At 40.9% G+C, this 72,089-nt stretch overlaps 4 protein-coding genes across 5 annotated transcripts in view; all 4 read right to left on the reverse strand.

The window, feature by feature from the left end:
* Positions 1-5,106: 5,106 nt before the first annotated feature.
* On the reverse strand, positions 5,107-8,518 carry LOC104891272 (hypothetical protein). Of its 2 annotated transcripts, none has more exons than XM_019249076.3 (2): positions 6,868-8,518; positions 5,107-5,654 (listed from the first exon to the last, which is right to left on the reverse strand). In XM_019249076.3, the coding sequence occupies exon 1, from the start codon at positions 8,043-8,045 to the stop codon at positions 6,996-6,998; it is 1,050 nt and encodes a 349-aa protein (XP_019104621.2). In that variant the 5' UTR covers positions 8,046-8,518; the 3' UTR covers positions 5,107-5,654; positions 6,868-6,995. The 2 variants fall into 2 exon arrangements, with proteins under 2 accessions (XP_019104621.2, XP_019104619.2); XM_019249074.3 differs by lacking the exon at positions 5,107-5,654 and adding an exon at positions 6,259-6,580.
* A 25,230-nt stretch (positions 8,519-33,748) lies between these two features.
* Positions 33,749-34,297, reverse strand: LOC104885294 (uncharacterized). The gene has a single exon (XM_048642186.2). It carries the CDS (start codon positions 34,295-34,297, stop codon positions 33,749-33,751), a length of 549 nt encoding a protein of 182 aa, XP_048498143.2.
* A 2,116-nt stretch (positions 34,298-36,413) lies between these two features.
* LOC104891273 (putative pentatricopeptide repeat-containing protein At1g03510) lies at positions 36,414-38,502 on the reverse strand. Its single transcript, XM_010676942.4, has one exon. It carries the CDS (start codon positions 38,191-38,193, stop codon positions 36,910-36,912), a length of 1,284 nt encoding a protein of 427 aa, XP_010675244.2. The 5' UTR covers positions 38,194-38,502; the 3' UTR covers positions 36,414-36,909.
* A 28,908-nt stretch (positions 38,503-67,410) lies between these two features.
* Positions 67,411-72,089, reverse strand: part of LOC104891274 (eukaryotic translation initiation factor 3 subunit B) — a 7,818-nt gene continuing 3,139 nt past the window's right edge. Inside the window, exons 4-11 of the mRNA XM_010676943.4 lie at positions 70,431-70,559; positions 70,099-70,227; positions 69,926-70,009; positions 69,687-69,811; positions 69,410-69,602; positions 68,754-69,286; positions 68,501-68,609; positions 67,411-67,997 (exon numbers count right to left, since the gene is read on the reverse strand). Of these exons, the coding sequence (XP_010675245.2) occupies positions 67,656-67,997; positions 68,501-68,609; positions 68,754-69,286; positions 69,410-69,602; positions 69,687-69,811; positions 69,926-70,009; positions 70,099-70,227; positions 70,431-70,559 (1,644 nt within the window). The 3' untranslated portion in view covers positions 67,411-67,655. The remainder of the gene's footprint in view (positions 67,998-68,500; positions 68,610-68,753; positions 69,287-69,409; positions 69,603-69,686; positions 69,812-69,925; positions 70,010-70,098; positions 70,228-70,430; positions 70,560-72,089) is intronic.

Below are 72,089 nucleotides of genomic sequence, written 5' to 3' on the forward strand. Positions count from 1 at the left end.
TTGCATTCCAGCAAGCCCATAAGCCACCACTGTGGTTAATGGGATCTGCCAAAATATTGTGCTCGAAATTATATAAAAGACTTTAGATTTCGTTTGCTATTGGTAGAGTTACTGAGCGTCTCCAAAATAAAAATTATATCAGATTGATGTTCATTCTTTGAATAGATGAGCTCCACAAGAGCTTGAGGTTTTTTTTTACCTCCTTGTATTTTCCAACATAGGATTTTCATAATGGACCATTAGGATACAAAAAGGACTCGTTAGTAGATGCAATGGGGAGCATTACAACAACAGACAAATGTTGAGTAAATAGCACCAACTTGGTGACAGTAAGTCTTGTTGCCCAAGGGCCCAAAGTGAAATGGGCAAGTTGGCGCGGAGAAGTTTGTGGGAGAGTTAAGTAGCAAGAAGGTCGCATCTTGCAGCACAATAAGTAGTAAATAAGCAATGCAAGGAGTGGGGGTAATCCACCCTGATTCATTTGCGAGTGACCAACCACTCGAGTCCAAGTGCGCGAAATAAACAAACCTAGTCAAATAGCATTGGTAAAAAAAACAGTCGTGCAGGCAAAACATAGACGAATATGAATGACAAGAAGGGAAAGCATAACTAGAGACCTGATTAGAAGTACCAAGGGACCATAACAAGGGAGTGGAAGAATGAGATGGCACCTAACATACAAAGGCAAATTATCATTTAATAAAAACAATATAGAACCAAACTAAATAGTAAACCGGTAAAAATAAACTGAAAACCTGATGGAATTGATATAATGGTAGAGCAAATTACACAAAACAACTCCTAAGATTATCCTAATATAACAATGAATTACAGGGGGCGAAGCAAAAGGATGGGGCGGGGGGGGGGGGGGGGGGAGGATGGAAATAAAACTACTGGGAAATAAACAACTAAAGTGAGTTGTGTGCCAGCTCCAAAAAATATCCCACCCAAGAAACCTAGTAACACAATAAGAAGTTATCATGGAGAGGGGTTAGAGGAGGACTAATCATCACTTTTACAGCGCTTAGTAGTGTCCTTGATCTCATCGTGAGCAATGGTGAAGGGGGGCTGTTTTTAGGGATACCGGACATTTCAGCCTCAAAGGAGAGGTGGGGGTTGTGGTGAATAACCCCAAGCGCTTGCAAGAAAGCCTCATCAATTTCGTTCTCATTAACAACATTAATTGCATCTTCAACATCAGTAGCATTAGGTGCAGCTATAGGAGGCTGGAGGCGAAACCCCTCATTGCAAGAGATTTGGAATTCAGCCAAGGTGGAAAAGGCATTAACGGTGGGTATTGACATTGTGGGATAACCTGAGTGAATAATAACATCCATATGAGGGGGAGCCTGGTGGTTGTGTTTCCGTGCAAATGAGAGACGGGATAGGCTTGAGAGGAGGCAGAGGTTTGTAAGGCGAATTGCGTTGCTAATGCTGAGGTAGGCGGGAACGTTGTTGGCGTTGCGGTCGAACTGAAATCCAGTCCGACTCAGCATAAGAAGTGATATTGCTGGATTTGAGCTTAGCCACGACCAGGTCGAGGCAGGGAGCAGGTTTTTTGGGACATAAGTTAACGAAGTGGTCTTTAGCACCACACAAGGGACACACTTCGTGAACACCCTCATATGTGAGGAAGAATTCGGAGGATTCGGTGCCATAAGTCATTGTGATTAAGTGAGGGACTAGTTTAGATATGTTGATATTTAAGCATACTTGGCAAATTGAGCTTTGTCATCATTCTGTTGGGTGAATTATCGAGTTTGATAAGATGGCCAACTTTTTGGGTTAAAGTGGCTAGGTCAGACTAAGACCATAATTCATTGGGCAAGAATGGAATTTCGACCCACTGATCGACTTGGGTTATGGAGTTGCAAAAAGGTTTGAATAAAAGTTTCTATTTTTTTTTTTTTTTTTTTTTTGGCAGCAAGTACAAACATCAAACAACAAAAGAGAGAAATTACACAATGAAGCCTTGTCTAGCCTTAACAGCCAGCTCATGACTTCCTTGGACTACATACCTATCTACTTTGACTATTTCACAGCTAAACAAAAGTTCACAGTACTTTCGGATATCCTGACAAATGTTAAAGAGATGTAGGGGGAAGAGATTCTGATTAAGGGAATTGATCAAGGATTCCGAGTCTGTTAATACTTTGATATCCTCCTTCCCCTTATTGAGCGCTTCCGTTATTGCTCTGACGACTGCAAGACCCTCGCATTGAAGTGCTGAGTTTGCCCTAACAATATCATTGCCACTAAAGATTACTACATCACCCTCCTTTGCTATCCAACCTATTCCGGCTGCAATGGACGTTTTCTTCCTGGCCCTCTTCCAAGCACCATCAACCGAGATAATACGTTGTCGCCCTTGAGACGTACCATGAGAAAACTTTATTTCCCCTCTATTTATCACTCCTACATGATCATACTTGTCAGTGGCTCTCTTTAGATCTTCACGCCTCTGAACTTCTTCTCTTACTAGCTCTTCTGCCATACGCAGAATATGGTATGGATTTGGGTTTGCACCTCTAAAAACACACATGATTTTGATGCAACCAAATTGACCAGAGAATGGCACAGAACCATAGACCTCGTTCGCTATCAACACCATCTTCTTTCCAGAACTTTGACAAGAAATTGGTGATCCACTGATTTATGGGAATATATTCATTGCCCGTTGTTTGGATACCTAGACATGATCCCATCCACACTCTTGCAGCAACATTGCAATCCCTGAACAGATGCTCCTCCGATTCTTTGATATTATTACATAAATGACAGCTTCCTGGTATGAAAATTCCCCTCTTTTCTAGATTAACCTGAAGGGCCAGAGCTTTATTTAGCAGTCTCCAGAGAAAAGTTTTCCACTTGGGTTTGATATTCATGTTCCATAATCTCCCCCAGAATTTCCTATTTCCCCCCAGGCTTGCAGGAAGATTATCCTTCTCTAGAAGAAGAGCATAAGCACTTTTAGCTGTTACTTTCCCTGAAACATGCCTACCCCAAACTATCTCATCCTTACTTCCTCTTCGAGCAAGAGTCAACAATCAGAAGTTTCTATTAATTTCCTGAATTACAATTATGCATAATAAGGAAAGTTGTAAAACTTACAAAAAAGGTCTATAATTATCATTAAAAGATTACTTACGACGAGAAAACTAATGTAATAATTAAATCGGGAAAGTGGGATTAACCCCTTAGGTTTGCTCAAATGTGAGATTAGACCCTCAAGTTTATGTGATCATGTGATTCTAGATTTTAGTGAAAACGATAGTCTGATTTAACGTATGGTATAATTATTTTTCTCCTTCTCAATCAGGAGTGCTTTTGTAATTGGAAAGTTATAAATCGTAAATAGGAAAAATTGTTTTAAATATGTTAACCTTTGCAATTTTTCTATTTTAACTCTACCTTTTGATTATCCCTGATTGAGTTAGACTTGTATGTCTATTTTCTTCTATTGAGCTTTAACCTATTTTTGACTTGTTTAATAGGTTACTTATGATATGTGTTATAATGTCTCTTCTTTTAAAACAGACGAGGGTGGGGATGGGACATTATAATACGTATCATAAGTAACCTACTAAATAAGTCACAAACCGGTAAAAACTCAATAGAAGAAGATAGACATACAAGTCTAACTCAATCAGATATAATAAAAAAGTAGATTTAAAATGAGAAGATCGCGCAAATATTGACTTATTTAAAATAATTTTTTCTTATAAATAATGTTCATGATTTTTGGAAGGAAGGCCAGCAATTAGAGCTATAAACTTCGAAGTGGAAGATGTGAAAATGAGGGGTACTTGGCTCTCTCTCAAGTTCACTCAACGACTCCAGCGCCAGTGTGCTAGGTATTTGCAAATCCTGTATTTCACTCGTTTGTTACTCCCTCCGTTTCCTAAAAATCTTCCCTCTTTCCGTTTAAGGGTGTTTCCAAAAGATCTTCTCACTTTTGCTTTATTCCTTATTTGGCAAAACAAATTTCCCTATTTACCCTCTCATGTCACTATCATATGGTCCACCATTACATTATTAAATCAATTTTACTCCCTTTCTCTCTCCTACTTTAACCCCTTTTTATTTGTTTATTTATCTTAACCCCTTTCTCTCTCCTACTTTACTCACACTATGCCCCACACCACTTGATTTTCCTTGATATCTGTAGGAACAGTAAGTGGGAAGATCTTTAGGAAACGGAGGGAGTATTACATAGGGGCTTTCAGACAATTCAGACTTTACTTACCCGTGGAAGTTGTGTTCCTTTTATGGGATAGGAACACAAGTTACTTTTATTAAAATTGCTTATTGAGTATTTTTGAACTCTTAAATAAAAAAAAAGTTCCCCAAACGGTTGAAATAAGGTGCAAAATGTCATAAATAGCCCTATTTATCTCAATGTAGCTAATGGCACTGCAGATTTACAAGTAAAACCAAATTATATAATCTAAGTCTGCCAGAATTAACGACTAGCATGTCTCCATGTGAAGTTGCTAATAGTGCTATCAAAGAAATGGTGCTACGTGGCACTCTTTATTTTGTCTGACATAATATATGCGCCATGTAATATGCTACTAGCTAGATTCGAACGTGTAATCTCTTACAAATAGACATAATGGACTTAATATCTCAACCAATTTTCATTAATGCTTTGAATGACCACATAATAGTATACTTCATATATCCCTTTTTAATATTGAGTAATCTTCATGTAACTTTAAAGGTTAGTTTTTTCTTTTGAGAAAAAATATACATATCATGTGCTCCAAAAAAAAGTAACACCCGAACCCACACACTATTTTACCAGTAAAATTTGCCAGAAACATCCATGGTTTCTAGCTGATTTAGTCGAAATATTTTTTCAACTGGCAGCAGGCCAAGAGCTCTTCCCCGTCCCCCAATAGAACAATAAAGTATATGCTCTTTACTCATCAAAATGCATCTGCATGACAATTTTTCAGGCCACAGCAGTATATACGGACTACCCTGAATGTCAGTGGAACATTTAAGTGTAGGTTTTCTTCTCTCCAATTGTGTCGATCAGCCCTCAGACCATATTCAGACTAAAATGTCAGTTCGAACAAATACCATCTGATCTCAACGGTCTAAACTAATCAAATGCATATTTTGGAATTCATTAATTACCGTATTCTTTGTAAGAATAAGCTCTCTCTGTATGTGGCAGGTATAAACAAGTGAGAAAAGTTGACAGGCTTTAGTCATTTGGAGCTTTTCCCAACAATATGCAACATGAGCTTAGAAAAAAGCCGGAAAAATGTTAAGGATGATACATGAATGAGAAAAACTAAACATCATTTGGTACAAGCTATCTATTGCCTTAAAGGACGAAAGTTGAGACATAGGGGTTGAATTAACTAACTGTGAGATAATTAACTTTTCCTGCAAACGTTCAGATAGGACCTGCAAACAGCCGGTGAAGAAAGACACTTTCAGTATTGAGCACAAGAGGTGACCCCCCAAACCTCATCGTGCCTCTCTTAGGTGTCTTTGCCTAGCCTCTCCAAAGCCCTTTTCTAGCACTTAGGCGCCCTAGGCACGCCTCAGGTAAGCTTTCTAAAACTGAGGTTGTACCTGGTAACCGAGCAACCCCAAACCTCTCCTTTGCTGCTGACCCTCTCCTTCTTATGCCTTAGCTACAGACAAAGTGGTTTTTCAAAACTGCCTTATCCTCACTGTTAACTTTTCCAAACATTAAAACTCTTTGTATTTGTATTGGAAAAATTAATTTTGAGACTTAAAACCAGCTCCAAGGAAGCTTTATAAGTCCTATGAATCTTTCTTCATGAGCTCTAAGTTAACCTATAGAACTCAAACATGGAGAGAGCTTTTACTTACAGTTATAACATGATCAATTTAGTAGAAACCAGTATTCACAATCTCAAACAACTATATACTTCAACTTCATCTATAAGCACATAATTCATGTAATAAACAAGTTTGTCTCAGGATAAATTTTTTCCTCAATCAGATGAACATATTTCTCTATACAACATCTCACAACATGATTGCAAGCCCCAATCAGAATGCCCAGGTCACCAAATGCTATACCATAGAATGGTAACTTACTTTGGTGCAAGCGATTCGTATAGGAAGCCAATGATTAACAGCTTCTGCTAATTTCAAAAAAGACTATAGCAAGTCGCCCTTCGCACTGCAGTTTCAGTGGTTACATAGGTACTTAAAATAATGTGCCAAAAGAGTAGAAAAACATTCCAAACATGTATCATGCAAATGTGCACTGAGCACTGTCACACAGTTCTCACTCAATGGGATTATTAATTGCCAAATTTCTAGAGTTCATGTTATTGAACTGCAACATTTCACATAGACAAACAAACATTTTAGCTAATATGCTTGATGGTCAGACCCTCCTATATATTGCAACCAGACAAAATTGTTGGGTACTTCCAACTCACTTTTTGATAAAAGCTAGATGTCCAGCAAGTCGAACGTGTATACAACAGCAGAACATTTCCGTCACACCATCTACTACTATCTGCTTATCCTTGCAACATCTAATAGACTTGAATAGTTGAATCCTAATGATAGTCATAGAAATCTGAGGAACAACCCAGCACAAAGAACTTTCCATGAATTGAAAAGGAAAAAAAAATCTCTTGAATATTATTCCATGAGAGCAATCATATAATATTGTAGATCTTCCAAAATTCCAACTACAATAAACGAAAAGCATATACATGGCTTCACATTTTCCTATAGCATATTTAAGTATACCATACTAATACACATTTGACTAGCTAAGCTATGAAGAAAAATCAAGAAATTAATCTCTCCACTATGATAAAATCAAAGCTAACAGTTAATCCAAAATGTAGAGAAGTATACCTCGGAGAACATCTAAGATACACGAGTTGAGGAAGCAACCTCTCCCAAAGGACTGATGCTTAGGATCCATCAGAGATGCTGCTTGTAATCAGTGTCACAGAAAGGACAGTGTAAAAGCTAAAACATCACTATAATTTTTGATGAGACTGAATAAGTAGAGCATTGAACATGATATGAACCGCAGCTTGATATACAACCGGATCATAATGCATCCCGTCCACTGTACATGTTTCCCCACAATTCTCACTCAAAGAGTGGATATCCAACAACACAAATGGGCCAGCAGGCCGTAAAAGCTTAGCACTACGAAACCCCAAATCATAAGCAAATTGTGCAGCACTAGTCATTTTCTCCCTCTTCTCCTCAGTATTCAGCATCGAGTTTATCAACTTGGGCATTCCCAACCAAAACAAATGAGGCTGAGATTTACCACCTAACAATGGCATCAGAGAACGACTCAAAAGCCGCAACGAATCATCATAATGTGTCGAATTATTGACATGAAGCATATGCCAAAGACCAGAGCCCATAACAAGAACATCAGGGCAGCTATGATTCCTACTCAATCCCATAGTGAGATGAGTCAAATTCTCAACATAAGGTGCCCAAACAAAATCCAACTTCAACCCAACTCTCTCAACCACCAAATGATAATCACTATGCCTCTTAAACAAATCCCCTCGAACCGCAACCATCTCTTCCTCAAACAACATCAAATCCAACAACGAAAGAACAAACAACCGGGCTTGCGAATCCCCGGCAACCATAACCCAAGACCCATTAAGCAGATCCCCAGAATCAGTCCTACCCAACTTCTGAAAATCACAAGCTAACACATTGTGATCAGACACCACCCATTTCCATTTCCAAGTAGAAGATGAATTGAGCTCTTTCCATTTGATCCGATGGAGGAGAGAGAGACAAGAATCACGATTGTCGAGAATAACTAGTGAAGAAGATGATGAGGATGATACAATAGAAGACGTAGTAGTAACGGGAAAGAAGTCAGTGAGAGAAGGGAAGTAAGGAGAGAGATGAACAGCAACAGCAAGAGAGATAAAAAGAGCACCACTAAAGAATAACACTTTGTTGCGGCTTAAATGCCACCCTGCTAATGCCATTGGAACTAGTACTACTATACAAGCCGCCAATACACCTAATTGGACGGCACCTATCATTCTTTAAACCATCAGATCAAATTAAATCCCTAGAAGAATCAAGATTGAACAATTCGATGGTTTTTTTAATTTGGAATTTCTTTGTTTATTGAATTGAAAGAGTATTGAAGAGGAGAGATTACCTGAAAGATGAAGGTTGGGTTGTAATGGCGGAAACTGGATGATGGGAATGGCGGAACGACAGGGGGAAAGAGAGAGAAAACAAACATGCGGAGATTCAACAAATGAGGATGTTGATTGATGAAGATTAGAGAAAGAAAGTGGGGGGAGTTGAGAGGTCATATATCGTCCATGGATGGTTCTTGGCAATGGGGGTATTGGTTCGGTGCGACCTCACCCGGACTTTTTTCTTTGGCATCTATCACTCGTACTTAAGTGCGCTTAACGTTGTAATAACTTTCGAAAAAAAAAAAATTGTACTAACATATTCATTGATTTTTGAAAAATTTGTCATAAATCACCATTTATAATCACTTTTTAGTAAGAAACCACCTTTTGAAAAAATTGGTTGATTAGCCACCTTTTTGTTCTTTTTTGTTGGAGGCCACCACTTGCCGGAAAATTGGCATTAACTAGACCTGGTTATTGGACGGGTCGGGTCAGGGTCAGTGCGGGTCGGGTCATAAGAGGGTCGCCTCATAAAGGGTCGGTAGCGGGTCTGGCCAAATGGGTAGAGGGCTTATAGCGGGCCGATAATGGACGGGTCGGTAAATGAGCAAGAAAAACAAGGAACAAAAAGAGCCAAAAGTAAGTATAAATGAATGCGAATCCGAATATGTAATTGTTTTTACAAAACTTATTTTATTTTTTTAAATTATTGGGTTTCTTTGTTGACCCTATAATGGCCCTATCCAATAATGATTCTGTCCAATAAAAGCCCTATAAAATTGACCCTAACCCTTTAACCATTTGGCTACCCTGTCCAATAACCACCTCTAGCATTGACTAATGCTTACAGTTGGTTCGGTGTGACCTCATCCGGACTTTTTTCTTTGGCATCTATCACCCGGACTTAAGTGCGCTTAAAGTTGTAATAACTTTCAAAAAAAGAAGTTGTATTAACATATTTATTGATTTTTTAAAAATTTATCATAAACCACTTTTTAGTGAGAAACCACCTCTTAAAAAAATTGGTTAATTAGCCACCTTTTTGTTCTTTTTTTTGTTGGAGCCACCACTTGCCGGAAAATTGACATTAACTAACGCTTACAGTTGACCATCATATGCATGGCACGTGATATCATAACACCCTTCTTTTTTTCCTTTATTTTCCCGATTTTCCCCCCAAACCCATTCGATTCATCTCTCTCTCTCTCTCTTCCTTCGATTCATCTACTTGTTTTGTGTTTCAATTAGTCATCTTTTGTGTTTCAATTTCAGTAATTTCAAGTTGGTTCCAAGTTCAAATCTTATTATATAACTCTAACAATTTCAAATACACAGATGAAATAAAGGAAGAGAGAGAGAGAGATGAAGGAAGATGATGAGGGGGAAAATTGGAGGGTGGCGATAGGGGGTTGTCGGCGTGTTACGAGGGAGGAATGGGGGTTGCCGGGGGATGCTAGGGGGAGGGGGTTGTTGGGGGTTGCAAGGGTGGAGGGTGGAGGGTGGGCTGTCGGGGTATGCGAGGGGGAGAAGTATAAAGGGGAGGAATGGCGAAAAGCTAATGGTCAACGCTGGAAAATCGAGGTCAACCACCGAATTTCGACAAGTGGTGGCTTCCAACAAAAAAAGAACCAAGAAGGTGGCTAATTTAACGGTGATTTCTCACGGTTATAAAAGGTGATTTCTGACAAATTTTCCTTGATTTTTTTCTCCTAATAATCAATACGTCATTAGGTTCATTTACTTTTTGTTATATAAATATTCTTTGCTAAGATATTTTTTATATATATAAGAAGAGAAAAGATGGGTTAGATTCTAGAATAGATTGTGCCTGACACATCAATAATTATAAAAGATAGAAAGGAACACAAGATCATGAAACTCGAACCAATAATGAAGAGACCGGACTGAATGACTTGATCGGCCTCTCGACAGTAGTGATTGATAGTGACCGTAGAGCAATGCCGAAGATTTACCCCTGTATTACAAATGAAATTATTAATTTTTAATGGGATTTTTCAGATTTTCTTAAATGAGTTGATGACCATCAGGTTATCTCCTTAAATGGAGATGTTCTTAACTCCTAATGAAACAACCATCAGGTTATCTTCTGCCTGCATTCCCCGGGCTTCAGCAAACAAAATGGAGTTTTAGGATGAAAGATTTTAGCGCGCATCAAAGACACATCGCCTAAATGATCCCTAATTATGAACCCAAAGGAGGCGTTTTCATTATCTATGTTGGAGCCATTGAGATTTACCTTAAAGTGGTTTAGAGAAGGTTTTGTCCATCAAAATTCCTTACATTAAGTAGCCGAATTTTGCCGAAGAGATCTATGAATTCATATAAGAGTTCCCAATCTTCTAACTTTTTAGCATGTGATCAGTCTCTGTAGAAATTTTTGATATGAGTAACAACTTTGGTAGGGGACACCCCTTCTTCTTGAAATATGACTCTTGTTTCGAGCAAACCAATTGTGCCACCATATACAAGCTAGTTTACGAATGTCCTTAATATTCAAATTATCACGAAGGGAAGATAGCATCACAAATATTATGGGATTGATATCACTATAGGAATTAGAGGTCATTGATATGAGCGATTAAGAATAGTAGCAACATCATTAGAAAAAAAGAAAAAGAAAATTAAAGAGCAAGTAGAAAGAGTCTTCATAATGGAAGTTGTAAAAGGCACAATCTTGAAGGAGGCACCCAAAACTGCTATCAAGTTTATCTTTAGTAGGCAGCCCATCCAAGCAAACTTTTCAAAGGAAAAAATGTACACTTAGGAGGAATACTAAATTTTATCTAGTGTTCCATCTGGGATTAGCCCCAAAAATTAACTTATCTTCCATCTGGGATGAAAGTAACTTATCATATTGTATAAACTTAGAAATTACATCACTAAAAAGGAGGGGATCCTTGCCATCTAAGTCTGGGTATACTTCAAAGATTGGACAATGGTAGACCTAATTATCATTCCACAAACCCTACTGGAAAACGTGTATCATAGCGACACTTTTTAGACAATTTTCGTCACCTTAAAGCGTGAGATATATATTCTTAACTCGTCAGGATAGCGCTCAATAGTATGGGATCCTCGAGGTAATGGCGCCACCCTTAGCCCCAAAGCCTGGCGCTTTTTGTGTCTCTAATGGTGGTGCCTTTTGTCGCTGTCAAGGTAATGGCGCATGGAGGCAAGAGCTATTGAACATATAAGCAATTTTTTCAAACATATTTTTCCATGTAACCTTCATCAACAATAATATAATGCAGGGATATATATGTATACATTGTTGCCAAGCAAAGCATGGGCCTAGTGGTAAAAGTTTGACGTCATGAGATCAAATCCCACTAGGGGCTCTTTGGGGTGAGCTTTCCTTACCACCTTGTCCCTCCAAAGAGTCTGACCTGCAAAACCTGACTAGTTACACCTGTGCAAGGTGACATGATCTACAATTTAGAATATGAAAGCAACAAAGTAAAAAATTTTGAAACCAAGTAATACTTGTCATTTGGTTTGTATCTCACAACGTTGAGGTTGTGGGATCAAACCCCACCAGTGCCACTTTGGGGGTGGGGATTTTCCTTTATCATTCCCCTACTCTTAAGGAGAAACCAAGTAGTACTTGTGGTTTGGTTTGTATCTCACAACCTTGAGGTTGTGGGATCAAACCCCACCAGAGGCACTTTAATTTGGGGGTGGGGATTTTCCCTTACCATTCCCCGTACTCCCAAGGAGCCATGCCTGTAAACTCGGACCCGAGGCCTGTACGAATTTTCGATTTGGTTAGGGCGCTTTCTCCTTACCTTACAAAAAAAAAAAAAAACTAGAAAATTGAATAAATGTATAGTTTATCATTATGATAAGGAAAAATTGTTTTAAATAAGTCAACCTTTGCGTGGTCTTCCCATTTTAAGTCTACCTTTTGATTATTCCCGATTGAGTTAGGCTTGTATGTTTGTTTTCTTTTATTGCATTTTAACCTATTTGTGACTTGTTTAGTAGGTTACTTATGATAAGTGTTATAGTGTGATTGATTCGTTTTAATTTTTTTTTTGTGTTTTTAGTAATCATATTTATTTACATACTTTGACGCATAAAAGAACATGATCAAAAGATTTTTCATTGCATCCCCACTCCTACTCCTTCCTCACTAACCTAGCCACCACTACCACCCACCCTCCCTGCCAGCCCCCTGCATCCCACCACCCACCCCACCCCTCCCCTGCTCATGCATTCCCACCAGCAGCATCTCCCAGCCCACTCTATCCATCCCCTGCCCCTGCAACGTTCCCCACCCATCCCCCTGTAGGCCATCTTTCTCCTCAAGTTGTTACACCATCGCCACCAGTCCTAAACACCTCAGACCTCACTCGGACTTTTTTCTTTGGCATCTATCACCTGGGCTTAAGTGTGCTTAAAGTTGTAATAACTTTCACAAACTATAAAAAAAAGTTATACTAACATATTCATTGATTTTTGAAAAATTTGTCATAAATCACTTTTTATAACCACTTTTTTTGTGAGAAACCACATTTTTTTAAAAAAAAAAATTGGTTAATGAGCCACCTTTTTGGTTCTTTTGTTTGTTGGAGGCCACCACTTGCCAGAAAATTGGCATTGACTAACGCTTTCCGGCATGGCACGTGATGTCATAACACCCTTCTTGTTTCCTTTTTTCCCACGATTTCCCCCCAAACCCATTCGATTCATTTCTATCTCTTTTCTTTTGATTCATCTACCTGTTTTATGTTTCAATTAGCCACCTTTTCTGTTTCAATTTTGGTAATTTTAGCTTGGTTCCAAGTTCAAATCTCATTATATAGCTCTAAGAATTTCAAATGCGCTGATTAAAATCAAGGAAGAGAGAGAGAGAGAGAGAAAGAGAAAGATAGAGACGAAAGAAGATGATGAGTTTAGGTGGTGGGGATAATCGTTGGGGGGGTGCTGCAGGTTGCGAGGGGGGAGGGAGGGTTGTCAGGGGATGCGAGGGGGAGGGGGTTGCAAGGGTGGAGGATGGGTTGTCGGGGGTGCGAGGGGGAGAAATATAAAGGGGAAGAATGACGAAAATCTGATGGTCAACGCCGGAAAATCGAGGTCAATCACCGGATTTCGGCAAGTGGTGGCTTCCAACAAAAAAAAGAACCAAAAAGGTGGCTAACTAACCAATTTTTTCTAAACAGTGGTTTCTCACCAAATAGTGGTTATAAAAGGTGATTTCTGACAATTTTTTCTTGATTTTTTTTCTACTAAGAATCAATACGTCATTAGGTTCATTTACTTTATGTTATATAAATAATCTTTGCTAAGATGTTTTTTTTATATAAGAAGAGAAAAGATAGGTTAGATTCTAGAATAGACTCTGCCTAACACATCATTATAAATGATAGAAAGGAACACAAGATCATAAAACTCGAACCAATAATGAAAAGACCGAACTGAATGACTTAATCGGCTTCTCAACAGTAGTGATTAACAGTGATCATAGAGAAATGCCAGAGATTTACCCCTGTATTACAAATGAAATTATTAATTTTAAATGAATCTTTCAGATTTCCTTAAATAAGTTAATGACCATCAGGTTTTCTCCTTAAATGGAGATGTTCTTAAATGCTAATGAAACAGTCATCAGGTTATCTCCTGCCTGCATTCCCCAGGCTTCAGCAGACCAAATGGAAGTCTTAGGATGAAGGCTTTTAGCGCCCATCAAAGACACATCGCCAAAATGATCCCTAATTATAAACCCAAAAGAGGCATTTTCGTTGTTTATGTTGGAGCCATCGAGATTTACCTTAAAGTAGTTTAGAGAATGTTTTGTTCATCAAAGTTCCTTACATTAAGTAGACGACTTTTGCCAAAGAGATATACGAATTCATATAAGCTTTCCCAATCATCTATTTTCTTAGCATGTGACCGGTCCCTGTAAAATTTTTTGATATGAGTAACAACTTTGGTAGGAGACACCCCTTCTTGAAATATGACTTTGTTCCAAGCAAACCAATTGTGCCACCATACACAAGCTAGTTTACAAATGTCCTTAATTCAAATTGTCACGAAGGGAAGCTATAACATCAAAGACTTTATGGGATTGATATCGCTATAGGAATTAGAGGCCATTGATATGAGAGATTAAGAATACTAGCAACATCATGAGAAAAAAGACAATTAAACAACAAGTAGAAAGAGTCTTCATAATGGAAGTTGTAAAAGGCACAATCTTGAAGGAGGCAAACATGACTGCTATCAAGTCTATCTTTAGTAGGCAGCCCATCCAAGCAAATTTTTCAAAGGAAAAACTTTACTTTAGGAGGAAAACTAAATTTCCTATAGTGTTCCAACTGGGTTAAGCCCCCCAAATTAACTTATCTTCCATATGGGATGAAGCGATAAGAAGACTTGTTATATCTAAAGCAACATTTCCTGAGACTAGACTGCGAAGCTTATCCATATCATATTGCTTAAACTTAGAAGTTATATCACTAACAAGGGAGAGGATCCCTGCCATCTAAATTTGGGTATGCTTTAGCGATTGGACAAGGGTAGACCTAATTATCATTCCACAAACCCTACTAGAAAATGTATATCATATCGACGCTTTTTAGACAAGTTTCGTCACCTTAAAGCGTGAGATATATATTCTCAACTTGCTAGGAAAGCGCTCAAGAGCGTGGGATCTTTGACGCTTAATAGCGTTTAGTATCTTTAATGCGTGTCGGCAAACAAAAAACCCAGCGCCACCCTTAGCCCCAAAGCCTGACTCTTTTTGTGTCTCCATTCTAATGGTGATGCCTTTTTGTCGCTGTAAAGGTAATGGCACATGAAGGCAAGAGCTATTGAACATATAAGCAACTTTTTTAAACATATTTTGCCATGTAACCTTCATCAACAATAATATAATGCAGGGATATATATGTATACATCACTACCAAGCAAAGCTTAGGCCTAGTGGTAAAAGTTTTACATCATGATTTCAAGGTCACGAGATCAAATCCCACTAGGGTTTTTTAGGGTGAGGTTTCCTTACCACCTCCGTTCCCCCCAAAGAGTCTAGCCTGAAAAACCTAATTGGTTATACATGTGCAAGGTGCCATGATCCACAAATTTAGAATATGAAAACAACAAATAAATTAATAAAACTTGAAACCAAGTAGTACGTGTGTTTGTTGAATCAAACCCCACTAGAGGCAATTTGGCGGTGGGCATTTCCCCTTACCATTCTCCTAGTCTCAAGGGGCCTTGCCTGCAAACCCGGGCCATGTTGACCTGTGCGAATTTTCGATTCGGTTAGGCCGCCTTCTCCATACCTTAATAAAAATTTAAAATTAAATAAATGTATAGTTTAACATTATAATAAGGAAATATTGTTTTAAATAAGTTAACCATTGCGCAGTCTTCCCTTTTTAAGTCTACCTTTTGATTATCCCCGATTGAGTTAGGCTTGTATATCTGTATTCTTCTATTGAGTTTTAACCTGTTTGTGACTTGTTTAGTAGGTTACTTACGTGTTACAATGTGATTGATTTACATTTTTTGTGTGTTTTTACTTAAGTAATTATATTTATTTATAGACTTTGAGGCATAAAAGAAGATGATCAAAAGATTTTTCATTGCATCCCCACCCCTACTCCTTCCTCACCAACCTAGCTATCATTACCACCCACCATCCCCGCCACCCCCCCGTATCCCCACCACCCACCCTACCCCTCCCATCCCCCTACGTTCCCACCAATAGCATCCCCTACCCCACTCCATTCATCCCCTGCCCCTGCAGCGTTCCCATCCCTCCCCTTGTAGGCCACCTCTCTCCTCAAGTTGCTGCACCACCGCCACCATCCCTAAACACTTGAGAACTGCACAACTTTATTAGCACCCATCACCCCTCTTCTCTCTCTTCCTCTCCAAAATTCTACACAACCACAAAACCTAACTTGAAACTACCTCACCACCACCAAAACACACCCCAAACTACCTCTCTACCAATAAACCACACCCTATTCGACCTCAAAACCACAAGAAACCACCACAACACCGCGAAAACCACTCGAAACCATCACACCATCACCAAAATCCACCCGTAACCACCACTAAAACCCACCCAAAACAACCATCCCATCACTAAAATACATTAGAAACCACCACCGCACCACCAAAACCGACCTATAAACACCTCACCATCTCTGAAACCCACAAACCCCACACGAAAACCCACTCGCAAACCACTAACCTAAACCCACCTAAAAGCAAATTATTTCCCCTCTTTCTTGCCCGCCATTGAAATACAAGAAAACCTATAATTAAAGCAAACCATTATCGCTAAAATCCTAAGAGAGAGAGATGGAAGGTTTAGTGGCGGTGGCAGCGGGCCAGGAAGGAAAGTGGCGGCAGCGGAGGAGGACTAGTAGTCTTATGATGATGAAGGAAGGCTATGCATGGTCTGATGATGGTGATGGAGGAGATAGGAGGTAGAGACGATGATGGAGGAGGAAGGATAGAGTCAGTGATTAATAAAAGGATTTTTTGGTTAAAACACCCTTATGTTTGGTGATTTTTTAAAACAATCCCCCCCCCCTTTTTTTAAATGAACCACCAAACGTTTTATAAATTTTTTGGTTGCACCCCCAAAACCTAACTTCCGTCAAATCCAGACGTTTGTGGGGCCCTTTTTTCCATTCTCCCTCCTAAATGTTGTGTGAAATGACATTTGTATCCTTTGGGTAATAAAACCCTTCAACTAACCTCTTCATCTCTCTCATTCAATTCCTTCGTTTCTGATTTCATCTCTCTCACATGCTTTAGTCAGAAATCTAGCATCTCTCTCTTGTCATCATCTACACCTTTTCATCTTCTCTTTCAGTCTCTCTCACCCAGCACTCTCTCTCTCTCTCTCGTCATCATGGAGAATTCTGCAATGACAGAAAAGGGGAAACTTTTATGGACAGTAAAACAAGAGCATGGTGCCCAAAATAGGTAATTCACTGTGCTTTGGGTGAAATTACCTTTATTTTCATTAACTTAGATTTTTTATTTGTTGGTTTGTTGGATTACTGTAATGGTGCTTAGAAGCCATAATTTTTTAATTGCTTGTTGATGTTAAAAAATGATTCTTTGAAATTTGCTTGTTATTGGTAATCCAACTCTAAGTTGTACTGTCATTTGGTTAAAAATTAACAATTGTGTCATTATTGAACTCACTTGACTTAAGTAGTTCAACCCACATTTCGTAATTGCTGATTTATTGTTGCTCAAATATTCTAGGTGTAATCCTACGCATCTGTTACTGCTGGTTGTGCATTTAGGTGGTAAATTTTAAATTGGTTGGTGGTAAATCTGTTTATGTGGGGGGTCAAATTTGTATGAGGGAATGTGTGATCTCCAGAGACCCAAGTTGCCAACTAAGTCACTGAAATACAGTAATCCAACAAACCAGCAATTAAAAAATCTAAGTTAATGAAAATAAAAGTAAAGCACAGTGAATTACCTATTTTGGGCACCATGCTCTTGTTTTACCGTCCATAAAAGTTTCCTCTTTTCTGTCATTGCAGAATTCTCCATGATGACGAGAGAGAGAGTGTGTGCTGGATGAGAGAGACTGAAAGAGAAGATGAAAAGATATAGATAATGACAAGAGAAAGATGTTGAATTTCTGACTGAAGCAAGTGAGAGAGATGAAACCAGAAACGAAGGAATTGAATGAGAGAGATGAAAAGGTTAGTTGAAGGATTTTATTACCTAAGGATACAAATGTCATTTCACGCAATATTTAGGAGGGAAAATGGAAAAAAAGGACCCCGCAAACGTCTGGATTTGACGGAAGTTAGGTTTTGGGGGTACCACCAAATTTTATAAAACGTTTGGGAGTTCACTTAAAAAAAAAAAGGGGGGGATTGTTTTAAAAATCACCAAACATAAGGATGTTTTAACCAAAAAATCCTTAATAAAATTCCATCTTTCCCGAAAACACAAAATTAAAAAAATTAAGAAGTAAAAAAATTAAATTAAAACCTGAAATATAACAAAAAAAACATGTTGTTCAGGTTGTAACTTATAAGTATTCTAACTCATTGTAAAATAAAGGAAAAATTGAAACTAATAATCCCACCTTTGCCACTTCTTCTGGAAACAATCCCACCTCTTCGAAATCTGGAAACAATCCCACCTTTGACACCCATCTTCTCGAAATTAGGTCTTTAACCGGATGATTAAGTTGATAACCTATTTATGAAGGTTACTTGTCACATGTCAATTTTCTAATTGCTTAGTTTAAAAAATAAAAATAAAAATTGGACCCAGCCCTCCGTCCCCCGATCCCATACCAAATATCAGCACCCCCTCTCCTTGCCGGAGCAACCCCCTCCCAGCCGAAGCAACCTCCACCTCTGCCGAAGCAACCCCCTCCCTTGCCGGAACAACCACCAGGGACATCGCGTCGCAGACAAGCAGCGGCAACACACCAACAATAGCAGTGGTGCCACCCGGTTCACGGTAGAAGATGTTCGGCGGCAAAAATAAGAATAGTGGTGGTAGCACCGCCAAAAGGAGAGAGATTGATGATGCTGCATTCCGACGACAATTGCATCAACACCAAGGATGCGCGAGCGGCACAAGGGAATCTCCAGCGAAAAGAAAGACAGAAAAATAAAATGGACTGGTTCGAGTAGCAACGAAGGCAAGAGGAAGAGAGGGAGGAGAAAGAGCTGCGGGGGGTTTTTCACGCGAGGAAAGGGAGATCGAAGAGAGAGAAAGGGTTTCGAGGGAGTTCGGTTTCTGAGAGGAAAACACGAGAAATAGGGGGAATTAAAAATGGGGTTCCGATTTAATGGTGGTGGGGTGGGTTTCCTCATCAGTGGTGGTCGGTGAGAGGAGGTGAAGGTGGTCAAATTACATTGGTTGGAGGTCAGTTTAAGGGTGGGGTGGTCAAGAGAGGGAGTGGGGTATAGTCAGGTGAGGGGGTGGTGGTGGTTGTTTAGGGGTGGTGCACATGGAGGTGATGGAGGGTTGCTATGAAAGAAGGATGTAGGGTGGGGAGAGAGAGATTAAAGGGCTAACAATTAAAAAAAAAACTTGTTAAACAGATTGGAGGTAAAAAAGGCTTGTTTTGAGAAGATTTCGAAGAGGTGAGATTGTTTTTAGAAGCAGTGTCAAAGGTGGGATTATCAGTTTCCATTTTTCCTAAAAGAAAATCTCTATAACTTAACTCAATTAGAAATAATAAAAAAAGTATATATACTTAAAATGGAAAGACTGTGTAAATGTACTTATTTAAAATAAATTTTCTTTATAATAATTGATAATGTAGTACCATATCAATTGGAATCCTTACATTTTTAACTAAAAGCCTAACATATATTTGTCCAAAACATCAACATCAATGCAAACATATATCTCTATTACATAAGGGAAGGGGGGACCTATGGTGTCCTCTTTTGAACTGACTATCTTGCCCCCCTTCCCTTACTAAATTACAAAAAGAATATCAATACCAAAATGGGATTCAAACAAAGCCAACGGAAATTCAATTTCAACATCACTCACAAACCACTTATATCAGGAAACTTTACATATCACTCAAAGAATTGAGAAAATCACGTTGAAGAAATCACGCAAATCACTCACATGATCAGAAACTTTACAAAAAACTTAAAATTAACTTACAAACTAAAACTAATATAGTAGAACGTCAATACATACAAAACATTCACAAAATTCACTTACAAATCATTGTTCTCAAAAACCATTCACAATTACATACCCACAAAAATTACATACTCACACATTCGTCCCGACGATTTTCGAACTTTCAAACAGGTACATAATTCTTTTAATCTTCAAAGTTATTTCACATTAGTCAATTGTTATGTAGTTGAAAAAATGGATAATAGCAATTACTTGAGAAGAGCTTTTATATAATTTGATTCATTTTTATATAAAATAAGAAAACAAGATGTGTATGAAATTTGATTCATTTTCATATAAACTAACAAGTTTAGTTCTTTTTTTTATTAAAATTCCACTATAAAATTTTTGCCCAAAATTTTTGCAAAATATCCATGTTCAGTTAAAGGGGGTATGTATTCTCAATTAAGAGAGGTGAATAATAACTTGTCTCTAAAAACTGCTTCCTCTCAAAAACGAGGATTAAGAATATTTTTGCAAAAAGTATAAAGTATAAATAAAAGGAAATGAAAGAAAAAGGAAAAAGTAAAAATAAAAGAAGTAAAAACTGGGAGAAAATAAAAAGGAAAAACAAAACAAAACAAAAAACAAAAAGAGAAAACCGAAGAGTACCACAAATGCCAAAAGGAGTAAAAAGAAAAGGAAGGAAAAAAAGGAAAAAAAATAAATAGAAATAGAGAAAGGAAATCAGAAAATGAAGCATCAGACCTCCTTTTTGCAAACAAATTTTCCAAAAACCATTTTCAAAAAATAAAATTACATTAATTTGCGAAATCAGATTGTGTATGAAAAATTTAAAATTTCATTTCAAATATAATTGAAACAGTTAAAATTTAAAAAAGGAGAAAAATAAAAAATGACCATTTCATGCGAAAGTAGATTGTGTATGAAAAACTTAAAATTTCATTTCAAATATAATTCAAACTCAAAGTGTTAAAATTTAGAAAAGGAGAAAAATTAAAATGACCATTTCATGCAAAATCAGATTGTTTATGAAAAATTTAAAATTTCATTTCAATTATAATTGAAACTCAAAGTGTTAACATTTAGAAAAGGAGAAAAATTAAAATGATGAAATTTTAAATATCAATTTGTGAAATCAGAATTTAGAAGTTAGACAAGAAAAAAAAAAAATTGAAACTACATTATACTTTTCGGTTACAAAATTACCTTTCTTTGTTACAAAATCAACCCAATTAGATCTACTGCTTCATGAGACTTGAATTGAAATGCTTTATTTTTTGATGTTGTTCTTTGACGTTGACTTCAAAATCTACTGTTGCATGTATTTCTTTGATGTTTTTCGAAAATTTCCTGATTTTGTTATTGTATAATGCATACTTTAATGAATTGGGTGAACTATGTTCCTTCAAAATATAGGTTGTAGATTTGTAGTGAGAGGAGAGAGAGAATGAATAGTTAGAAATGTACTGAATTTTTTTAGGCCGAGAGTATAGAGAGAATGAATAGTTGGAGCATTGTTTTTTTTTTTATCTGATGGCTGGTCTTCGGTTCACTCTGACTCTTCACCAATTTAAGTAGATTTTGGATTGTATGTGGAGGGTTTTTATTAAATAGTTGATTTTAGATTGCTTGTGAAGGGTTTTCATTATTTAAGAAAGAAAATAAAATTGGGAGTGTAATAATTTATAATAGGCCTACTTAGTAAAAATTGGGATTGCATGTGGAGGGTTTACTACTTAGAGTCTGTTCTCCCCACCTTATTTTCAGTTCAGTTCAGCTCCAATAAGTTAAGTTCAGTTCAGTTCAGTTCAACTCCAATCAGTTCAATTCAGTTCAGATCAGTTCAGTTCAGTTCAGTTCAGCTCCATTCTTTTATAACCATTTTGTTAAATACTATTATTATGTTGGTATAATTTATTTTACTAATTACTCTTATTATTATTATTATTATTATTATTATTATTATTATTATTATTATTATTATTATTATTATTATTATTATTATTATTATTATTATTTATATTATTATTATTATTATTATTGTATTATTATTATTATTATTTAAATATATATCATTACTATTAAGTATTATTATTATTGTTGTTTCTATATATTATTTTGTTTATTATAGCTTTACTCATTATTATTACTATTATTATTAGGAAGAACATGGGTTAGGTCAAATCACAAATAAACCCACTTTTTTTAGCCCATAAACAAATCAAATCGCGTCAAGACAGTTTATGATGTAATTTTCACGGTCCAACCCAATCATTATTTTTATTACTAAATATTTTTATAATATTAAATCTAATTATTAAAATAGTAATATTAATTTACTTCTTAAATATTATTGTTATTATATATCATCATCAAGTATTAATATATTAATACAAATAATATAAAATAATTATTATTAATTATCATTATTATCATTAATTATTATTATTATTAATTTATGATTATTAATAATATTTATTTATAACTATCATTTAAAAATATCCAAAATACTATTATTATTATTCATTATTATTACTTATCATTATAATTATTATTTAATATTCATATTATTATTGTATAAAATATTATTTATATATTTATTACATTCAGTTTAATTCAATTTATTTTAATTCATTTCAGTTCAATTCAGTTCAGTTCAGTTCAGTTCAGCTCCAATAAGTTCAGTTCAGTTCAGTTCAGCTCTAATAAGTTCAGTTCAGTTGTTTTATGCCGAAGAGAACAGACCCTTAGTAATAATTAGGCCTAAAAATGTCATCGCACGCATCGCGTGCATAAAAAGCTAGTATCTACTAAACACAAGAAAAACAAAAGCAAAAATAAACTAAAGCCCTAAAAATCTAATTAAGAGGCTTAAGAGCTAATTTGAAGCTGATCAAGTGTCCATTCGTTCTTCTGTTGTGACTTTACAAGTGACGTCCTTAAGAAAATAAAAAGAACAAAATGTAATAAATATAGTACGTATTTTACGAGAAGCATAACCAACATATGTAAAAATAGCGGCTTTTGTAAAGAATTGAAATTAATCGGGAAGTGTAATTGAACCAATGTTTTTTAGTCAAGAATTGATATTAACCGAATCATAACTGAAAATAACTGAAACAACTGATCGGGTATCACTGAAAATGAACTAAACGGAAAGTGAAAATAAGTGTCAATACACTGAACAACAGTGGATTGAACCATTAAACTATTGAGCTGGTCGAGTATAATCTGAATTAAACTGAAACTGAAATATAATTGTGGTTACATAGTTAACTGCTAAAGATTGAATCATTAAACTCTTGAACTAATTTGGATTAATCAAAAATTAATTGAAACTGAACTGAAATTTAACCTGTTTCGGGTAAAACTTGTATTAGGTGGGAATGATCGAGATTAGGTTTGATGAAGGCCTGTCTGCTCGGAGACCTGCACAAAGCGAAGGTTAGACTACCCCGTGGGTGGATCCGGGATCGCCCCTCCGACGATCAAGTCAGTAAGTGTATTAATTAATGGTTGCCAAGTGTGATGTCTAGGATCGCGTACCTCAATAAATGGGGATTTGCCCTGCATTTATAGGCGTTGAAAAGTGTGAGGAAATTCCCTGCCATGTGGGCACGGAATATAAGGCTGGTGGGCCCTACTGGGAGGCTTCCATGCTGGAGGGGAGGATTTAGGCCTGATCATCGGGGGCCCAGGTTTGGGCCCAAACATTAGCCCCACGCGAAATACATGGTGGGGCCTCGGTCGCCATCGCGTGTTTCGCGGAACCCAATGAACCCTAGGCAACTTGAGAGGTCTCAGGGACCTCATTCGAGACCGCGTAGGGGCCATTGAGCCCCAGGTAACTCGAGGGACCTCCGAGACTTTGCTCGAGATTGTTTGGGGGCCTACGAGCCCCAGGCAACTCGAGGAAGTTCAGGGTTTCCGCCCGAGGTTGCTTCAGGGGCCAATGAGCCCCAGGCAACTCGAGGGACCTCAAAGACTTCGCTCGAGGTTACATGGGGGTGGATAAGCCCCAGACAACTCGAGGAGGTTCATGGTTCTCGCCCGAGGTTGCTTCAGGGGACAATGAGCTCCAGGCAACTCAAGAGACCTCAAACTCTTTGTTCGAGGTTACTTGGGGGCTAGTAAGCCCCAGGCAACTCGAGGAGGCTCAAGGTTCTTGCCCGAGGTTGCTTCAGGGGCCAATGAGCCCTAGGCAACTCGGGGGACCTCGGAGACCTCACTCGAGGTTGCTTTTGGGCCGATTAGCCCTAAGCAACTCAAGGGGGTTCAGAGACTTCGTTCGAAGCTATCGACCGGGTTTGTATAACTTGAAGGAGTTCTGAGTCTTCGCTCGTGATTGTGGGGCTGATAAGCCTCGGACAACCCTGACGAAGCAGCCTTGCCCGAGATTACCCAGGCGTCCCTGGTTCACTCGAGGGGTATGACGCCGTGGCGCTTGACGGGCGTCAATCTCGATGATGAAGCCATTCGAGATATCCCTCACTCGATCAGGGTGAGGTGCCTAAGGATAGGGCTTTGGCCTCCATCTGGGCGCGACTGGCCCAGGGAGTTAGAGCTCCGGCGGAGGGGTTTTTTTCGAAAGAGTCCGAACGTGTTTACGTTGGGTCGAGTTAGGTTCATAGCCAAGCTTCGGAGGAGCTGGGTGGTATTGGTCCAGGATGCTTAGCACTCTCTTGGGCTTTTGGGGAGGCCCATTGACGTGGCGTCTTGAGGTGGTCGGAGTCTGTCGGAAGGTAAACCGTCCTTTTCAGGCGGTCTATATAAGTGAAGATAGTACTTTGATTTTTGTCTCATTTGCGTTGCTCTGATCCTTTTGAGAATCTTACTTCCTTCTCCTCTTTACGATCTCGAGAGCCCTGAAGATTGATAGCCTTTCCTCGTGGTGCGGACGAATTTCGAGGGTGGGCTCTTAAACAAGGTACGATCTCTTTCTTTTTCCTTTTTATTGCCCTTATGGACCGCTCTGCGTGGAGTCCCCTCGATGGACCTGGGGAGAGCTTCTTCTAGCTCGGGGACCCCTCCTCCCTCTAGAACCTTTGTTCGACGGGTATTCATCGGGGGGGTCCCTATGGTGTCCGTGGCTTTTGAGTGCATGGACCCTGCTCAGGTCATCGACGCCCTACCATACTCGAGCGACGGGTTATCCGTGCTCTCTGGTGGGGAGGGGGAGCTAGATAATCCTCCCCGCCTTGTTACAATTGCTCGATCCCGAGCCATTAGGAGTTACTTAGATGATCTCCTCGATAACCAGGTTGTTCGAGTGATGGAAGAGAGTAACGAGAGTAACTCCCTTACCGCGAGCACCAGCGGTACGAGCGAGGAGGACAACCTGCCCAAGGGAATAGCCCACTTCCACAATCGAGGGCCGTTTATGGACTTTTTGTCGGAGAACCTCCGATTTCTCGAAAGCTCGTACTTCATCAGACATCCCTATGCTCTTTACATCCCGGAGCCCGTAGAGATGATATGCACTCCTCCAACGGGATGCATAGCAGTATACAAAGCCTACCTCGAGGTGGGGCTGAGATTCCCCATAGATCCCTTTATAACCGAGGTACTGGATTCTTAGGGCCTGGCCCTATGTCAACTGATGCCGAACAGTGTGGGCTCGATGGTTTGCTTCCTGGCTATCTGCAAGATGATGGGTACCCAGCCTTCCCTGATACTATGGAGGAATATGATGAAATTGGTTGTCATGTCCTCACGTTCGAACGGATAGGGCTGGTGGAGCTTCCAGGTCCGTTTTCCCTACAAAGTTGTGGGCACTATGCCATAAATCAACAGCACTTTCGTACTGAGTTTTTGTACGTATATCGAGCTGAGCCGTGGGATTTCCCAGTGGTTCCTTTGGTTGAGGGCCCCAATCTATGGATGAACAGATCGGTGCCTCCCATGTCGAAGGAGGAGGCTCGGGTTGCCATTTACTGCCAGTGTCGTACCATCCTCGAGAGGGGGACAAGAAACAGGTGCCTCAGTACTGGAACCTGCGTGGAGACCTAAGCAATGAGCACTTCTTGTCGACAATGGGGTTAAGCCCGGCCTATCCTCCGGGTAGGGACTTTGTATGCTTAAGGCCCTCGACCTGCCTTTATTTTTAATGTACTGATGTTGCCTTTGTCTTTGGCAGTCATAGCTCGCCAAGAACTTGACGAGGAGATGCAGAAATGCCTAACCGCCAACCAACGGGTTCAGGAGCAGCTTAAGATGAAGCTGTCGAAAGGCGAGGTCAAAGTCCCCTGGGCCCCAAAGGTAACTTTTGCTCGAATTACATCTTGCTTAGTATATTTGCTTTGTCTCACTCTTCCCCTTTTTTCAGGATCCTTCGAAGAGGTTGAAGGTCCGCCCTCCAACGAGGTCCGCTATTATTGCGCCTCAAGAGGAGGCCGAGAGAAGAGTCGTCGATGCTGAGGCGCCCTCGAGCTGCAAGGGAGGCCTCGAGGTCTAAGGGAAAATCGACCGAACATCGGAGACCGGGACTCTTGGCCCAGGGGGAAGTGCTTCCCCTTGCTAAGAAGAGAAAGATGGTGGAGACCGAAGAGGACCTCCGGGACTTTACTCAGAAGTCGACCCTTGAGAAGGCCAGCCTCTTCGACTCGTTGGCCAAGAGGCTCGTTTCGAGGCCCGACTTGACGCTGATTCGAGGTCTATCGGAGGAGGAGGAAGTCGAGCAGCTTCACTCGTCCTGGGTTGATGTAAGTTGGAGTTTCTCCTGGGCCTAGTCTTTATTCTTGCTTATACTTTTCTAACTTAGTTTGTTTCTTTCAGCACTCGATATGTATGACGGTAATGAGTCATCGATACACTGCCGGCCTCCGCAAGCTTCGAGAGGGTCTGAAGGAGAAGACGAGGCTGTGTGAGGAGCAAGCCAAGGAGATCGAGGCCCTAAGCAAGAAGCTCGAGGATGAGAAGGTAGCCTGGGCTGATGAGAAAACACCCTGAGAACAAGGTCAAAGACCTAACGAGCCAAAGGAACAGTGTCCAGCGTAAACGAGACGAGATAATCGAGGAATGGAAAACCTCGAAGTCTGGTCTCGAATTTGCGGCGGACATGGGTCTAGAAGCATCGAGGGCCGCTCGGAGGCGGTGATAGGCTCAGGCTGCCTTTAGGAAGGTGTATCCTCGAGCTAGCTGGTCTCCGGTCGAGGCGAGTACAAATCTCCGTTGATGCGGCCTTTCACGAGGCCATGAGGCCAGCCCTGTGCTCGAAGTGGGCGATGCTACTGATGCTGCCGAGGTTCTGGGTGAGGAGCCCCAACAAGTCGGGGACCCTCAAGCTTCTGCAGAGCTCGAGGTTCAGGAGGAGGTGGTTCCAGAGAGTTCGAATGATCAGGCGGACTCGAACGAGGGCTCCTCTGACAGTGAGGAGGTCGAAGCGGTCTCTGAGACTTCCGAGAGCGATTCCTCGAGCAGCTCTGACTAGATTTATGCTTATCTTTTGCTATTAGTTACGCCCTGCGAGGCACCTTAAGTTTATCTCTTTTGGTAGAAATGAATATTCATTTTTAGCTAAACCCTCCATGGTTTTTAGGATGTATTGCCTTTTATGAAATGAATGCTCATTTTTTTGCTCATCTTTTGCTCCTTTTCTTGTGTTATTCGAAGTGGGATGTACTCGATGCTTGAGGTCTCGTGGCTGAATGCCGGAGGTCGCAGCTAGTGCGCGCATGGGGAACATGCGCATCCTTTTTGGGCTCTGCCACGTGGGAGCCCATTAAAAGGAGATAATTAATGCTATTTTTGGGGACTTGCAGCCAATACCGCCTATAAGTACGGACAATTAGTCCCAATGGGTTTCACAATCCTTCTCACTTCTCTCTCCTCTAAGATTTATTCTCCTTCCTTTCTACCTTCGTCTTAAGATGTCTTCACCTATGATAACAGCCGAGGCACTTCGGGCAGCCAAACGTCGAAGGCTGGCGAAGGCTGGCCTTGGTTCCTCCTCCATCTCGGGGGCCGCCACGGGATCTCCCGTGGTGAAAAAGGGGGACCCATCCTCGAGGGAGGGAAGCAGCTACCTCTCTTTCGGCTCCTAAGACGGAGCCGATAGAAAGCAAAGTCGAGGAACCTGCCTCGACCAAGCCTAGGATCTTCCTGCCCCTTCTGCTCGGTCCCTCGAGTGCGGCCGTAGTCGTGGCGTCCTCGAAGAGGAAGCCCTTTCTCGAGGAAGCTATGAGATTACCTTTCTCTCCCTCTCGAGGGCTGAGATGGCTGCCCGCTTGGACAAGGCCTCGGAGCATCTGGTGACGGAGCTGGACGAGAGGGCGTGCCTGTCGCCCGGCGGACAAGAAGTCGAAGCCGTCAAGGCCACCTTAACCGAGATTTGATGAGTTCTTTTACCAAACCCTCTTCCCTCTTCTAATTTTTACATTCTTTTGTTTTATTCTTACTCCTTTTCTCGATCTTTGTCAGCTGTCGATTAGGGTGTTGTCCTTAGGACGGAGGTCTACCCCTGGGTTGGCCCCTGGGACGGCTTCGGGGGAGATGTCCTAGGACGAGAGGCATACTCTCGTCAATCGCGCTGCGTTGTCTGAGTGCAGCTCTCCGAGGCTCGAGAGTCGATGGCCAATTCTTTGAAGGCCTTCGAGGAGAAGAAGGCTGAGCTGGAGCAGGCCGCGACTCCCTTAAGCAAAGGGACTCGCAGCAAGAGGTAGAGGGCGCGGCCAAGGATTGCAAGAGGGCGAGGAGAAGATGAGAGAACTCGAAGAGCGCCGAAGAGGCCATTGCCAAGGCTCGAGAGTGCCGGGAGGCCATTGTCCCTTGACTGGAAGGAGTCTGAGGAGGGAAGGACCTTCCTCGAGGATGCCTCCCTGCAGGCTTCCGAGATTGGCCAGACCGAGGCGCTTCGCAAGGTCCGGTTGGTTCTCGAGAAGCTTGCCCCAGCCTTCCTTGGAGTGAGGTGAGGAGGGTGTCAAGGCGCTCTCCCAGGAAAAGGGCGGTCGAGGAACAAGCTCCCCATCCGGCTAATCTCGAGGGATGAGCCGTGGCCTGCTCCGAGCCTTCCTCCTTTTTCTCTTCCTTCTCCCTGGCTTTTCTTTTCTTTATGTCTCCTACTAGGGTTAACATTGTACCCTTAGGCTTTCTTGTTTGATCTAGGTTTTTCTTTGGCTTGATTGTAATGCCTTCGATGGCTTGTACTATGATTAATGGAATAATACTTCTGCTTTTCTTATTGGTTTGTCCTTCGAGTTTTTACTTGCTTTTTCTAAATTCGTGATGCTTGCACTTTGAGCGACTTTTGTAGACCTTACTCGAGGTTGCTCAGGGGTAATGAGCCCAGGCAACTTGAGAATATAGAGACTTCGATCGAGGTTGTTCAAGGGCCAATGAGCCCAAGGCAACTCGAGAATAAGAGACTTCGATCGAGGTTGCTTCAAGGGCCAATGAGCCCAAGGCAACTCGAGAATACTAGAGACTTCGATCGAGGTTGCTTCAAGGGCCAATGAGCCCAAGGCAACTCGAGAATACTTAGGGACTTCGATCGAGGTTGCTTCAAGGGCCAATGAGCCCAAGGCAACTCGAGAATATTAGAGACTTCGATCGAGGTTGCTTCAAGGGCCAATGAGCCCAAGGCAACTCGAGAATATTAGAGACTTCGATCGAGGTTGCTTCAAGGGCCAATGAGCCCAAGGCAACTCGAGAATATTAGAGGCTTCGATCGAGGTTGCTTCAAGGGCCAATGAGCCCAAGGAACTCGAGAATACTAGCTTGTATTTGGTCAGTTTTGCTTCAAAAGGTAACTTTGTTATTGATGAACCTAAAAATAGGCGATTTTACATCGGCACTTTCAGTACCTTACAAAATAACTGGACACATGTTTCAGTGTCTTACAAGATATCAGCATGGGTATGCCCCCACACTCGAGGGACAAACCAATTTAAACATAGAATTTTCGGAGATTGTCTGCGTTCCATGGTCGAGGTAGCGGACGTCCTCTTGGTCTTCGAGTCGGTAGGTGCCAGGGCGACTATCGAGGTCACACGGTATGGTCCTTCCCAGTTGGGTTGAACTTTCCCAGACTAGGTTGTCGCCCGTGGACTCAAATTTCGGAGCACCCAGTCATTGACTTGAAAAGGTCGCTTCTTGACGGGCGGTTGAATAATCGGGTGAGCTTAAGTTTGTAGGAGATAGCCGGAGGAGGGCGTCCCTCGTGTTTCAGGGAGAAGGTCGAGGGAAAGCCTCTTTCCGCTCATCATTGCTTTCCTGGTCTAGAATGTGATACGAGGCGAGGGGATGCCCAATTCGACAGGTAGAACACCTCGCTGCCGTAGACCAGGTTGAAGGGTGAGTGGCCGGTTGCTTCTCGAACGGTGGTCCTGCTAGACCAGAGAATCCCTGGGAGGTCATCTATCCATGAACCTTTTGCTCCTTCGAGCATCGTTTTGAGCCCCTTCAGGACCACTTTGTTGGCCGCCTCGGCTTGCCCATTAGTCTGTGGTCGACTAACGGCGGAGAATCTGGTCTCAATCCCGAACCTTGAACAATAGTCGCGTGTAGGACCGCTATTGAATTGGCGGCCGTTGTCCGATATGAGTACTCGGGGACTCCGAAACCGCGTGATTAAGTGCTGCCAGATGAATTGTTGAACTTGTTTGTTAGTGATCGAAGCCAGAGGCGCTGCCTCGACCCATTTTGTGAAGTAATCCACAGCGACTAGTAAGAACCTTCGCTGGCCGGACGCGGGTGGAAATGGCCCTAGGAGATCCATGCCCCACATATCGAAGGGCAGTGGGGCCTGGATAGTGGTAAGGGTGCTTGCAGCTTGATGGGGTAGTTAGCGTGCATCTGGACTCTTTGCATTTCTGACCATGGCGAGGCGTCTTCCCTCATGGTGGCCAGTAGTACCCTGCTCGCATGCTTTCGGTGATGGTCCGGCCCTTGATGGCTCCCACACGATCCTCTATGTGTCTCTCGAAGGACATAGTCCCTCTCCGGGGGTGAGACAACGAGAAGTGGGTGAGTGAACGATTTTTGTAACTGCCTTCGTGATATACGAACCATCTTGCTCGTCGTCGTATGCGCTCGGCCTCGAGCTCACTGTCAGGAAGATTACCATCTCGAATAAAAGCTATGATGTTGTCCATCCAAGGGGGCTTCTATCGAGGTATTCACTGCCTTGTTGATACTGGGAGCCCTCAGAACTTCCCACTAGCATGGGAGATTTCCTTCTGAGCTAGCTTACAAGGCGTCTGCTTGCTGGTTCTCCGATCGTGGGATGTGAGTTATTGAGAAGTGAGATAAGTTGGCGATCTCTTCTTTTACTTTCCGTAAATACATACGCATGCTGTCCTCCTTAGCCTCGAACTCCACTGTTACCTGTCCTACGATTAATTGAGAGTCGGAGTGGGTTTTGAGTTCTGAGCGCCGCCCTTGCATAATGTATGCCCAAGAGTAGTGCTTCGTATCGGCCTCATTGTTCGAAGCAGTGAAGTCGAACTTGACGGCATACTCAGTCCTGTTGGACTGTGGGTCAAGGATCAAGAGGCCAGCTCTACATCCCACTTTTGATGAAGACCCATCGACAAAGAGACTCCAAAATCCTTCTTCGACAGCTTCTGGTCGAGGAGTACATTCTGCGATAAAGTCGGCGAGGGCCTGGGCTTTGATGGCACGCCGGGGCTCGAATTCGATACCATAGTCAGATAACTGGGTAACCCAATCCGTAATTCTGCTCGACTGATTCTTCCCTTCCATTACCGTCTGCATGGGCTGACTTGTAAGTACTCTGATAGGGTGAGCTTGGAAGTAGGGCTTGAGCTTTCGAGTGGCTAAGACTAGAGCGAAGATCAGTTTTTCGATTGGGGGATGCTTCGATTCAGCGCCTCGAAAGGCGTGACTCACGAAGTACACCGGATGCTGAGCTTTCTCTCGTTCGGCTACGAGACCGCACTCACAGCATGGTCCGATACTGCGAGATAGACGAAAAGTGTTCTCCTGGTAAAGGTGAAACCAATTTGGGAAGGCTTGCGAGATGATCTTGAGTTGTTGGAATGCTTCTTCGCTGAACCACCCCATTCGAATGTTGCTTGTTTTAAGGCTTGAAAAAAGTGGAGGCTTTTATCGGCTGACCGAGATAGAAAACGCCCTAAGGCCGCCATGCAACCGGTTAGGCGCTGGACTTCCTTGACAGTTCGAGGGCTTTTCATTTCAATGATGGCCTGAATTTTATCGGGATTAGCCTCGATCCCCCGTTCGTCGACGAGGAAACCCAAGCATTTCCCCCTTTACGCCGAAGACACATTTCTTCGGATTTAATTTCATGTTGTGGGCGCGGAGGTTGCGAGTTTTCTTAGGTAAACGTGATCCTCTTCTTTCCTACTTTTCACAATCATATCGTCGATATAAACTTCGACGTTACGACCGATCTGCTTCTCGAACATCTTATTTACAAAGCGCTGATAGGTGGCTCCTGCATTCTTGAGGCCGAAAGGCATGACTCTATAGCAATAGACCCCGACTGTGGTGAAGGCCGTATGGACTTGGTCTCTCAGCCATGGGAATCTGTGATATCCCGCATTGGCATCCATGAAGCTGAATAATGCATGACCGGCTGTCGAATCGACAAGCCTGTCGATCTTAGGAAGGGGAAGTCGTTTTGGACAGGCCTTGTTCAGGTCGTGAAATCGACACACATCCTCCATGCTCCAGTTTGCTTCGGACTAAGACCACGTTGGCCAGCCACTCAGTATATGGCATTCTCGAATGAATCCTGCGGCCAGCAATTTCTGCACCTCCTCGGAGGCTGCTGCACTCCTCTCGGCTCCCTGGTGCCTGAGCTTCTGCTTGACTGGCCGATGCCCTCCGATATTGAGTCGATGACCATGAGTTGGGTCATGCCAGGCATCTCATCGACGAATAAGCAAAGACGTCCTGAAATTCCTTTATGACCTCAGGATTTGGACCTTGTCTCCTCGGGGACCTGCTTTCCCTATTCGAACCGTGCGACCCGCTTCTCATCAATGCATACTCTTCATCTCGATCGCGGGGCGAGGTCGCTCATACCGCTTTGGATTATCAGCCACATAGAGTCCCATGACAGGTAGGGGCTCTTCTGGCTCGGGGCTCTTCCTCTTTCGAGTGGGTCCCTCCGTCTTGCATTTCAGGCTATTGACGTAGCACTTGCGAGCAGATTTCTGATCGCCGAATAGTTGAGCGACTTTTCCGTCGTCCCCTTCGAACTGCAAAAGCAATTGATACGTTGAATGGCAGCTTTACTTTGTTGAGAGTGGGTCGTCCAATGATCACATTATAGGGAAGGCAGGTGTCGACTACGAGGTAATCGACAATGACATTTCGGCCTGCCTTCTTTTCCCCCATCCGTGTCGGTAGCTTGACCGAGCCTATGGATGAACTGATTGCCTCCAAAACCTACCAGCGGCTGTCGATGGGATAAGATCTTTTTCTTCATATCTCAGCTTCCTCAAACAATCCATAGTGATGATATCCGCCGAACTCCCACTGTCAATCAAAACGCGGCCCACCCGAAGGTTGGCAATCTTCATCTCGACAACCAGAGGGTCGTCATGCGGGGTTTGTATAGGCCGGTGACTGTCCTTGAAGGTCATGGTCGGGCATGTGGCAGTAGAGTTTACATCACTTCCATGTTTCAAGGTGTAGAGGTGTTTCTTGCGGGAGCGGCTGGTTAAGCCTCCCGAAGCAAATCCCCCTGCGATGACATTGACGTATCCTGCGGTTTCGTCGCTTCGAGTCTGTTTTTCCGGACGGGGCTCGACTTTGTTTTCCTTGGGATCTTTTAGATATCGATTCAGCTTTCCTTCGTCAGCCAACTTGTCCAAGGCTCTTTTGAGCTCTCGACACTCTCTCGTGGTGTGGCCACAGTCATGATGGAATTCACACCAGAGTTTCTTGTCTCGCTTATTGACAGATGTTCGAATTGGATGAGGCTTTGGCAAGGGGATTTTCCTTTGATGTCTAGGTAGATTTCTCTTTGTTCAGGTTGTATCGAGGGTCGTTCCAATGATTTCCAACCGAGGCTTCTTGTCTTTTCTTTTCGAGAGGCATCCCTGGGATTGTCTGCTCGGAGTGTATTCTGTTTCTTTTCCCGGAGCTTGGCTCCTCATGAGTTTTGCAGATATCGGAGGCTTGTATAAATTTTGGGCCAGGTTCATGGCTTCTGAGAATGAAGAGGCTTCACTCTCGGCCAACTTCAGTTTGAACCTACTCGAAGGGTATAGTCCTGACATGAGAGCGGTGAATGCCACGCTATCCTGTAGGTCAGACACCTTGAGAGACTCTGCGTTGAACCTCTTGATGTAATCTGCCAAGTCTTCCTCCCTCCGTTGTCTGATCGACATGAGATGAATACTGGTTTTCCGATGCCTCCTTCCTGCGATGAAGTTCTGCTTGAACACTGTTTCGAGGGCGGTGAAGCTCGATATACTCCCGTAAGGCAACTCGGTGAACCAGGTTAAAGTCAGGCCTTTCAGGGTGGTGGGAAAGAACTTGCACCATGCGGCCTCACTGTTAGTCTGGACGCTCATTTGTGATTTGAAGGCGGCTAGGTGGTCGATGGGATCAGTTGTCCCCTCATAATGGTCGATGGGGAACCTTAACCTTTCGAGGGGTAAATGCTCTCATAATATTCTCGTTGAATGGCTGGTGAATCCAAGATTCCCCATTCGAAGACTGATTCATGACTGGACTCGGAGCTCGACGACCGCTGCCTATGGCCCCATCGGCGCCGAGGCTCTTTCTCTTGCCGAGGCTCTTCTTGTGCCTGAGGCTCCTTTCCCTATTTCTCCTGCTCTCGAGGCTCTTTCTCTCGAGGCTCCCTCTCTCAAGGTTCCCTCTCTCGAGGTTCCCTCTCCCGAGGTTCCCTCTGTTCCCGGTTAGGGCTGGGGTTGACGTCCTTTGCCTTTGACTGAGCCCTTTTTTCATTTAAGACTTCCCTGGCGTCGCGATTATCGTTCCTCCTGTAACGTTCGTTGATGACATGTCGGGCATCCCCTTTTCCGGGGGCGGCCTGGGCTGCCCGTCGAGACACCCGTGATGAACCCGGGGGGTCGAGGGCAATGACCTGCGGCTGATCTTGGTTATCCGCTTGATGTGACCTACAGTTGGCCGAGGCCGTGGAGGTGGAGGGCCCTGTTCGAAGTCCCTTCCCTCCCACTTGGAAATTTAGCATTAGAGCTCGGAGGCCACGTTCGAAGTTGTCGCTGAGACGATCAGCTAGTTGCTGAAGGTCCTGCTGGGTGACCGGGTGAGGACTGGTGTGGTCGAGGAGTTGAGGACCCCCTGAAGTTGGAGCAGTCCTCTCTCGAGGTATCCTGAGGTTCACAGCACTCGCAGCTTCTCGAGGATTGATTTCCTCGAGGACATGCTGATTATGGGCCGAAAGCATGGGAGCGAGACGAGGGTCTCCGGCAGGTTCAAGGGAGCGGGAGCCCTTTGCCTCCTTTGGTTTCTCCGAGTGATGGTCATGACTTTTAGTTCGACTTCCCCACAGACGGCGCCAACCTGTTTCGGGTAAAAACTTGTATTAGGTGGGAATGATCGAGATTAGGGTTGATGAAGGCCTGACTGCTCGGAGACCTGCACAAAGCGAAGGTTAGACTACCCCGGGGGTGGATCCGGGATCGCCCCTCCGACGATCAAGTCGGTAAGTGTATTAATTAATGGTTGCCAAGTGTGCTGTCTAGGATCGCGTACCTCAATAAATGGGGATCTGCCCTGCATTTATAGGCGTTGAAAAGTGTGAGGAAATTCCCTTCCATGTAGGCACGGAATTTAAGGCTGGTGGGCCCCGCTGGGAGGCTTCCATGCTAGAGAGGAGGATTTAGGCCTGATCATCGGGGGCCCAGGTTTGGGCCCAAACATAACCTAAAATCAAATTTAACTGAAATAAACTACACTGATCAAAAATTCAACTGGACTGATATAAACTGTTGGTATTTTTAATAGTTTTCAACTAAACTGGTATGAATCGAATTGTTTAGATAAAACCAGAATTCAATTCTTCGACCGAATTAACGCCTCTATTTTCTAGTATACTATACTATGATATACTAGTTTTTTTTTTTTTTGGCAAAATATACTATCAAATAGTGTTATAAAGCTCGTGCGTTTCTCATGCAAACATTGCCTTTTACAGAGTTTTGATTGTTGTCGTAAGCAATGTTATCAAGATCGAGATCCTACTTTGGATCGTAAGGATTGGTAGGATCGAATCGGCGGGATCGAATCATAAGATTGTAAGATCCTACAATATAGTATAAATTAGTGATAATGTAGTCAAAAGGCTTATGTTAGAACTTTACACACATCAATAATGATAGATGTTTTTCCTTTCCAAATGGTGATAGTAGCTAAATACACTAAGATTAAAGTAACATGCAACCAAAAGCAAATAGGAGAAATATACTATTTGGAATTATTTTGTGAAATTTTATGATAAAAATCGAATCATAGGATCGTAAAATCATGTTATGATCCTACCATGTGAATTTGGGTAGTTGGGTAGGATCAAAAGATCCTATTAAATTAAGATTCTATTTAAGATCGGAATCGAAAAGGTCCTTTCGGATCATGGAATCGTAGGATGGTAATAAAGATCCGGATCGAGATTTTAACAAAAATGGTAGTAAGTGCTAAATGGAATTAAACCAAAACTTGCTACTTGCTAGCATGTAAATTTCACCGTTTAGCTAGAGATTTTCTCTTGTTGGGGATTAATGTATTTACCTTTGCAACTTATTAATTCAAGGCCTTTTAGCCTTAAAGCAAACACACAATGGTTGCCCTAAATAATTTGTGGCCTGAAAACTATAAGAACATGAATGCATGAAGAATTACATCCGTGTTGGCAAAACCCAAACAAGGATTTTTCTTGTTGCTCAATCCTCAAGCTCAGTCCAGATTTAGCACACTGGAAGCATATCAAGTATTCACATAAGACAACCAAATTGACGTTGGAGGCAAACTAGGAAAATCCTTGTACTTCATTGTATGCCCTAAGTAACTTGTTCACGGGGACGATTTCTGATCTACTACAACCAATCAGTGATGCTTATACAGTGAGTCGTTGTTGAGCAGAGCCATGCTCGATCCGACTCGGAAACCAATTTACTCTACTCGAAATCGAATCATGCTTAAACTAAACCCAACTGCTACCTGGTGCTATCTTTACTTGTCTTTCTTTCATTTCCTTTCTCAGTTTATTCGCTTCTTCATATCTTCCAGCACTTGCATAAATTCTAGCTAACAACACATAATTAGCAGCATTATTGGGTTCTATCTCAAACAATGCTCTTGCAGCAACCTCAGCAAGCTCCACCTCACCATAAGTTCTGCAAGACCCTAAGAGCGCACCCCAAGCTTTTGCAGTTGCCTTTCTCGGCATTTTTGCCAGGACGTCATATGCTTCATATAATCTCCCTGCCCTACTTAGTACATCCACCAAACAAGAGTAGTGATCACTAGTTACTTCCACGCCGTAAACCTCTTGCATTCTTGCAACATATCCCTTTGCTTCATCAGCCAATCCTGTATGACTACAAGCTTTAAGTACGCCTAATAAAGTGATCCCATCCGGCTGTACTTTTGCATCTTCCATATCATGAAAGATCTCCAATGCTTTCCTGGCCTCGCCATGCAACGCGTAAGCTGATATCAAGCTACTCCACGCCACTACATCTCGCTCCCTCTCTCTCATACTATAGAAAACGTGATGAGCATATTCAATACATCCACATCGCCCATATGCTTCTACAAGGCAACTCCTAAGCTGAGGATTAGGATCAATATGATTTCGCAGTGAATATCCATGAATTTCCTTAATCAGCTTAAGAGCCCCTATGCCTGCACAAGCAGAAAGCAAAGCCAGGGCAGTGATAAAATTCGCCGTTAGCCCAAAACTCTGCATTCTTTTATAAAATGCAAGAGCCTTGTAAAACCCATCATCAACTCTTGACAAACCATCGATGATCGAATTGAACGCAGAAATGCTCGGAACAACATCCATGGACTCAAACAGCCTCAGTGCCAGGGAAAGATTATTAGAGTGCACATAGAGAGAGATCATAGCATTCCATACTACATCATTTCTTTGGGGAATTTCATCGAACACTTTGCGTGCGGAATTCAAAGAGACACATTTCCCGTAAAAATCAACAAGCGCAGAAGCCACAAATGGGTTTGATAGAAGAGATGATTTGGTTAAGTGGGCATGTATTGAAGTTCCAAGAAGTGGGCGATGAAGGGCTGAACAGGATTTGAGAGTGAGGGGGAAGACATAAGGATCGAGTGGGAGAGCAAGTGTTGAGTGAATGTGATGGAAGAGAGAGAGAGCTTGTTCATGGCGGCCTTGATTAACGTGAGATGTTAGCTGTTTTGTGTAGGAAAGCAAGCGTAAGAAATTGGAGTTGTAAGAGGATTTCATGTTCGTTGCATTCTCGCCATTTTCATTCTCAGGGTGTTACGAGTTGTTATGTCCTAATTTTTGCCTAAGCTGGAATATGCAGGTAGGGTGATTGCCACTGTCACCTGGAACGCAGCTAGGAAACATCAGGTAGCAGCTACAGCAAGTACTTATGAAGCTCGGAAGATAATCCGCTAAAAAGCATTGGATACTAATCAAGACCAAGTCAAAGAACGTTGGTATGCCTAAGAAGTAGGGAGGAAGCAGTTGTTGAGCAGAAGGAGAAGATATCCCTTGATTTTAGGGGGTCATGGCACCTTATTAGGAGTTAGTTGCACAACGTTTAAATGTAAGGCAACGTTCAAAAAATGTATTAGTATAAATAGAAAGGGAATTATCTGGGTAGCATAAGCTTCTTACATCATTTACATTTAAACACTCTCTTCTACTTTTACGATATTCATAAGTGTACTTAGTACAAGCTGCAAGCTGCAAGCTATAAGTTGTAATTCTCTCACATAGTGGATTGGTGGACTCAATTCCACCCGCGGTTTTTACCCATTTTCTTGGGGTTTTCCGCGTCACCATTTCTTGGTGCCTTGTCTCTTTTCTGCATTTCTTCATTTCTGTAGCTAGCATCCATCACTGTTATTAGCTGCATCTTCATTTGCTGTAGATCCTCAGCTAAATTCTGCCTGGTCAGAATTTGGCATAAACAGTTTGGTGCCCACCGTGGGGCTCTACAGCTAAACTCTCACAAAAATCTCAAAAAGAAAATACCTTCATTCCTCTCTAAAAGATGGCTGATGATACCGCCGAAATGATGAAGGCCGCTTTGCTGAAGGCTGGGGAAGACCTTCGCCGCAATCAATCTGAAACTCAGCAGACCATTGATAATCTCAGGAAGGAGCTGGAGTCCGTCAAGAGTAGCAAGACGCCCAAGCCTCGTGGCCGTGGTATGACTCCCCGCATTCTCAATCTCGAGGACTCTGACGCCGGCGAAGGTGAGGACGAAAAGGCCAGGTCTGACGAAGAAGAAGAGGAAGCAGATCCTGCCGCTAAGAAAATGGCGCTCCTGGAATCTCAGAACAGGAAGATACTTCGCATGCTAGCAAAGTTACCTGGAGCACTAACACCCGTGGCTGCAGAATCTCCCGATGGCTATGCTCAGTCCCCCTTCGTGGATGAAATCGCAAGGGCTAGGATTCCTAAGAAGATCAATGTAACCAGCCTCACAAGTTGTACGAGAGCTGCGGATCCTATGATCATGTGGTGCAATACAAGCAAAAAGTGTGGACTCTATCCATTCCTGAGCACCTCCTGGAAGCTACTATGTGCAAATCCTTCGGGGCCACCTTGTCTGGACCAGCCTTGCAGTGGCTAATCAGCCTAAAACCAAGTAGTATCCAAAACTTCGCTGCTTTGATTAACAAATTCTACATGCAATTTCTAGCAGCAGGATCCTGGAGAAGCACACAGGCGACCTGTATCGCATTACTCAGAAGGCAAATGAAGCTGTGAGGCAGTACCTGGACCGGTTCAACAAGGAGATGATCTTAGTCAAGAACCTGGATGTCCCCACCGCTATTGAGGCATTCAGGAGAGGTCTAACATATAAATCTAGATTGTATTATGAATTGACCAGGTACCCCTGTAGCACGTTCGAAGAAGTTAGAGCTAGAGCTATGGCCGAGATCCGCATCGAAGAAGACGAGGTGTCCAGGTATGGGAGCGAGCCCAGCTATGATCGAAAGGCCCAAAATCAGAAGAAAAGTGATTGGCGTCACCAGCCATACCAAAAGTGTGAAACTAATAATGTAGCCAGTAAGGCCACAGGTAAATCTGCTAACAATGACTACCCATCTATCGCTTCCTACTGCTTTGATGTGGATGCAGGAGGCGTAGTAAACGCGCTCGAAAAGCTGGGGACAACAGCTAGATAGCCGTACAAGAGCGACAGACCAGACAGCGAGAAAGACACCACTAAATGGTGCAGCTACCATGGTGACCATGGCCATCGGACAGAAGAATGTAACGCCCTCAAAAAAGAAGTAGCTTGGCTGCTTAAAAAAGGCTATCTCGAGCATCTGATGGGTAAGAAGGGGCAGCGAGAGGACAAAGATGGTCCCAGCCAGCAGCAACCTTGTCCACCACCTGAACCTCTACACGATAACGTAATTAATTCTATCTCTGGTGGTTCAGAAATATGTGGACTAACATACTCTACAGCTACAATATTCGCCCGAGAAGGCTCCAAAGCTGCGCCAAATCCACATAGAAGCGCAGAAGAGAAAAAGCTCGAAAGCATGACCATCAGTTTCGAGGATGGAGATGAAGAAGCTGACAATCATGATGGCCTCGTCGTGTCGCTCACCGTTAGCAATTGCCTCATGAAGCGAATCTTGATAGACAACGGCAGCTCAGCTAATATTATTTTCAAAAGTGCCCTCGAGAGCATGGGGCTGCAGGAAGCTGATATCCTCAGGAAGGCAACTGTCTTGCTCGGGTTCAATGATGAGCCAGCTACAACGCTCGGAGAGATCGTGTTGCCTACCTATACAAAGGGAGTCAATTTGCAAACTAGATTCAATGTGGTAGATTGTCCCTCAGCGTATAATATCATCATGGGAACACCATGGATCCATAAAATGCGAGCTGCGCCTTCAACTTATCATCAGACTATCAAGTTCCCTACCAAATGGGGAGTGCAAGAAATCAGGGGCGATCGTAAGCTGGCCAGGGAGTGTTATAGCATATCTCTGAAAGCAAAGAAAGAGTCTATCTAGCAATTACAGCAAGGTCCAGCGCCAGCCAAGCCAGCAGAGAAAGATGTAAATGAAGTAGCGCTGGACCTAGCAAAGCCGGAGCAGACCGTGCATATTGGGGCATCCATGCTAGCTGAATTGAAGCAGCGGATCATTGAGTTCCTAAAGAAGAATATAAGTTGTTTCGCGTGGAGCCACGAAGATATGGTAGGCATTGAGCCTGACATCATCACCCATAAGCTGAATGTTGACCCCAATTCAAAACCCGTAAAGCAAAAAAGAAGAAAATTCGCTCCAGAAAGAAATTTGATAGTTAATGAGGAAGTAGAGAAGCTGCTGAAAGCTGGGAAGATCCGGGAAGTCAAGTACCCAGATTGGCTAGCTAATGTGGTGGTCGTAAGCAAGAAAAATGGCAAACGGCGAGTGTGCATTGATTTTACTGATCTCAACAAGGCGTGCCCTAAAGATCCTTTTCCACTGCAACATATTGATCCATTAGTAGACGCTACAGTTGGACATGAAAGATTAGCATTCCTGGATGCATATTCCGGCTATAATCAGATACTCATGGATCCTGCAGACCAAGAGAAAACAGCGTTCATGACTGAAAGAGGTATTTATTGCTACAAGGTGATGCCCTTTGGGCTAAAAAATGCAGGTGCTACCTACCAGCGGCTGGTCAACAAAATGTTCGAGAAGCAGCTGGGGGATACGATGGAAGTCTATATAGACGACATGCTGGTCAAAACAAAGAAAGCTGAAGACCATGTGGATCATCTGCAAGAAACCTTCTAAGTTCTGAAAAAGTATGGGATGAAGCTCAACCCTAGTAAGTGTTCCTTTGGGGTCCCAGCAGGTAAGTTTCTGGGGTGTATAGTCACCCAGCGAGGAATAGAAGCCAATCCCAGCCTGGTGCAGGCATTAATCAATATCCAATCACCATGGAATCTGAAAGAGGTCCAGAAGCTGACTGGGAGAGTAGCTGCGTTAAATAGGTTCATATCCAGGTCATCTGATAAGTGCCACCTTTTTTAGAACGTGCTGAAAAAGGATAAAGGATTCAACTGGACAGCCGATCACGAAGGTGCGTTGTAGGACCTGAAGGCTTATTGTAATATCCTAAAAATCTTAAACATATTTAAGTGATTAACTAACATAATAATGTAGTTAGAATATATTTTATATTATTCATTCCACTAATTAAGCAACGTATAATAAAATGATTATAGAATTTTAACATAAAAATTTTACCAACCTAAGTTATGACGATAATTTATAATTTACGATTTCATGAGTTAAACAAGAAGGCTAATGTAGTTGTTAATTCACTTAAAGTACAAAATGTCAACATTTCACCCAAAATTTTACTAAGTCACGTTTATAAGTGATAGTGTGGAAAAATTTCTGATTTTTGGTTTGCAAAATAAAAAGGAAAAAGAGAAAACAAAGCTATGGTCAATCCCCCATTAATGGTGTCTTCTTCCTCACTCCACCATGTCCATTTGGCACCCATGCCTTCACTTTCTTCTTCTTCTTCAGTCAAATCTATCACCAATCCTCACCATTGCTTCTTCAAGTTAACAAATTTAGATTATTTACTTCACCATCTTCCTCCTAACAACTGATTTTTAACTCCAAATTTCCCTATAAATAGTCATGGATTCAATACCAAGAACACACCAACAACAACCTTCATCATCTCTTCTCTCTCTAATCAGAAATTCAGTCAATAATCACCGAAAAAATTGCAACTAAAAGAAACCCAAAAGAAAACCCCAAAATTTGTTCTCTCTCTCTCTCCCCTGTTTCGACCCCCACAACCGACCACCATCGGCCACCGCGCGCACCACCTGCGCCGCGCACAGTCCCGCCCCCACCTCGTCGTCACTCGCCGTTCACCAGCCGCCGCCGGAGCTCCGCCAGACCGCCAGCACTCGCGCACTCTCTCTCCTTCTCGCGCACTCTCTCTCCTCATCGCGCTCTCTCTCGTCGCTCTCCTTCGTCGCTCCAGCAGCCACCACCTCGTCATCGCACTGCCGCCGTCCGCCGGAGACCGTCGCTGCTGCTCGCCGGCATCCATTTCTCAAGCGTGATTTCGTCCTCCCTGCTCCTAGTAGCAGAGGTGATGATATTCTCCTTTTAAATTTCTGATTCCCTTAGTTTATAATGCAAGCCCAAATTACTACCTATTGTTAAGTTAGTTTAGATTGGGCCCAAATGAAATTAGTTAAACCAACTTAGTTTAATTATTGCATGGATTTAGTTGGGTTTCAAAAATCTGATTTATATTAGTTAAACTTAAACTAACTCAATTCAATTGTTGCATGTACATTAATTGGGCTTAAATCTGACCTTTTATAATATTAGCTAAGCTACATAATATCAGATGGGCTAATTGAGTTAAACTAAAGCTGATTTAGTATTTTATTAAGTTATGTTAGTTTAATTATTAAGTTAAGTATAATGTTGGGCTTATAATCTGAATTTACTTAGTTAAATCATTTAAGTTAATCTTGTCGCTTTAATATATTGAGCTTTAGTGGACTGATTTAGTTAGTTTTACTAAACCACCTAACTTATTTACTAAAATCTATTATTGGGTTATAATTCATGATTTCTAAACTAGTTGAGTTGTTTAAAACTAACTAAAAATAATTCATTAAGCTTGCTGTTATAATTGAGTTTAAATTATGAGTACTTCACTAATACTTAAGTTCACTTATAATAATTAATTACTTGACTTGCTAGTTTTAAATGACTAAATAATATTAAAATAATGTTAATGGATCTATTATAACTTTAAACTTAATTTATTAATGGATGACTAATTAGTTATTAACTATAAACTAGAATAATATTATGCTTTCGAAAGGTTATATAATATGTAGTAATATAACTTCAATGTTTCGATAATTTCTAAAAATATAGCTAAATGAGTTCTTTCATTAATTAGCTGTTAAAGAGTCACCTTAATTAAAAAGTTATTAATGATTAATAAATAATGACCGTTAAGGAGACCTTTACGATGTTATAATGACTGTTATGACCTTAATAAGCGCTAAACTAATATTTAGGCTTAAAAGCTAAATAACGAAGCGTTCATTAATAAAATTATTCTTGAATAGATTAAGGAAGATTAAGGATATTACAAGCCTCCCCCGGCTATCAAGGTTATTAAGTAGGAATTCAGGTAACGTCTACTGCTAACACCCGCATTCCCCTTCGAAGTATGTTTTATGATCATGATTAATATTATGTTTTATATATGGATTGCGGGAAATGAAATGTTTTATGATAGTTATGAACTTATGATGATACGATGCTATGAAATGACGATGATGATGTTATGATATGAAATGAAAGAATATATTATTCACGATGATGATGTTATGATATGAAATGAAAGAATATAATTATTCACGATGATGATGATATGCTTAAAAGAAATGAAACATGATAAATTCAAGGGAAAGACGGTTCTTGGCAAGTATTCTGTTATCCCGGGTCGTGCACATACCTTCCGGTCGGTTAACCACCTTCCGTTTAGTGAGGGCTATTGTCCTCGGGTGGCACCGCGCATTCTGGGCAAATAACGCCACTTTCCGTTTAGTGAGGGCTTTTGTCCTCGGGTGGCTGCCTTCGTTTATGATGTTACTATGTTCTGGGGAGACGTTCCTTCCGTTGTACTAGCCAAGTTACCGAAGTAAAAGATATATGATGATGAACATGATAAAGAAGATAATGTAACCTACCATGATATGTTTGTGAAATGTTTTACTTATTCTCTCCTTTCTGTTTTTAACTAAAATGATGTGAAATGAATTTACGATGTTAGAGTAGTATGTTACTGAGCCTCGGCTCACGACGTTTTGTCTTATGTTTTAGGTACCGATGGTGATAACGGGATGGCGTAGCAGTGAGGATTTACTTAATATCTAGATTATATAGACTCTCATGGTTTAATTTAAGTTTATGTCAAAACTCTGATTAGTAACTAAGTTTCTATTAATTAAGACTAACGTTGGATCCATATTATGTTTCATGTTATAAAATGTTTAAGTTTATGATGTTATGTTGCCTTGTATTTTCCTTATGGAAAGTACGGCGGTAACGCGCAGACTATCTAGGTTCCGCTGCTAATAATCGATTAATTAACTTAACAACGATGATTAGAGGTTGGGGCGTTACACTTATCTAGCTCAACGTCCCCTACTCTCGAAGCCAGCTGCAGGAGAGACACTCCAGTTATATCTAGCTGTCAGCAGCAAAGCGGTAAGTGCAGTGTTATCTAGAGAAGCAGAAAGTCAACAACTTCCAGTTTATTACGTAAGTAAATCCTTGCTGGACGCTGAAACCAGGTACACATCACTCGAAAAACTAGTACTAGCTTTGTACATGGCATCTCGTAAGTTAAGACATTACTTTGAGTCTCATCCTATTCATGTTATGACTAATTATCCTATCAAAGCGGTATTAAGAAAACCAGAATGCTCAGGGAGAATGGCCAAGTGGGCTATATTCCTAAGTGCACATGACATTAAGTACTCCAGGACAGCTAAAAATCCCAAGCTCTAGCTGACTTTGTGGCAGACTTTAGTCCTGACCTAGCAGCTGCAGCTGAAGAGGAAGTGCGCCACATCAATAAAGTAGGTAAGTCCGGATCCTGGCAGTTGTATGTCGATGGATCCTCGAATTTCAGAGGAGCTGGCCTAGGTGTAGTACTAAAGTCGCCACAAGGGGACATGATAGTACGCGCTATCTGTTGTGATTTTAAAGCCACTAACAATGAGGCTGAGTATGAAGCCTTAATTGCAGGCATGATATTAGCATGTGATTCAAAAGCTAACAGTTTACATGTGTTCAGTGACTCGCTGTTGATAGTAAGCCAGGTAAAAGGAGAATACGCAGCTAAAGATGGCCTCTTACCCGGAGTTAGTCAAAGATAAAGCTATTGTTTGAAGAGTTCAGCATAAAGCAAATCCCAAGGCCAGAAACCAAGGTGACGCCCTAGCTAACTTGGGATCAGCGCTCAGGAAATGCGATTTCAATTCAATACCAATAGCTCATCTAGCTGAACCAGCCATCAGCAAGCAGGTTAACGTGGTGCAACCAGATAGCAACTACGCAGAAAGCACCAGCTGGACCCAGCCAATAATCGAATACCTGGAAAGGGGCATCCTGCCAGAAGATAAGCTGGAAGCCAGGAAGCTGCGAATGAAAGCTACCAGGTATCATGTCATTTCAGGTACCTTATTCAAAAGAGCCTGCGCTAGTTATGACATGTTGCAAAGATGCTTGGAGAAAGATCAGTGGGAGCACGCACTTAAAGAATTCCATGAAGGCGAGTGCGGATCCCATGCAGCAGGAAGAAGTCTGTCAAACAAGATCCTAGCATATGGATATTATTGGCCAACCATGCGCTAGGATGCAAAAAGGTACGTGCAAAAGTGCGAAAACTGCCAAAAGCATGCAGGTATGTCCCACTAGCCAGCTGAGGTATTGCATCCCACCTTGGCACCCTGGCCTTTCATGAGGTGGGGCATGGACATTGTGGGAAAGCTACCAGTAGCCCCAGGGCAAAAAGTATTCATGCTAGCACTTACGGACTACTTCTCCAAGTGGATCGAAGCTGGGGCATTCCAGCAGGTTAGGGACAAAGAAGTGATATCTTTTTTGCACACTAACATTATTTGCAGGTTCGGAGTACCTAGCGAGATTATTTGTAATAACGGGTCGCAATTCATAAGTGATAAAACAAGGCAGTTTTGTCATGAATGGAGCATCAACCTGGTAACCTCAACGCCCAGGTACCCGCAAGCTAATGGGCAAGCTGAGTCCAGTTATAAGGTGATTATCAACGGTATGAAGAGGCGTTTAAAAGCTAAAAAAGGGAAATGGGAAGAGGAGCTGCCTAAAGTGCTCTGGGCAAACAGAACAACACCAAGAGGCGCTACAGGAAGGACTCCCTTCTCTCTCGTGTATGGATGCGAGGCAGTGTTACCTGCAGAAGTAGCCATCCCTACAGCTAGGTATGGCTTGCTGACTCTAGAAGCCAATGACGAAGAACTCAGTTATGACCTGGACTCCATCAAAGAGTTAAGAGATAATGCACTAATAAGGATGGCTGCGCAACAGCAAGTGGTAGCTCGCAGTTTCAACAAGAATGTTAAAGCCAAAGTATTCAAGGTAGAAGACTGGGTTCTCAGGAAGGTATTCCAAAATACTCAGGAGCTGAATGCAGGGAAGCTAGGGATAAGTTGGGAAGGTCCTTACCTGATTGATCAAATAGTTGGAAAAGGTGCTATCACCTAGTCACTAAGGATGGGAAGGCAGTACCTAGAAGCTGGAATGCTTCTCCTCTCAAGCTATATCATTTTTAACCTGGGGCATCAGCCAGGTTACCACCCGGCCACAGACGCCAGAATCCTATGTAAGGTAACCATTGTTTTGCACAAGGCATTGGTCCACCAGGTAAGCAAAGTTCTCCCATCTTTGTGATAACCTAACTATCCTAAGATCGTTAATCATGCCAATGAACCACCAGGTTTTACCCATGTGCAGATAAACGCAAGGGGTCGTAGCACCCAGGTAAGCAACTAGAGCATCAAAGCTTAGCTATATGGTCGTAGCACCTAGTCAAGCAGCTAAAGGTCGGAGCACCAGAACTTAGCTGGATGGTCGTAGCACCAAGGAAACAGGCCCAACCAAAGCAAAGCAACAAGTACACCAAGTAAACATATTGTTCAAAGCCAGTAAGTATAAGCATGCATGCAACAAAAGTGTTTTGAAATTGAAAAACATAGAATCACAAGTTCAAAAGGTAAAACATAAGTCACACGATCAAAAAAGAAATATGTTCGTACGTAAACACGTTGCCGCCATAGGCAACGGTAAAAAACCAACGAAAAGATGAGATTAAATTGTTCTAAGTTGAATTGCTAAGAAGCTGAGAAATCAAGAGACTACGCTAGCATCATCACCAGTGACCTTATCCTTGTCACCTGGTGCAACATCTTCCTGCTGGCCAATTGTAGTCGGAGACTCAGCTGTGGATTGCTCAGAGTCATTTGCCTTACCACCTGTAGCCAGAGCCTCCAAAGTAGCCATAGAGTCCAGCTTGAGATACCTGTCGATGTAGTAGTTGATGCCTTTGTCGTCCAGGTTTTTAAAACGTATCAGGTATGCCAGCTTGGCAGTCTCTATGATTTTGGCTTCAGCTTGAATGTCTAAGGCCCTCTCCTCAGCATCCTTGGCAGCTGCAGTCAGACGTTCAATCTCCTTTTCAGCTGCAGCTAATTTTTCATCCTTCTCCAATCTCTCCTTCTCAATCAGCTTTAACTCAGCAGCTAGCTTGTTTTCAGCATCCAACCTGGCCTGCTTATCTTTCTCCAGCTTAGTCTGGTGACTCAGGTTGTCCTTTTGCAGACGAGCCACCTTGTCTTGAAGGGAAGCCACAGTTCGTAAGCTGTCCCTGGCATCTAGACAATTCTAGATAAGCTGGCATAAGAGAGATGGAGCGTAAGTATAAAAAGTACACTAATGATCAATACATAAGGTAGTATGCGGAATATTACTAACCTGCAGATAGCTGGACAGCATGGTTCAGAGTTACTTCTGGATCCTGTCCTTTGAGCCTCTTTTTGTGCAGCTGGGAAAAGAAGCTTTTCAGCTGAAGGCCATATGCCACCTTCCAAACCTTCCTCAGCCAGAAAGTCGGTAGGTAAGCTCACAAGGAATTCATCTTCCTTGGGAGATTTGGCCGTAATATCAATAACGGTAGGAGTCGTAGCTGAGCGTAGCTGCTTGCGGGAGATTTCTCATCTTGAGAGTGGCCAGAAGAAGCTGCTGACATTTTTTTGTTTTTCAGTCTGTCCATAGCATCCTCGTCATAAAGGGTGTTGGATTTAGCTTGAGCTGTGTGCAGCGGGTAGCTAGTTTAGTCAAAGAGTCTAAGTAAAATTCTAGAATAAAAGAAAGTCATATAATTGTAGTCCAGGATTACCTAAAGACATGGAGTTTGTGCGAGAAGAGATCTTTGAGTCTAGTGGAATAATCTCAGCTGGGGCCACGTAGGTGCGCTCCTCAATAGGTAAATTGAACAGATCTGCTAATCTTTCGGCTTGTTCAGGTATCTGGGAAATTATGGGACCAAGACCTGCAGGGAAAGCAAGGTAAGAACCTATTAGTTAATTCATTTTTAGGAATAAAAGACAAATTAAATGCATAAGTACCTTTATTAAACCAACCCCCAACTAGAGAGTTCCCAGCTTCGCCTAGTGAGTCTTTCACTACGAAAAAGTATCTGGTTTTCCAGATAGAGTCATAAACAATTGTGCCATCTATCAACGGGGAGTAAGGTGCTTTAGCACTAAGAGTTATGAAACCCTTGGCTGATTTCCTAACGTTGTAAGCTGTCAGGAGTTCGTTTAGAGAAAAGGGGTGGTGCCATGTATTGGTAAGGGTTTCTAAAATCGAGCAAGTTTTCCACAGGGCTGGCATCAGCTGGCCAGGCTAAAGGTGGAGAACCTCCATAAAAGACCTAGTGAGTGGGGAAAAGTTGTAATTGTAGCCCAAAAGAAAAGGATGCTCGTAAGCAGATGTAGTCCTCAGGGCAAGATTCAGGTCTGCATGTCTGAGAAGGAACGATGATCTGAGCGCCTTCAGGGAAATTCCCCAGTCTCTTAAGCTCGTCGATCTCTTGTGCAGTGACAGAGGAGGAAACATCCTCGATTGCTTTACCCATCAGGGAGAAAGAAAGAGAAAAAGGTCGAAAGAACTTTGGAAAACGAAAGAGAGAAGAAAGAGGAATTTACCTGAGAGAGAAAGTTCGCGAGAAGGCAGAGAGTAAAGTGAAGTCTCAGGGAGTGTTAAAGAGTCCTTAAATACTTGGGGCTTAACGAAACTCTATTCCAACGGATAAAAATTTAATGCTATGCAAAAGTTATCTTTTAGCTGTATATAATTGAACAGGTGTTAGGTGGGTTTATCTTTTTAAAGAGATATCATCCCCAAAGCAAAATAAGTTGGTTATCTTTTAGGTAGAAAAACTTATCTTCTAGTGCTTTTATCCTTTGAGGTAAAAGGATAAAATTTACAAACGTGCAGAATTTTATCCTAATCATGAGCTGATGTTTTTTGCTAACAAGAATTTTATCCTATTTGTTAACTTGTGAATTTAACAAAGTTGCGCCTAGGTTGGCATCACAAGCTAGGGGCAATTTTTATGTCCTAATTTTTGCCTAAGCTGGAATATGCAGGTAGGGTGATTGCCACTGTCATCTGGAACGCAACTAGGAAACATCAGGTAGCAGCTACAACAAGTACTTATGAAGCTCGGAAGATAATCCGGTAAAAAGCATTGGATACTAATCAAGACCAAGTCAAAGAACGTTGTTATGCCTAAGAAGTAGGGAGAAAGCAGTTGTTGAGCAGAAGGAGAAGATATCCCTTGATTTTAGGGGTCATGGCACCTTATTAGGAGTTAGTTGCACAACGTTCAAATGTAAGGCAACGTTCAAAAAATGTATTAGTATAAATAGAAAGGGAATAATCTGGGTAGCATAAGCTTTTTACATCATTTACATTCAAACACTCTCTTCTACTTTTACGATATTCATAAGAGTACTTAGTACAAGCTGCAAGCTATAAGTTGTAATTCTCTCACATAGTGGATTGGTGGACACAATTCCACCCGCGGTTTTTACCCTTCTTCTAGGTGTTTTCCGCGTCACCATTTCTTGGTGCCTTGTCTCTTTTCTGCATTTCTTCATTTCTGTAGCTAGCATCCATCATTGTTATTAGCTGCATCTTCATTAGCTGTAGATCCTCAGCTAAGTTCTGCCTGGTTATAATTTGGCATAAACACGAGTTACGACATCAAAGTTTCACTACAACTCCAAAACAATCGAGTAGCTTGCAGCGACCAACGTGGAAAACGCGCATAACGAATACCTTTCTATTTAAAAAGAACATGAACATCGAGTTAACCTTTTTTTTCTTTTTTGAGAGGAAAAGATGGTGTACTATTAATTAATCCATGCACAAAACATCCATAAGGACATAACGATAAATTTTTGTTGGACGATGGAGTTTCTATCGCTGTTTAGCACCAAAAGGGATAAACCTAGTTAGATTGTAGATGACACTATTCCCATCCCTAAGTACATAAGACCATCTAATTGACTTAAAATATTTGCTAAGGAAAAATACGTCCGCAAGGATATCTAAATCTGAGTAGAAGATATCAGCCTTGGTGAGTCGGGTTACAATGGTGTGACAATCAATCTCAAAGATAACATCCTGGAGGCCATGATCACGAGCAAGATTGATGGCAAGGCATGAAGCTTTCCCTTCAGCCACTGCCACAAGCCACCGAGCACGAGAACGACTAGTGGTAGCAAAGAGTACAACCCCCTGATGGTCTCACGCAACAACTCCAAGACTCACCCACCCATCCTCACCTATTGTAGTGTCTGCATTTTGCTTAATGCAGTCCTGCAGTGGTGGAATCCATCTCTTTGAACTCTTCGAAGTTGTTGCCCTAATTACCCCATAATTTCGCTGAGTGTAAGTTCCAAAATCATCTGCCTCGATCCTTAGCATATTACACCACTTGCTCATCCGATATAAGGTACTCCCCAAAGATCATTTTATTCGCCTAAACCACATGCTACAGGCAAGGTAGCTGTGACTAACAAGTTCAACATCTTCTATATTCTCCCACTCCTCCCACGCATCCAGTAGGCTATCTGAATCATTTGAGGGCAGTATGTGAGCCAAACCAGCAAGATCCTAGGCTATATACACCATCGGGTAATGGAATAGGGCATGGTTAAGTGTTTCTGAATCGTCATTACAAAGGGGACACGTTCCATCCTCAATCACATGGCGATGTTGTTTTAGGAGGCCTCACATAGGGAGTTAAGCCATAGCAAATGAAGAACCTTAGGGGAGACTTGTGTAGTTTTCAAAGTTTCACCCAAGACATGTGAAATAAATCAAGATCCCGGGCCATATACACCATCTGGGGAAGCAAAGGAATATCAAGGATGGCTTGGGCCTCTTGCTTATCAAAACTTCTCGTCACTAGCTCCACATCACATTCCATGCTCTCAAAATTTATTACGTCAGACACATACTCCAACCGCTTCACTTTTTTGCCTAAGATAAAATGGCTATCTCCATTCACAATCCAAGGATTGTCCCGAATTAGGATCTCTATACCATTCCCCACCTCCATTAAAATCCCCTCCTTCACTAAGGACTTAGCTCCCCAAATGATGTTCCATGAGAAACTACTTGCGTGGCCCCAAGATGACTCAAGAAAGTAGGAGTTGGGGTAAAATTTTAGCCCTGAAAACACACCCAAGAATAAGCAAGCCTTTCACTTGAATCAAACGCCAGGCTTAGCGTCCAAGGAGGGCCTCGTTGAAAACAATAAGGTCTTGGAAACCCATCCGGCCTCCTGAGAACTTCGCGGTGTAGAGAGAATCCCAACTTTTCCAGTGCATCGAACAATGTGACCCCTTACTTCCCCACCAAAACTTGGCCATGGCACAATGAATAACTTGAATTGCTAACTTTGGGAACCTGTAGACACTAATGATGTAGGTGGGGATAGCCTAAATAACAGACTTTAATTTAACGTCTTTACCTGTCTTTGAAAGCAGTTTCTCCTTCCAACCTTATAACTTTTTCCAGATACGATCCCTACTATCCGTAAATACTTGCTTCTTAGAGTGCATATAAACATGCTTCATAGCCCAAAACTCTGTGAACTCCTCTTTCTGCACAGATAGAAACCTTTGTTGAACGTGGTTTTCGACTTATCAATGTAAATTACCGAATATCGCTTCATATTGGTTGAAAATATCAAATATCGTTGAGCATTCTTATGGGGTTGAACGAGCAAAAAGTAAATTGTCAATGGTAAAGAGAAGATGAGAGACTTTGGGATCATTCTGGCTTGCCTTTATACTATAATCAAATAAGCTTGTCTATAGTTACTTTTTTTATAAGAGTCGAGAAAGCATCTGCAACAAGGATGTACAAATAGGATGAGATAGGTCACCCTGACGGAGACCACGGGAAGGAATGACAGACCCAAAGATATCCCCATTCAACACAAATGAATACTAGACCGAAGACACAAAAGCCACGATCAAATTAACCCAAGAATATGCAAACCCCATATTTAACATCAGGCTCAAGAAACACCACTCAATTATGTCGTACGCCTTACTCATCTAGCTTCATCGCTATGAAACTCTTCTTCCCCTTACATTTGTGCTTCATGGAGTGAAACATTTTCAGAGCAATTAAGGCATTGTCAGTAGCCAACCTTTCACTGACAAAAGCAATCTGGTTGTCCGATATAACTCCCTGCAAAATCATCTTCAACCTATTTGCAAGAACTTTTGACATCAGCTTATAGATAACATTGCAGAGGCTAATATGTCAAAATTCGGTGATGTGAGTAGGGGACTTGATTTTTGGAATCAACGGAATATAGGTCGTATTAAAAATATCTTAAGGTTGTGTACCATCAATAATGCCTGAAGCCACATAAATAACATCGTCACCAATGACATGCCATTACCTCTGGTAAAAAACATTGTGCACCCCGTTAGGCTACGAGGCCTTACTTAGGTGTATTTGACAAAGAGCCTCGCACACTTTAGCTTTGTTGTAGCTCTTGGTTGAATTTACAATCATATTTGCATCAACAATCGGGGAAACAACATCAAGTACAATGTTCATCTATCAGGCAATGGAGATTAGAAGTGAACAACTCTCCATAGTACTCAACTAATATTTGCTCAATCTGCACCTCATCCTCCCTTCAAAAACTATGCGTATCAAAGAGCCCTTTAATGTAATCACGCCTTTTCCTTTGACTTATCTTATGGTAGAAATATTTCATATTTTCGTCACCATCTTTTATTACTGTAACCCGAGACCTCAGGAACCAGTAAGCTTCTTCTTTTTCAAGCAAATCATCAAGTTGAACTTGAAGAGAATTTTCGAGAGTATAACTCGCCATATTGTTTTCCCGCTACAAGGTTGAGATTTTCGCCTCTAGCTATATAATTCTTCCCCCTAATTTATCAAAAGTTCCCGAACCCAACCGATGTAAGTCATTTGCAACTATGGCAAGCCTTTCTTTGAAAGAGAGGCTGGAAGAGCCAACCTATGCAGCATGAATAAGCGGCTCACACTCCTTATTAAGTAACTAGGTTGTCTCGTAGCGAAATGTTTTCTTTTTTCGGTAATGGCTCGACCCTAAATGAAGCAAAACGAATATCCCAATTCGGAGAGGATAGAAAATAGTCCAATCTTTCTCGATTGTGTCACCTGAAATTGCGACTTCTTTCCCAAGTAATGAGACCCAGTAAAGCTAAGATCCCTAGTAAATCATTAACCACATCTCGAAATTCATACATGTTGCAACGAGTGTGAGTGAAGTCTCTTTTAATCTCTCCCATGCTTAGAAGTTCGTTAAAGTCCCCTTAGAAGATAGTTGGACCACCCACCCCACTGAGACCCCTCATAAGCTCCCACATTTTATACTTACGAGCTGCTTCGGGCCACCCGTAGATGCCCACAAAACACCAAGATTCTCCCTCATCCCCTTTCACATCTCCACAAATATGGTATTGGGAGTAAGAGACCAAGTGAAAATCACATCTTCCCTACTTCTAATAAATGCACAAGCCTCCTGACCGACCCAAGTTATCTACTCCAAAAGCACAATCAAACCCAAATGACTTTTCAGAATTTCTGCAGCATCACTACTAATCATAGTTTCGAAAGAAAAACCACACCTAGGTTGTACACTCTGCTCCAATGATGGAGCATACAACCATCCTAGGGTTTCCCAATCCCCCACCGTTCCAACCTCCACGTCGACATTAACCAAACCATTGTCAAGATCACAATTATCGTCCAGATTTGCCTTCTTCACCTCATACCCATCGTTCCTAACATCATCATCTACCAACATATTTTTAGGGAGTTTTCGTTATCAAAGAGATTTTGTTTTTCACCAAGACCATCATTTAAAGAAAATTTAACTTTATCTGCCCTATTCATCTTTCTATCACTAGTTTTTGCCAAGGCAATTGCTTGGTTTTATTTGGTCTTGCACTAGAGCCATAACCAGCCAAAAAAATAAGAGGGGGAAAGGGATTGATTACATGATAATCATGCAGCTGATCACCGCACTCCTTAGGAGAATCTTGAAAGTTAGGCGCCATTGTTATCATGTCATGGACCAAGGTCTTAGGAATTTCAGGTGAATGTAAGTGAGAAACTTTCTATGCAGGAAGATTCTTCAGCAATAATTCTCTCCTTATACGAGGTTCTCTTTTTATATTTCTCTATCTCTATCCGTGTGCATAGGAAAGCATTGCGAGTAATAATAAACATAGAAATTAGTTAGTAATTTAAGATGAACATTAATTTCAAACTAAGTGGTTGTTTGGTATACATGTGAATTTAATTCCTATGGAAAGTTTCATTTCCTAGGAAGTTATTTTCTTTATGTAACTCCTAGGAAATTGACTTAATATGTTTGACATTAAGAAATTTGTATTTCCATGAACTGATGTAGGAATTTTGAATGACCAAGGGAGGTGGGTGAATAAATACTCACGTTTTATGGGAATTTTCATTGCCCTCATTTTTTCCCATTGTCAGTCAACCAAACAAGTACCCAAATCAGAAAACTATGGGAATTTCTATTACCTACATAATTTTCTGTACACCAAACAACCACTTAAAAGCTATTTTTAAAAATGAACATATACAAGAACATAAGATAACATTGTGTGTCCTATTATTAAAATTTAAAAATGTAATTTTTATTATTTAAACATACTCCAATTGTGAAATAGGAGTACCACTACTTGGAACCAAGTGAATACTAGGATCCATGTGAGTAGCAAAATGAGTCGAATTCGACTCATTAAACCTCTTGATCACTTTCTCAATGTAATGAGATTGTGATAAAGAAATTGACCCTTTACCTCTCATTATTCTAATACCTAGAATAACACCCGCTTCCCCCCAAATCTTTCATGGAGAAGCTAGAAGAGTGAAAAACTTTGGTCTTTTTCACTTATTCCAAATCAGTCCCAAAGATAAGCATATCATCAACATATAAGCAAATTATAACTCCATTACCGTTATTATCAAATTTGCTATATACACACTTAACGGACTGATTTATTTTGAACCCACTAGACAAAATAACCTCATCAAATTTTTGATGCCATTGCTTAGGTGCTTGTTTAAGACCATACAAAGATCTAACTAATTTGCAAACCTTAGTTTCTTGACCTTTGACTACAAACCCTTCAGGTTGATTCATGTACACTTCCTCCTCCAATTCACCATTAAGGAAAGCAATTTTTACATCCATTTGGTGAATTACTAGACCATGAATCACAGCCAATGCTATCAAAAGTCTAATGGTAGTTATTCTAGCTACCGGAGCATAAGTGTCAAAATAATCGATACCATTTCTTTGCCTAAAACCTTGGACCACTAACAGGGCCTTATGTTTTAGTATGGTTCCATCGATCTTCCTGTTTTTTTATGAAAATCGATTTACAACCTAGTGGTTTGCAACTGGGAGGTAAATTAGCTAAAATTCAAGTATGATTTCCCATTATTGAATCCATTTCATCATTCACTGCCTCTTTCCATGATGCAGAATCATGAGACTTCATAGCCTCATCAAAGGTCCTAGGATCCTCCTCCATATTGTAACCATATGAAATTTGAGTCAAAATTGACTCCCTTGACCCTTCAACTAAATATAGTTGAAAATCTTGTCCAAAAGATTTCTCTTTTCTAATTCTTTTAGTTTTCCTAATTTCCGATGTTGTAGTATCATGATCATTATTAATGTCATCCGCAACATTGGAACTAGTACTAGGTATCATGTCCTTTGGTCTTGGAATCGATAAGAATCGAGTCTCATCAAATATTGCATCCCTTGAATCCATCACGGAATGGATAGAGACAAAGTCATTGGGCTCAATGACATAAAACCTATAGGCTTTGCTATGTACCGCATAGCCTATAAAAATGCAATCAATTTCTTTTTCACCTAAAGTTTTCCTTTTAGGTTCCGTCAATTTGACAAATGCCCTACAACCCCATACCTTAAGGTAATTGAGATTAGGCTTTTTGTTACACCAAAGTTCATAAGGGGTAGTCTTATTCCTTTTATTAGGAACTCGATTTAATATATGACATGCAGTTAAAATTGCATCACCCCAAAAACTGTCATTAAGACCCATATTAGAAAGCATGGTGTTTACCATTTCTTTTAGAACCCTATTTTTCCTTTCCTCTATACCATTACTTTGAGGTGAGTATGGGGAGCGCGGTTGTTTCATGAATTACATCAATGGAACTAAAATATCTAGGATTATAGTATTCACCACCCTATCAGTCCGAAGTCTTTTAACTTTTCCATTAAGTTGAAGTTCCACTTTGGTCTTAAAGATCTAATACTTTTCTAGTGCTTCATCTTTAGTAAATACTCCCTCTGTTTCAAAATATAAGTCATTTACGCTTTACGAAAATTTGCTTTGACCACAAATATCTCTCAAATACGATAAGTAAAAATTACAAAAATTATACCGTTGGATTCGTCTTGAAAAATACTATAATAATATTGTTTTTTAAAATTTTATATCAACATAAATTAAGAGTAATTAACGGTCAAAGTTCGACCTCGAACATCGTGCGTGCCTTATATTGTGAAACGGAGGGAGTAATGAATATATGTAACAAAACCTTGAAAAATCATCAATGAAAGCTACAATATATTTTATATTTCCCAAAGAAGGTGAACTATGAAAGTCACACAAGTCACTAAGCATCAATTCTAGCAATATTGTTTGTTTAGTCACACTAAGATAAGGATTCTTTGTAATCTTATTTAGCATGCAAGTCTTACACTTCTCTAACTTTAAATCGGAAAAAGGTATTAAACCTAGCTTAGACATATCATATAATCTACGATAGTTTACATGACATAATCGATCGTGCCATAGAGAAGAAACGTCAAGCATATAAATAGAACTAGTATCAATTGCATTATTAATACTATATTTACACATCCCATTACAACAAAATCCTTGTCCTACATAAATACCACCCTTGGAAATAATAAACTTATCCGATTCAAATACAACTTTAAAACCAAATTTATTCATAAGACCCCCCGACACAAGATTCTTACTAACTTCCGGTACATAAACAACATCCCGGAGAGTTAAAGTCTTTCCCGAAGTTAACAACAATTCTACTTGGCCTTCACCGTAGAATCATTCCCCATATACAAGATTGGACCATCATCCAAATCTTTCAAAGACTTGAAGAAGTGCTTATTATTGCACACATGTCTAGAGGCTCCCGAATCTATCCACCAAGAATCATCAGCTTGCACAAACATAATTTCAGAAATCATAGCCACAAATTTATTTCTTCAATTACATTTCCATGTGCAACTTTACCTTGGTTTTGAACAACACTAGGTTGTTCATTCTTTGTCTTCTTCTTATTCTTAGAAGGACAATCCCTCTTGAGATGAGGACCATTGCATACCCAACAAGTGAGAGTCTTCCTCTTCTTGTTTGCAATATTGGTTTTAGAGTTGTTTTTGTTGGATTTCTTGGTCCCACTAGACCCACCAACCTCTACCATATTCAAGGTAGACTTAGGAATACTAGTAGTAGTATCCTTAACCCCATCTTGAGCCCGAATCCCCTCTTCAATTTATACGGAGATGAGTTCCTAATTTCTCCATGGACATATCTTCCTTCCTATGTTTCAAGGAATGCTTAGTATCTTTCCAAGAGTATGGTAATTTATCAATGATTGAGGTAACCGCAATAGCCTCATCCATCACCATACCATGTGATCTTATTTGGTTCAAAATATGATGAACTTCGTGAAATTGCTCTATAATAGGCCGATCACTAGTCATTTTGAATGAATTAAAATTACTAACAAGAAATTTCTTACTTGAAGCATCTTCCGAAATATACTTGGCCTCAAGAGCATCCCAAAGTTCCTTTGCACTCTCCACATTTTGGTAAAGATCGAACAAAGTATCAGTAAGAGAGTTGAGGATGTGACCCCGACAAATGTAGTCATCATTCTCCCACTTTGTTCTCTTCCTTGTAGTCTCCACGGACTCTTCCTCTCCATCTTACGGGAACGGTGTCAAGGGTGTTGAAAGAACATACACCACATTCAAAGTTGTCAACAAAATGTGCATCTTCTTTTGCCATCTCCGATAACCCACCCCCTCAAACTTGTCCAACTTTTGGAAGTTCATAGTCATGTCCTTGAGTGATTGAGCCATATCCGAAAGGAAAAATTTAAACTAATAGATTGTTAGATGTGATCAACAAGGGAACTGGATATACCACTCCAAGGCACGGAAACTACACTTTCCTATTAGTTTAATTTCGCCCCTCTAGGATCACCAGGTTAACACGAAATAACTAATGAGATACAATGGAGAAACAATTCACAAGATGATCTTCTATATGAATCAACAAGAACTTTATGTTTAAAGTTTGTGAAGAACACTAGAGAGAAAATAGCAAAGTTTCTCTCAAGCAAAGCAAGTAGTTAGGAATATGAAAAACTGATTTTTCCTTACTACCCCCTCGTAAGAATGACAAAGGTCATATATGAATATAACCTTCATATATTAGAGTTGTTATTGCCATAATACTTCTTTAATCCACTGATTAAGAACCTTTAATCCTCAGATTAAGAATTCCAATCAACATTAAAAGGGTAACATACACAATACAACGGTTATAAACCGTTCACGCAACGTTTCACGTTCCAAAACAGAACCCACGTCGCGACTCGCGATACAGATCGCGAGTCACGACAATGCACTGGTCGCGATACAGATTGCGAGTCGCGACAAATGCACTGGTCGCGACTGACCTTCTGTTTTGCTTGATTGTTTCACGTGACTTTGCGTATTCTAATCTTAACATACTAGACCTCCTCCTCTTCTAGTATAGGATCATATGAGCTTATAAAACTCATCAGCCTATAAATGTTCAAACAAAATCTACCTATTAAACATAGATATTAAGAGTAATTTTCGATCATTTTAGGTTAAATTGTTTGTCTATTGCTCCAAAAATTCTTCTAAGAAAACTCATGATTTCAAAATCGATAATTAAATATATTTAGCTAGATTTTCGATCATTTTAACTCATGATTTCTAAGAAAACTCATGATTTAGCTAGATTTTAGTTATCATCAATAATTAAATATATTAACAATTCTGTTATAGGAATATCCAATTTACAAGTGCTTTTTTCTTTTCCAATCTCTAATTGAACTCAAAGTAGTAGTTTTAGGGGGACTTGTCCAATAAACCCGCAAATTTTCAAGTTCACAATAAGAAACTACCTTTGTTCTCTATTGATCACTGCATTTGACTTGTACATACGTATTAAAGCAATGATAAAAAAAAAACAAAGATAAATGATCCTCAATACCATATAAAAAGAAAAAACTTAATGAAACTCAATATAAACTTACATAAAAGAAAAATATACCCTCCCGTCCCACAATATAGCGCTTACGTTCCATTTTACATGTCTAAAATATTTACATGTCTAAAAAAATATACTCAAAGATAAATGTATACATTCCATTTTACATGTCTAAAATATTTACAAATTATTAGAATAGAGAGTCTAATTTTAACATAAAATTAGACGAACCCAAGACTAAATTTTTCTAGCAAGTTCATCTCATTCACTCTAACCCAACACTATTTTAGTCATCCCTTCTCTTTCCTTCCCTTGTATTCTTAATTGTCGAACTAAAATAGACAATTTCAAAAAATAACTTGATAGTCTTACCGAACGGATAAAACAAGTCACTAAATGGATTAAACTAGTCACTGAATGGGTTAAAGAATGTCATTAATGAGAAATAGATTAAATTGGTCCCTAAATAGATTAAATTAGTCACTATATTAAAAAAGGTGACATGTTTTCTTTTTGATATGGGGTTTTGACCTTGTCTAATTTTAAAATAAAAGTAATTTCTTACAAGACTAACTGCAAAATATTATACCTACTTCATTTTTTATCAATTTAGTTTGACTAAATTATCTATAATTTTATACAAATTTTTCAAACAATTCATAACTTTTTCAAAATATATGTTCTTATTAATTGTTTTTCACCATTCCAAGAAACATCTATTGTTTTTTGATTTTTTTTTAAGGAAGAAGTAATAAATTAGTAATTCTAAAATAGAAGTATTTAGCTTGTTTAATTAACCTTCAAATACATGGAAAATTAAATTTTCTATGAAGTAAATATATGTGTTGTTGTTTGATTGACAAAAACATGAGAAATAGAATTTCCTAGGAAGTTCTATTAACATACCCAGACCCCCTTATGTAAGTGGAACTTCCCATGGAAAATTCTATTTCGCATGGGAAATAGAAATTCCCATGTTCAACTAAACAAAAAAAAAAGGGGTAGGAGTTAGCTCAAGTGGGTAGATCGCTCCCCCCTTGACCCCTGAGGTCAAGAGGTTCGATCCTTAACCCCCAGCATTATGCTGGGGTATTTCCTTAACATGCTATGCATGCCTTACCAGCCAATGTGTTAGTGTTTCCTACAAACTAGTAGCCTTGTAGGAGTTAATCCTTGGACTGACTTAATTTCCTAATCAAAAAAACAAAACTAAACAAAAAAATGTACTTTCTAAGAAATAAATTTCATGAAAATGCAAATTCATGAAAAATTATACTTCCCAACTTCAACCAAACAAACCCTAAATATTTTATTTTGAAAATCCTACTGCTCCCTCCATTCTCCTTGATTTCCGTGGAAAAAAAACAATATATTATGAGACATAGAGTAATAATTAATAAAAGAAAAAAGGGTAATATTATATGTAGCCCTTAGGGCTACATACAAGCATTAAATACATTTCTTTAAATGGAAACTGTAGAAATATGCCTTGAATCATTGTGCATCGAAGGTGTTCGAAGAAATGCGTCAAAAGCGAGTTTCTGGATACCGCCCGATCGGGTCGGGCGAGGCCGCCCGATCGGGCCCGCAACGAGAGAAGAGCTGAAGTAAAAGCGTTCGCCCGATGCATCGGGCTCTCGCCGATCGGGCGAGACACGAATTACGACTCGGGCGTCTCGCCCGACCGGGCGCGCAACGAAGCTGGGGAAGGAATAATACCGCCCGATCGGGCGGGTTCGCCCGACCCGATCGGGCGGCTGCCCGGTTAACGCGTTTTCGCGTTTTTCTGACGGGATATAAATACTCTGTTTATATTCTAGGGTTTCTTACTACGAAATACATTCTTTTCTCTCTGTAATCTGTTCTTCTCATATAATAAAATATTCTCCCTCTCTCTGCCGTGGATGTAGCCAAATTGGTGAACCACGTAAATCTGTTGTCTGTTTTTATTGTTTTTGCATTCATAATTTGTTTCTCTCTCACGTCCGTTATAACAAATTGGTATCAAGAGCTTTGGTGATCGATCTGTGTGAGAAAGATGTCTGGGATGAATGTCAAAATTGATAAATTTACTGGGAGGAATAGTTTTAGTCTGTGGCAAATCAAGATGCGGGCTTTACTGAAGCAACAGGGGTTGTGGGCACCGTTGGCCAAGAAGGCAACGGATTCGGTTACCGCTGAGATGGAAATTCTGGAGGAGAAAGCACATTCAACAATTATGTTGTGTCTGTCTGACGACATAATTACTGAAGTTGCGGAGCAGGACACTGCTGCTGGTCTGTGGTTGCAGTTAGAGAGTTTGTACATGACGAAATCTCTAACCAACAAGTTGCTTTTGAAGCAACGTCTGTTCAGCCTGCGTATGCAGGAAGGTACGTCTTTAAGAGATCATTTAGATAAATTAAATACCATCTTACTAGATCTGCGAAATATTGATGTTAAAGTAGATGATGAGGATGCTGCTTTAATTCTGTTGTATCTTTGCCTATGTCATATGAGAATTTTGTGGATTCATTTATTGTTGGTAAAGATAGTCTGTCGTTAGAAGAAGTAAGATCTGCTCTGCATACTAGAGAAGTCCGTCACCAGGCTTCTGGGTCTAGTACAGAAAATCAGGCATCTGGATTAGTAGTTACTGGAGGGAAGGGACAAAAGAAATCTGGTAAAAAGAAAACGAACTTTAAAAATTCGAATTCTAAGGGTCCTAAAACTACTGATATCTGTAATTACTGTAAGGAGAAGGGGCATTGGAAGAATGAGTGTCCTAAGAAAAAGAAACAGCAGGATAAAAGTGAAGGTTCTGCTGCTTTGGCAGAAACTGGAGGTGATTCTGAGGAAGATCTGGCCCTAGTAGTTAATAGCCAGTCACATTGTAGGGATGTGTGGGTTCTTGATTCTGGGGCATCGTATCATATTAGTCCATGCAGGGAGTGGTTCTCAAATTACAAGCAGATAGATGGAGGCAATGTTTCTATGGCTAACAGTGCTGCCTGCAAAGTAGTTGGGATAGGCTCTATAAGGGTGAGGACTCATGATGGTACACTCTGTACCTTGAACGAAGTTAGGCATGTTCCATTAATGACAAAGAATCTGATATCTCTGAGTCTTCTAGATAGTAAGGGGTTCAGTTTTCAAGGTGAAGGTGGAGCTATGAGTGTCTACAAGGGTTCAAAGGTGGTTCTGAAAGGTATTAAAGTTGGTACCTTATATATTCTTCAGGGGTCTACTATGACAGATTCTGCTGCTGTTGCATCATCTGAGATTCACAAGGAGGAGTTGACCAAGTTGTGGCATATGAGACTTGGGCACATGGGTGAAAGAGGGATGCAAATTCTGTCAAAAGGGATCTTCTATGTGGGCACAAGGTGCAGAGCCTAGAGTTTTGTGAACACTGTGTGTTTGGGAAGCTTCATCGCAGCAAGTTTCCAAAGGCGGTTCATACAACTAAAGGTACACTTGATTATATTCACTCTGATTGTTGGGGACCTTCCCGAGTTGCATCTATTGGAGGTCACAGGTATTTTGTGTCTATGATTGATGATTATTCAAGAATGACTTGGGTGATTATGATGAAGCATAAAAGTGATGCTTTCAAGAATTTCAAACAGTGGAAGGTTTTAGTGGAAAATCAAGTTGAAAGGAAGATCAAAAGGCTGCGAACTGATAATGGTCTGGAGTTCTGTTGGTCTGAGTTCGATGAGTTCTGCAAAAATGAAGGGATTGCTCGCCATCATACTGTTAGAAACACGCCACAACAGAATGGAGTTGCAGAACGCATGAATCAGACACTTCTGGAGAGGGCAAGGTGCATGCTCTCAAATGCTGGGATGGCTAGGAGGTTTTGGGCAGAAGCTGTAAGCACAGCTTGCTATCTGATCAATCGGGGACCCCAACAGGTATTGACTGCAAGACACCTTATGAGGTGTGGTCTGGTAAGCCTGCAGATTACTCTTTGTTGAGAATTTTTGGTTCTACTGTCTATTATCATGTAAATGAGGGAAAATTAGAACCTAGAGCTAAGAAGGGTAGATTTGTTGGTTTTGGGATTGGGGTTAAGGGCTATAGAGTATGGTCACCTTCTGAAAATCGTGTCATACTTAGTAGGAATGTAATATTTGATGAAAATTCCATGCTTAACCCTTCTGTAAAGTCTACTGTGGAGTCTGTCAGTGGAGATGTTGATAAACAGGTGGAGCTGCAAGTCACTCAGGCTGAGAGTGAATCACAGCACCAAGGTGGAGAAGATCAACATGAAGAAGAGCATCATCTGAAATTCATCAACCAAGCATAGCACTTGATAGAGCTAGAAGAGTTGGTGTGGGGCCTCCAAAGAGGTATGGTTTTGAAGATATGGTGGCCTATGCACTTCAGGTTGCTGAGGAGGTGGAGGTTGAAAATCATGAGCCATCCACCTATAAGGAAGCTGTTTCTGGAAGTGAGTCTACTTTATGGCTTGCTGCAATGGGAGATGAGATGGAGTCTCTCGATAAAAATCAGACTTGGGAGTTAGTAAACGTCCTAAAGAAGGAAGATTGTGACATGCAAATGGGTCTTCAAGAAGAAAGAGGGGTCTTCACCTACTGAGGGGGTTAAGTATAAAGCTCGGGTTGTTGCAAGAGGGTTCACACAAAGGGAAGGGGTAGATTATAATGAGATTTTCTCACCAGTAGTCAGACATACTTCCATCAGGGTGCTACTAGCAATGGTTGCACATCAGGATCTTGAACTTGAGCAACTAGATGTGAAAACAGCTTTCCTACATGGGGAGTTGGAAGAGATTTATATGACACAACCAGATGGGTTCCAAGTTCCGGGAAAAGAAGACTATGTTTGCAGATTGAAGAAGTCCTTGTATGGGCTAAAGCAGTCTCCTAGGCAGTGGTATAAGCGGTTTGACAGCTACATGATTGAGTTGGGCTACAACAGGAGTGAGTATGATTGCTGTGTGTACCATAACAAGTTGAGTGATGGTTCTTTCATATATCTGGTTCTGTATGTAGATGATATGCTTATAGCTGCTAAGGCTAAGTCTGATATTCAGAGGTTGAAGGGTCTTCTCAGTGCTGAGTTTGAGATGAAAGATTTGGGTGCTGCAAAGAAGATTTTGGGGATGGAGATCTATAGGGAAAGAAGTCAGAAGAAACTTTTCTTATCTCAGAAAGGTTATATTCAGAAGATTCTATCAAGGTTTGGCATGACAACTGCAAAGCCTATAGACACTCCAAGTGCTTCAAATAATCATTTGTCTGTGGCTTTTGCACCCAAAACTGCTGAGGAGAAGGAGTACATGAGTCGGGTTCCTTATGCTAGTGCAGTAGGGAGTTTGATGTACGCTATGGTTTGCACTAGGCCGGATCTTGCACATGCAGTCAGTGTAGTTAGTAGGTTCATGGGTGATCCTGGTAAGGAGCATTGGCAGGCAGTCAAGAGGATTTTAGGTACCTAAGAGGTACTTCTGATGTTGGTCTCATTTATGGGAATGATACCCAGTGTTTAGTCACTGGTTATTCGGATTCTGATTATGCTGGAGATGTTGACAGTAGGAGGTCAATGACTGGTTATGTATTTACTCTTGGTGGTTCTGTCGTTAGTTGGAAGGCAACTTTGCAGGCTACAGTTACTTTGTCTACTACTGAAGCAGAGTACATGGCATTGACAGCAGCTGCTAAAGAGGGAATATGGCTAAAAGGACTAGTTAGTGATCTTGGGTTGCATCATGATCAGGCTACTGTGTACTGTGACAGTCTGAGTGCAATATGTTTAGCTAAGGATCAAGTACATCATGAGAGGACTAAACATATTGATGTTAGATACCATTTCCTAAGGAGTGAGACTAGAATTAAGGTGAAAAAGGTAGGAACTGCTGATAATCCTGCTGACATGTTCACCAAGCCGGTTCCGCAGAGTAAGTTTCAACATTGTTTGGACTTACTCAATGTTCGTGATTGTTAATTGCCCTCTTTGGGCAATTCTGGGGTCCTTAGGGACTAATCTGGTCTGGTTGTCTTTTGGGACAAATCTGGTGTTTGGGAGATTCTGGGCGTTGTGATCAATGCATCTGTTTTTGGGTTATTATGAGAGGATTCAAGTCAAGGTGGAGATTTGTAGAAATATGCCTTGAATCATTGTGCATCGAAGGTGTTCGAAGAAATGCGTCAAAAGCGAGTTTCTGGATACCGCCCGATCGGGTCGGGCGAGGCCGCCCGATCGGGCCCGCAACGAGAGAAGAGCTGGAAGTGAAAAGCAGTCTCGCCCGATGCCATCGGGCCTCTTCGCCCGATCGGGCGAGACACCGAATTACGACTCGGGCGTTCTCGCCCGACCGGGCGCGCAACGAAGCTGGGGAAGGAAATAATTACCGCCCGATCGGGCGGGTTCGCCCGACCCGATCGGGCGGCTGCCCGGTAAACGCGTTTTCACGTTTTTCTGACGGGATATAAATACTCTGTTTATATTCTAGGGTTTCTTATCACGAAATACATTCTTTTCTCTCTGTAATCTGTTCTTCTCATATAATAAAATATTCTCCCTCTCTCTGCCGTGGACGTAGCCAAATTGGTGAACCACGTAAATCTGTTGTCTGTTTTTATTGTTTTTGCATTCATAATTTGTTTCTCTCTCACGTCCGTTATAACAGAAACAATTTAAGAATTCAAGACACATTTTCACATCAGTTGAGATAATAAATACTTGATTTAATATTTTATTTTCATTTTAAACACCTTATACATAGCCCTAAGGGCTTAAAAAAGGAAGAATAACCCGAAACTCATGTCGCTAGCCAAAAAACGATTCAAAGACCCAGGAAGACCAATTAGGCAATCACAAAAGATTCTACCTAACAGCGAAGCAAAACAAACCAAAAAAAGGAACCCACTCCAGAACCTGTAATACTCAGGTAAGCATTATGAGCAACATCTCTCTGAACCACACAAAACTCTTCCAAGTAAATAAGATTGACAGGCAAATTCCATCAGATAAGAACCTATTCTACAAATCCTTACAGCGTACATTTAGAAAAAGTAAATACTAAAAGAGGAATCAATAAATAAAAGACTCCAATGCAAAACCAGAATATCCGCCACAAAGTCCGTCGTTCTCTCAGCAACTCGCCTTCAAAGTAATGGTGAAGCAAGAATGACATAGCAGGGGAAGGTTGCTGGCCTTACTACTGCTCGTACTCAAAGGATACAATTTCTTCTTCAACACCTATAATCTCCTCACATTCAACTTCCTTGGCCTCGTATTCCTCTTCTTCATCACTAACTTCACCATCTCGGAGCTTTTCTCTCTCTAATTTTTCTTCTTCGTGGTACTTCTTCCACATGTTGAGCCATGAATTCCATTCTTCCTTCAGCAACCTCCTCTTCTCTCGATCCTGTTCACTCAATAACAGAGATACATCCTGGTCCTCTGCTTCATACTTCTTGCTGTACTTCTTCAAGTTCTTTGCAATTTCTTCCTCCTTTTCCGGACTTAACAAGGTTGGTGGTCTAGGGCGCCATAAAAACTGCAACACATATTACAGCATTACAAGGTTTAGAATTTAATCCAATGACCATCAGATTTAAAGACAATCACCACCAAGAACCAATTTGCAACAATGTTTAGAAGGCTACAACTAAAGCATGCAGAAGGATCAGGAGATCATCATAAGGACACCATCAGTTTCTAGCTAGACTTGTAACTCTGATATTATACAGCTTCGGCATACATTCATATCAAAAGGGGCATCTGGGCAACAATGTTTGCAATTTGCGAACATACTTCAAATGTATATAATATTTAAGTTATGACGAAGCAAAAATGCTAAACAAGAAAGAAGGATGCAAAAGGTAGAGCATGGATCTAGTAAGGGTGTGGTCAACCTTGAAAGTTAGCATCAGAAACATCCTAACAGTCTAAGAACAAGGGTATTCACCCGATATTCTAGACTATGTGAAGTTCACAAATCTATACATGGCCTGAAGTAGGTTTCCAGACATGGTTCAATTACATCAATATCTATCTTACCTGGAAGAAATGGTCCTTCGATATTCTGTAAAGCAATTTCCCATTGAAGGACCAGATGGTGAACCCGTTCTCCATCTCATGAACCGAAGTAACAGCAGTTGCAACATACCTAGAAATGATTAAATAAATAATTAAAATTGATCAATGCAAAAGATGGTAGGGCAGTAGTCTCCAAAAACATGAGCAAACAAGCAAAGCCCGAATTACTAAGATATCCTTGTTAGCTACAGAGCTAGAATCAATAAAATATTACCTTCCAGTAGGATCCCATTCAATGTCTGTACACATGAAATGCTCAGTTGTGGCCATAGTTTCAAGCTCGTCAACATTGTAAAATTCAAGCTGCCCGTTAAAACCCTTCAACCCTGCTAATATAATATATCGACCACCAGGTGACCAGTAAAGAGCATTTGCTTGCTTGCTCTTAAGAGTTGTGAGCTTAGAAACTCGGCTTGTGTGGTGAGCAGTCTTCATCGAGTAAAAACTTACATCAGGCCTTGGATTATCACCATGGATAACAGCAAATCTGTGGCCTTTGGGCTCCCATGCGAATGCAATAATTGTATCATTCTTATTTTCAAGTTCCAAGACTTCGATAGGTATGTCACGCTCCTTAATCCTAAAAAGCTCAAAGCCAGTATACGTGCTTTTCTTGGTTTTCGTATACCTGTCGACTCTAACAGCAAAGTACTCTCCATTGCTTTGCCAATACATTTTGCAATCACTAACACTGAACAGATTTTTCTGCCTGATCTCAACTTTACTAGGGATCTGATAGAGACTCACCTGAAAATAGTAGAAATATAATGACAGTCAGTAGAGCAACTAATTCACCCAATGCAACAAGCTATAGGAAGTAAATCAACTAAAAAACAAAGCCAAGAGAAGTAGATAAAACAAGGAACTTACCTTAGCTGGTTGGTTTCCGAGCTCTGGAACAAAAAGTGCTAATATTGGATCGGTAGGAGACCAGCTGAAGTCCATAACATTTTCCACTTTTATAGACTTCTTGTCTATAAGACTAAAGGTGTCTGTTTCATATACAGACACAACATTCTTCCCAATTCGAGCAAAATACTTGTCATCCTTTCCACCAGCCCATCTACACATATATACACATGATATCAATATGAAGAAATAGCTAAAGATCAGACACTTGTTTCAAATTGAAGATAAGGAGCATTACTTGAAAATGGGCCAATTGACACCAGTCAAACCACCAGTTCCACCAACTGCAAACTCATCAGCACTTCCTTTGAAATCTCTCCTCACCTTTCCCGTCCTTACATCAAAAATATTGATTACGACCCTCTAACATAAACACATATATTATGTCAGTGACATCCACAGTTAAAACATTAAAAACCAATCAATTACGGGAGAAAAGAATCCATGAATGGCTTCAGTGAGAAGCAAAGAACTTACATGTGTGTCTCGCGGATTGCTTGGTTCATGGCTACTGTAAGTAACGAGATAATTCTCTCCAGGAGAGAAATCGATGAATTTAACCTAAAGTTGACACCATTTGGCATCAGCAAGAACACAATCAAATAAATGGTTAAACCTCAAGCAAACACAACTACAGGTAGAAAACAAACCATAGGATGGGCATAACGCTGTATGCGATTGAAACCAGAGGCCCCGCCCCAAACAGCAGCACCTTGGCGATGGACTGTAGCCAGATAAGTTCCCAAAGGTGACCATTGAACAAAGCTTTCAGTCCAAAACTGCAAAATTTGCAAAAACAATTACTGTTATGCAAATAAACAGAAAGATGACCAACTCTCTGACCACAATGTCAAAAGTTTCGCTGGTAGAGTTAAAACCGGTCTAGCAAAAAATAATGATCAAAATGACTGCATGTATATGTTGACATCCTCTAGTTCCCATGTAGAAAGGTAAAAACAATACAAAAGATTAAAGGCCATACAGGGCGTTTATAAACAGGATCAGGCTTCATTTGTCTAGCATCATTCCATAAGACCTCGGTATCTTGACCAGCACGAATTACAAACTGGTCTCGAGCTTTTGCATCAGTTAGCCAATGTTGGAGATTTTCCTGCAAGGTCATATAAGCATATTACTACAATTAACAAGTATATAAGTAGCCGCCCATATCCAAAGCTTGCTTATTTGCTTGAAAGCGGAAGAAACATAGATCGACTAAGACGTTCACACTACGGAATTAAAATTTTCCCATTCCATTACACAACAACCGTTCTGTAACGGATTTTGAATTTGTCGTTCCGCAAAATCCCATTATGGAACACCCTATTAAAAAATCACATACTTCTCGCAGCGTTGTCCGTTCTGTAACGCGAAATTGCCGCACCAGAACGTTTTTATCCCTGTTACAACCGCTTTTCAAACATTGGCCAAAAATAATTTATGAATTAATTATATAGCTGATAGAACATGTCCACTAGATTTGATTATATTATGTTGTAATTATGCTTTAAACTAAAACAATGCAAACAATGTTAGAACAAATTAAGAACTTTTTCAAAAAATTCACGCCGCCTCGGCCGCGATCCGTTTCATCATCCATTACAAGCCTCTTCCATAACAACGCAAAAGTTACCGCGATCACGACCACATCCGCAATTTTTTTCCTTGGTTCACACAATCAAACAACCTGGGAAAATAACAGCAGGCCCAATATCTTCACACACACACACACACACACAAAATTACCTCCAGTCATAGTTCTCTCTATCCATTTAACAAACATAATTTACACTAATCCATCACTCGAAAATTGTAATGCAATATTACTATTCACTTTGGAAGATGATTACATACAACCAATGAGCTCTGAATGTGAAAGCCATAAAAATTGATATGTTTGCATATCCTTCAATGAACAGATAATATGGAATGAAGTATCATAAAACCAGAAGGAAAACATACAATTGCTTTTGGCGAACTAATTGCTGAATATAAACAACCTCCCCTAGATTACAAGATTTAGAGTATTTTCAGTCCTTATTATAGGTCCCAAAGCACTGAGTACACATTCACCAAGTACGACAGAAAAGGAACCAAGAAATTCACCTTTGGGTTCACTTTTTGATACTATCACCTAACATCGTAATAGGCAGAAGCCTTCCAAATAGCGAACCTCACGTAAAACCAAGGGCTCGCCTAATGCATGCATTTTAAAGCTGTAGCCTAAAGGAAAACAAGAACCACTGGAACACTATACAAGTGCACAACTATGAGACTTAACTAGAATTTTGGCTTCATATTGGAGCAGCATGTAGAGTGCCAAACATGAAGAAAATCGATAAAAAAGAAATAGCAAGAAGACAGAAACAGGTCTACTTATCTAGAAAAAGAACAAGGAATTCCCAAAATGTAGCAAACAAGAAATTGTCTACTAATGAAAGATATGTGCACTGTCAACAATATTTTATTAACACCTGTTTCATCATAGTCTCCAATTCCAGGAAAGGGCATTGGGAAGGAAATATTAAATATATGTGAATTTTAGTTATATTAAACGCAGTGGAAATCGTTTCCAAAAAAAATTGAAAGTTTATTTGATAGAATTTAGGTTTGACTTTGCATTGGAAGATCTACACAAGAA

The sequence above is a fragment of the Beta vulgaris genome, chromosome 4 (genome assembly GCF_026745355.1).
Source record: "Beta vulgaris subsp. vulgaris cultivar EL10 chromosome 4, EL10.2, whole genome shotgun sequence".
NCBI classification, from domain to species: Eukaryota; Viridiplantae; Streptophyta; class Magnoliopsida; order Caryophyllales; family Amaranthaceae; genus Beta; species Beta vulgaris.

Coding starts and splice junctions, on each gene's coding strand:
- LOC104891272 (XM_019249076.3), bottom strand. CDS start 8,045: ATGATAGGTGCCGTCCAATTAGGTGTATTGGCGGCTTGTATAGTAGTA.
- LOC104885294 (XM_048642186.2), bottom strand. CDS start 34,297: ATGAGCGTCCAGACTAACAGTGAGGCCGCATGGTGCAAGTTCTTTCCC.
- LOC104891273 (XM_010676942.4), bottom strand. CDS start 38,193: ATGAAATCCTCTTACAACTCCAATTTCTTACGCTTGCTTTCCTACACA.